General features: G+C 40.8%; 1 protein-coding gene and 1 pseudogene across 2 annotated transcripts; one reads left to right on the forward strand and one right to left on the reverse strand.

Moving 5' to 3' along the window:
* Positions 1 to 6,792: 6,792 nt before the first annotated feature.
* Positions 6,793 to 9,474, forward strand: LOC147631012 (uncharacterized; annotated as a pseudogene).
* Positions 9,475 to 9,803: 329 nt separating this feature from the next.
* LOC147631013 (microtubule-associated protein TORTIFOLIA1-like) lies at positions 9,804 to 25,181 on the reverse strand. Of its 2 annotated transcripts, none has more exons than XM_086809345.1 (6): positions 23,900 to 25,181; positions 19,901 to 20,092; positions 19,707 to 19,803; positions 18,770 to 19,512; positions 10,404 to 11,345; positions 9,804 to 10,273 (listed from the first exon to the last, which is right to left on the reverse strand). In XM_086809345.1, the coding sequence occupies exons 1-6, from the start codon at positions 24,611 to 24,613 to the stop codon at positions 10,076 to 10,078; spliced, it is 2,886 nt and encodes a 961-aa protein (XP_086665471.1). In that variant the 5' UTR covers positions 24,614 to 25,181; the 3' UTR covers positions 9,804 to 10,075. The 2 variants fall into 2 exon arrangements, with proteins under 2 accessions (XP_086665471.1, XP_086665470.1); XM_086809344.1 differs by having other exon boundaries at positions 18,770 to 19,527.
* Between the last annotated feature and the right edge of the window lie 46,908 nt (positions 25,182 to 72,089).

The following is a 72,089-nucleotide window of genomic DNA, read 5'->3' on the forward strand; positions in this document are numbered from 1 at the left end:
TATTTAGTGAATTTTATTCATAAAAATAGTCCAAGGAGCTAATAATAGATGTGCGTACAAATTGGGCTTGCTTTTCTCACTTTTGGGTATTTCTATACATATTATTAACCATATGAAGTCTCCTAAGGTTTGTACATATAAAAACTTTTGCCCAAATTTAATTGCTAATGGGCCTTGTTACATGAAATAACTTTGTGCACATTTGTACATATAATAATCTTGTACACATTCGCACATTCCATTAAGCTAAATCCTGTGCACAAATTAAATTAACCATATTTTTTTACAATTATTAATTCATTAAAAAATGATAAAATATATACCTGTAACAGTCCTCCCGAATGAGAAAGCAACCGCCCTCAGTTGTTTAAGAGAAAAATGTCGAGAGAACAAGATTATGCTCCTAGGTATTGATATCATAACCTACAAAGTAAACTTAAAGGTCCGAACATGGCTCAGAGGCACAAAGGCATGGCTCAAAGGTTCTTATGGACATGGTATACCAACAAGAAAAACTCGTGCGATACCTAAATTGGTGATCGTCACACTGATTATCAAATCAAAAATAATATGCACAAAAACTCTAATACATGATTCAAAAAAGAAAAGTGATCATCATCTTCACACCACCACTCAATCCATCAACCATACGACACCTCAATCGTTGGCTATACTCATAGACATTATCCACGTTAGTTAAATAATTAATTGAACACATCAGTTAATCCCAATGTCATCTTGAGATATAGGCAACCCATAAGTATTCAAATCATAGCCATACACATGTTTGCAAGGCGTAAATAACCCGGGAATCATCCCTCCATACAAACAAATTGAAACAAATAGTGGTGACCCACAAGCATACCATATACTCGCGTCCCCACAGTTACATAAATGCATGAGTGGATGGCTTCATGATTGGTGTGGAATACTAGATCTACACATAATGCATATGCAATGAGTCAATCAAATGAACGTATGTAAAACGAGTCTAAGGGTCCCATACCACATAGGTGCGTTGCACATACACACATAGGATGGTAAAAGATAGAAGACATAAATGTGTATGGAGTAAGTATATGAAACCAATCTGATGTCCCATAAATGTTTCTAGAGTAAGTATATGAAACCAATCTAATGTCCCATACCACTAGATTAATTCTATACATCACTTCTTTCAAAATAGAAGTTTGAGACGGAGTGGCCAGTTCCCTCTGAAACTTAAATTCTGACATAATTTTTATCTATCTAGAAATTTTATTTAAGTTATTGGACTTGAACTAATCTTAATTTTGAATCTCCATCGTTTATTAATTAGGTTCTTAGGTTGAAAAAATATTATACAAATACTTATGAAAAAGTTATATAAAAAGAAGTAAATATATACATACCTCCATCGTTTTGTCATTGAAATTATCTGTCAAAAGAATTTTTGACACTCAAAGAGACGTGAGTTGTTAAACAAAATTCATGAGAAGCTTAACATTATAACAAATAAATCGATTATGGATAGGAAATACTAACCTTGAGTTGAAAAGTTGTTTGAAAGGATGTGAAATTATAAATGAAGAGTGGATAAAATTGATTTTTTAAGAGTTTATGCAAAAATTAAATATAAATGACTAGTAACAATTATAACAAGTCTATATGATGAAAGCTTAATTTGCATTTGAAGTTGAAATAAACTTGAATAATAAATATGAATTTAGCAATCATAAGGTTGAGTTAAGTGTAAGAGAGTCGTACCTTTTGACTGCGATGATGTTCTACATTGATAAAAATAAGAAAGCAATGTGAATGAATACTAGGATTATATTATAATAAAACTTATAGTAGTATGATTTGAAATTCCATGCATAATTATTTAAGCATGATCATTATTGTAAGGATAGAAATAAGAAACTTACTTGGAAGGTATTTGAATCACTATCTGAAAGATAAAACTTACATAAAGATATTGGAAGAATTATTTACTAAGTTATGGAGGATAGCTACTTACTTGTAAGTGTCGGATAGTTTTGCTACAGGATACATTATTAAAAGGAGCACCAATATCACAAGCATATGTGACGTTTTAATTTGTGATGATTAAAATTATGAAAAATGTGAGAAACATACTATGATAAAAAATAATTAAAAAAAAGATAAATTGACTATGGACATAAAGATAAAGGGATACCAACCCCAAGACAAAAAGTTATTTGATAACGAAAATAAAATAAGAGAAATGAATACAAGAAGTCAGACAATATTTACTTTCTTCTAATGATGTGGATATGGTCGGATACTATCATTTTCTTAGGGAGTAATTTGGTTCTCGACGAATCATCCTCTATACTATATCCACGAATGATGTCGATCCACTCCAAAAGGTGACAAAAGGGTATGTTTGGAGTAAGAACTATGGTGTTAGCAATGGGTATGAAAAACAAAACTTTTTTCGTGATCATATGTCCAGATCTTTGACCATTCATCTTATTGCCGATTGTTGAATATCCGTAGCAATTGTTAAAAGATAGCACGATTTCATTCAGACAAATACGCTAAGCGGGTACATTGTGTCATGAGTCGTATGAGCTTTAAAGGCGAGTGAGGATCATGAGGTGATGATCGAGTCATAATGCTATAATCATTTAAATTTTTTTTGACATGACTTGTTGAGTGTAGTTGGTGCAATGTTGTACAATTAATTTTGGTGAGTTTTTGAGAGTTGTGTACTATTAAAATTTAAATACAATGATAAACTAATAACAATTTTAACAATCTAGATTGTAAAAGAAAAAAAAGGAAGGAACATAATTGCTAAATTCAAAACAAATAAATTTAGGTACATCTTTTGTCTAGGACCAAGGGTACCAAGAACTCTGCTCAAACAATCTAAAAAGATGTCGGGGAAAAGTGTTCATAAGGTTTGTGATAGCTATTATTGGAAATGCTGCCAAAAAGTTGGGTACATGGATACGAATTTCACATACCATGTCGAAAAATTATAGAATGTACAGTTTAGGTAAGGCGGCAGGAAAGGCATTATGGGTCACTTCCATGATATCGAAATGTACGACTTTTGTTGTTGAGTCCCAAACGATTCCTCATGCCCATAAGGTGATAGAATTCCATCCCTCAAAGAAGGGCCATGGTAGAGGCTCATGGTCGATGAGTTTATCGACTAAAAGATAGATATGTGGTCCAGAAGTCTCTCTGAGGGGCCAATAAGAGTGGTCGACGGATCGAGAATTAACCAGCCATTTTTGTCGATGTTGACTTCAAGCCAAATTAGTCAAACTTTACAAAACAAAGAAGCTTGTGAACAAACGTATTTTATATAAAATTCTAGGTAAGGTTCTCTTAAATAATTCCATAACATTCAATCAAGAAGGAAAAAAAAATTAAACAATTGAACAAGAAGCATAATTTTAAACTACTTTTTATATGCTAAGCTTTACTATTAAACATAGTTAGAAGGCACTGAAAATCGATAAAATAAAGAAAAGAATAAAACATATAGGTGGTCAGTTTAATTGAATAAGGGAAGGTGAGTTGAGGGATCTTGAGATAAAGTTCATAAATGTTTTCTTTGTAAGAGTGATAAGCTTTTTAAGGTTTATATTCATTTCATGAAAGATTTGGATCTCTAAAAATTAAAGCTTTTTGAGATTTAAAGCTTTTCAACAAAGCTTTCTTTTCCTTTTTCTTTGGGCCAATGAAAATCTTTGGAGTTACAAAAATATAGACCTTTTTGGCCTTACGTAATACATAAGATATATATATATATATATATATATATATATATATATATATATATATATATATATATATATATAAATTTTAAGATTTTTAAAGCTTATAGTAATAAGCTTTCTCTTTTCTTTTTAAAAGGGTAATTAAAGCTATTAAAAGGTTTAATTTTAGCTTTGAGGCAAAGCTATTAAAGGCTACAAGCAGCTAGCCCAGAAGGGACATTGAGCCCTTATATATATAAGCTTTTATCAAAGAGCCCCAACTCAAGTGAACTGCAGGCGGTCATGCATCACACAGAGAAGAAATATATATATATATATATATATATATATATATATATATATAAAGTTTTATTATAAAGCTTTTGTAAAAGCTTTCTTTGCTAAGGGCTCTAGGCGTGAATAGCCCGCCCTTGATAAAGTCAAACTGCTCTGCGTAGTGCGAAGGAAGGAGGAAGAAATTCGCCAAGGCCGTCATGCATCCAAGAAGAGGAGATAAAAAATAGAAATTAAATTTAGAATTTGGGCCTTAATTTTCTCATGCTGCGCTTCACAGATTTGTAATTGAAAAATAGAATATTTGAAAGCTAGAAGCCCTCCAAACCGTCCATTATAGAAATCAGAGACTTCCATTGGCTTAGCAATCTTGCTATGACTCTATGCTCTTTTCCTTGTTGATTCGATCGATACAGACGGATTATGAAGAGAATTAGTGAGATTAAAGATGATTTTACGATTTTTACGAACTCGCTAATAGTTTTCCACCTTGCATTACCCTTTGGACAATAGATTGATGGAGATTTTGTTATCCAATGATTAAAAACAAGCCTTGTTTTAACCATACATAAACATAAACGTATTCTTCTTTAAATTAAATAAAAAATACTAAAATCATAAAATCACTTATACCTTTGTCTCTTTTACCTCTTTGTCCACAAGTCTTTAACAAGCTTCAAGAAGATTAAATTAAACCAAAGCTCTAATACCACTGTCACGAGATCCTTTTATACTTCTTGAAGAAATAATTAAAAACTCACAAAATACATCAAAATTGAAACAAAGACTTGAATTAAATTGAAACTAAATAACATAACATAACACAAGTTAAGAGAAATAGAATAACGTCACCATCAAGAGTAAAAGAGTAAAAGATAGAGAGTAGCACACATAAGACAAGATTGGATGCAATCTCTTCCCTCAAGTGTGTAACTCCACTTTCACTACTTGAGTATTTAGAGAATTTTATTCATAAAATAGCAAAGGAATCAATAAAAGATATACGTACAAATTGGACTTGCTTTTCTTACTTTTAGATATTGCTTTACATATTAATAACCATATGAAGACTTGAATTAAATTGAAACTAAATAACATAGCATAACACAAGACAATAGAAATAGAATAACATCACCATCAAGAGTAAAAGAGTAAAGGATAGAGAGTATCATACATAAGACAAGATTGGGTACAATCTTCTCCCTCAAGTATATAGCTCCACTTCCACGACTTGAGTATTTAAAGAATTTTATTCATTAAAAAAGCCCAAGAAACTAATAATAAATGTGCGTACAAATTGGGCTTGCTTTTTTCACTTTTGGATATTGCTTTATATATTATTAACCATATGAAGTCTCCTAAGGTTTGTATATATAAAAACCTTTGCCCAAATATAATTGCTAATGGACCTTGTTACATAAAATAACTTTATGCACATTTACACATATAATAATCTTATGCACATTCGCACATTCCATTAAGTTGAATCCTGCACAAATTAAATTAAGCATATTTTTTCTTATTATTAATTCATCAAAAATATGATAAAATATATACCTGTAACAAAATTTACAGACGAGAGCTCATGCATGGCGGAGAAGAAAAGTAAGCAGATGAAAGATGAAAAAACTCAAAGTTTCGATTGTGAGAAAGAGAGAGATAGAGACGCTTACACCTTTTCGAATATCAAGAATTATATATATCTTAGAAATTTTATTCTTTCAACACGTGTCCACGTATAGACTCGCTCGTTTAAAAAGGATAAAATTTGGAGATAATGAGTGATAACTCTGCTTCCAACAAAGAAGCAGCCTCCATACCATCACCACTTGCAAGGAAGGTTTTTGCAAGCCAAGTATTCCCCTTTCCCCTACACAATGCAGTTTCATTGTCTGCACCGCATGACAGCTTTAAAAGCTTGGAATTGCATTCTCGACAGGTTTTACTTTCTTTCTTTATGTCTTTTGTTCCCCTGTGAATGAGGTTTCAGTTACTTTTTTGTTCATCTATGTATCAAAGCTTGCAAACACCCTTGAGTGGGGCAAATTTGCTGAGACTCTCCACTGAAACCCTAAGGCATTCAAACTGCTCATGTGAATGGTAACTCCTGTCGAAGACAGGACACGTCACTAGTCATTTTAATCCCCGTGTCATCAATTTTATCATTTTTTTAGCGCTCTATTTTAATAGCATCCACGGTGACAGGCCGCTCGAAGCTTAAACACCAAAAGTGGCAGAAACAGGAGATATTCAGGTGGTTTTTTTTTTTGACGAGTGGTTTTGTAGAGCATGTTGGTACGCCACCAAAGGACTCTCTATCGTCTCTGTGTCACGTCGCTTTTGCCAGTGTCTTGATCCAAAGAGAGGCTGACGCTGCTACGAGGGGCAACGCGGTAAGCTTGCAATATCGCTCGTGCTTGCTTGCAGGGCACACGTAGTCACCTCTACTTGCCTCGCCCACGCTTCTCATGAAATGGAGGTAAGAACACCTGGAGATCCCCATGCTAAGGGCCATCTATCTAAAGAGGCTCTCTATCTACACCTCTACCTGCCTCGCCCTTTGTTAGCAACACTCGCTCTTATGAAATGGAGGTAAGAACACCTTGAGATCCCCATGCTAAGGGCCATCTGTCTAAAGAGGCTCTATACATAATGGCTATGAGATTTCTGTCCCCGATCTCTAGCTTGGCATTAGAAAGCAATCGTTAGATGAGTTGAAGACATGCCAAGATGATGTTATTTGCTAAGAAGATGCTAAATAACAGAAGAATCCTAAGCGATGAAGGGAATACAAAGAGCACAAGAGGAAGTGAAAAACAACATGAGCACTGATGGTGATCGGGAGATGCTTAGCTAATTAGAGGAGGCATTCGTCTTTAGCAACGCTGAAAAAAAACAAAGCAAGGCTGAAAAAAAAAACATACACTCCCCTTTCAACATTGAAAGTGAGGAAGAACACCTCCTCTATGTTTATAAATTTAAGAGGATACTTGTGCCACCTCATCTCCCTACTGTGCCTTGTGTATGATCGTTTTTTTCCACTCACACAAAAGGTACCTTGCCCAAAAGACATATGGTCTTACATTGATGTTTTTACAACCCTAGTTACCCTCGTTCTTCGTGGATAACCCAAGGAGATAAAAGAAACCTAAGCTCGAGGACAAGTTGTCCAAACGAGAGATGACAACACAATTACCAATAGTAAACTCGTTAACAAGCCACTTCATGCAATCAAACAACATCAACGTACATCAACAATACATGTGCAAAACGCCAAATCTTTGTATGCAATTTAAATAAACCAATATGCATAACAATCTGCACAACTAAAAACCATTGTTGTTAACATTTCTGCAGTAGAGTGTCTGAGAAAAACTTGTAGGGCTAAAATGGGAGGTTTGAAATGACTCAGTATGGCCAAAATAATAATAGCTAGTCCCTTGAGGCCTTAAAACACAATATACACTGTGCATTTGCTTATAGGTATCTTGGGCGATATCCTTGAAACAAAGAAAGAAACCATCCTTTTGGAAGAGGTACGCTTTGGGAGATGGACCATGTGACTCGTGGTGGGGAATACTAAGTTTCTTGACCAGCTTAGCGTGGTTTATTTGTCAATGCTTTTTTGATAACTGCTTGATGCACTCATTCTTAGTGGTCTCCCCGAGGGTCCATTGAGGTTGATGTTTGGGGGGTGTTCTTTGTCTCTATCAAGAGAGATTGGCACCAAAACGCTGTCGTGTGTAAGATAAATTGGCTAAGCGACTAAAGAAAGGCCAGAGTCTCTCTCTCTCCAACCTTGGCCCACCTTAATCAACACCAGTCTTAGGTTCACTTTCAATACATCCATATCAAGGCACCCCTTTTTGATCCCTTAGACTGCTAACAGCCATGTGATGTACGATTTTGGGTGATAGTCCCACCTTAACTAACACAGCTAAATAGAGCTCCTATATGTTGACATTATTGTTACTATGCATAGTGGGCTTTCCATCCCAAGGCAAATCGATGCTTCAATTCACTTGATTGCATACTTTTACAAAATCCATCACATGGAGAGAATTGAGGGCAAACAAAGACTAAATCTTTGATTACATATCATCGATGCACATGAAACCTTGAACATTTGCGCTCTGCCTTTCTAAAATGACGAGCATAGTTATATATTAGAAATTTCCCCATCAAATGAAAGAGAAACTTGCATCAGTTTAAAACAACGCATTTAAGCATCTCTCTCTCTCTCTCTCTCTTTGCACAAGGATTTGCAGCTTTGGGGGCACTTGAGAGACAGTGCATAGACATACAGTTTCAGGAGCCACGCACGAAACTATGGCTATTTCACACTCTTGTTACATCGACACTTCTCTATGGAGCGGAGATATGGGGGCCTAGTCTTTTCCATAAGAGGAGGGAGCCATTGGCAGGACAGGACGGACCAGAGAGAGAGACTATTACGATGGATGGCAGCATATGGAGAGGCCATTAGTGATGATGATTGCATGCATGATTCGGAGCAAGTCATCTGTACCACATGAGATCATCAGGGCAGAGATGGGGGCTGCCCCAGTGGTTACTGAGGCTTTGTTCCATGCAGTTACTTTTCTCCATAGAATATGGGGGCTCCCTCAGCAGAAATACCCTCGCCTAGCACTCAGTTCCTCCAAACAGCTTGCCGATGAGGGAGACACCCAATGTTGGTATGCCCAGATGCGCACATGGCTGACCTTGCATGGCATGAGTATTGATGCACTCCCGCCTTTTGCTTACAGCCTGGACTGCCCGTTCTTAGATCTCAGCCGTTCAGAGCTGAATCAGGTGATCAGGAAGGACATTGTGAGACTAGATACAGAGAGGACATGGGTCAGGCCCCCGCAACCGCTGGGCACGAAAATGGCACACTACCATAGTCATTTTTTACACCTCTATTCGGACGGGTTTATTATACGCCATGCTTACATGGACAGACACCTCTCACATGGTATTCGGAGTGCTATTGGACAGATTCGCACCTTTTCACACCGGCTAAGGATAGAGACAAGTCGATATGAGGATATATCACTAGAGGACCGCATATGCCAGCTTTGCCATCAAGAGGTGGAGTCGGAGGAACACTATATATGTCGTTGTACTGTCTACTATGAGATCCGAGGGAGGTACCATTGCCTGTTCCGGGAAGGCTTTGGACCCTTTGCGTCGGATCATGGACTTTGAGGACCAAAGGTGCTTAGGGCTCTTCATACTTGAGCTTAGACGCCACAGAGAGAGCCTATTGAGGGACAGGAGGGCAGTGGGACCAGAGCCGCCTAGACAGAGAGCCCTCACAGATTTTTTTAGAGCCAGCACTGTAACCCCACCAGCCTCTACTCCCCCATCTACAGGCCTACCTGGCAAAACACCCTCCAGAGGAGTCACCCTGGATAGAGCCATTGCCATCAGTAGAGCGAGACACCCACGACCATGAGGATCGCGTCCACGACCCCCTCACCATCGGTAGATTCGAGCCATCATTGCCCACCACCGGAGGAGTTTACCGCGACGATTCCGCGGTTCAGCTTTCAGCTCTTAGCTCTCTTAGGATGTTACTATTTTCATTCTTTCTTTCAGATTTGTTATGATGAGACATCATCATCTTCAGTTGTACCTTGTTTTGGTCTCATGGGCCATTTCGGCCTTTAGGAGACGTTAATATATCTTTCTTTCTTCTTTCTTTCTTTCTCTCTCTTTTGACAAATGAGACTGCTCTCTCACCGATTCTAAATCCTACAAGCAAAGATCGACTACACTAACATATACGACCATAGGTTCCTTAATTAACACCCAATGGATGTGCTGAATCAAACCTGGAGAAGCATGGCACTCTAGCACGAGTACTGTGTACAGAGCAAATCCAATATCATCCATACCAGTCTGATTGTGCAGGACTTGAACAAAATGCCCCTCTAAAACTTCGGAGTCAAGAATGGTTGTCAGGTGAAAGCTGCTTTTAAGCAGTTTTGCAGGTCCCATGATGCCACGCCTCAGAAAAAGTTAAGTAGATTAGACTTGGCTATGAAGTAATGTTACTAGCCTGTACAAACAGGCACAATGTCCATGGACCATGCATTGGCAAGCTGTTGTAGAAGCTCATCAATGTTGTTGCCTACCCAGCCATCTGGCAAATCCATACTAGCAGATTCTTGCAAAGCCATCAGGAGGTCTTTTTTTGCATCCAGAGAAAGGTCGAGGCACTCCGCTCCACTGTTAGCCACCATATCAGCAACCTGCAGTAAGATTCCAGTCCGTAAAGGGATGCCAAATCAAAAAGGCAAATATAATATATCTTATTGACAACCAGACAGTCCCTGGTTTGAAACAATCTTAGGCATTTAGACACACAGGGATGAAAATGACCTGTTGGATCCAAGCAAGGCAAAACTCAAAATAGCTTTGCTGTTGAAGCAGCTGTCCAACAGCATGCAGCACTTCAGTTGCAGTTGTGACGGTAAACTGATCCAAGACTGGTCCCGTTCGATTCATCAGTCTCATAAGCATCACCTCATCTTCAGCACATAGCACTTCAGTATAGGCTGACTCCATGTCTCCTGCGTAAACAAACTCTATGGCAGAACCCCATAAGCTCCAATACTGACCCTTATCATTCCCACCACCGCCAGCATCCTTGTGCGGTAAGCTCTCAGAACCAGACTCTGAAGGGCCAAGCCTAGAAACTGCAGTGGAAAGAGCATCCACCTCTGAAAGCTCTGCATCTTCACCGGCCACACGTATTGCTGCAAGAGTGGCTTCATCTTTAGATGCCTGCCAGACACTTCTTGCTGAAGGGCCCTCCCCGAGTCTGACAGGACCAGGCACCCTGTCCCACACTCTTATCATTCCAACCTGATCATTTTCTGAGTTTTCCCTATCAGTTTTTGGTAGATCACTAGGACCTCCCACATTGTTATGTCGAAGCCCTGCAGCTTGGCCATCCAACACATAAGCTCCTGCCAGCCCACCTCTGGAACCTCTAAATGAGAACTCATCCCAATCTTCAAGAGCAGGTTCAGAAGGCCGATATGCAGCATGCCGCATGCCTTTATTCACACTTTCAGATACAGAGACTCTGTCTGCAAATGGACGAAGACTGTCCACACTTTTTCCAAACCTAGGGTTTGCGTATTCGGGCACTGGAAAATATCTGCCAGGCGGCCTTAAGCTACTATTTTGAACACCAACGTTTAGCCTCTTCCCACCAGAAAACCCAACTTCACACGCCATATCCTCCACCACATTCTCCAAGTCTCGTATTCTAGCTTGTAGCACAAACATATTTTCCTGAGAGCTCGCCATGATGTCCTGGAAAAGAATCGCCCATGAATATACGGTCAAAGGAGGCACCCTGGCACATTACTGATAAGTATTTGCTACAGCATAGCAGAATTCAAAACACAAAACAACTAACTTGTGAAGGAAAAACAGCAGCTCGGACGTGTGCATCCTCTAAAAAAGACGTAAGAATTTTATGAAGACAAGGATATTCTTTGCTTCAAAATGTTTCTATCCCAATATGAAAGATCCTTAAAGTAACAAACTAAAAATGCATCAGCCTAGACTCTAGAGAGCTGATCACAACTAGCATCCCTGCCTCCACTAGGACAACCTACGTCATGTAGAAACTCCTCAAGAAAGGGCCCTTTCTCCATTCTAAGCCACCAAGCTGCCCTGGATGCTTTGCCAGTCTCTGCCAGAGGAATCTCACAACATCAAAAGTGCCATACATGCAAAGCTGCAAAAAAATATACCCACTGTAAGTTCCAAGAGCAAAAGGGTCCCAACAATGAGCTTGGATTATAATGGGTCTCAGAGGGGGCGATTCTACACTGCTGCGGCCTCAAAGCAAGGCCTCAACCATCCTCCTCCAACAATACCGCATACCGTATCTCCATTGCCCACGTAACATCCCCCACGCAATGCAGCTGATAACCTTGCAACCCTTGAGCAATCAATCGGGCTATCCTCCACGACACTAATGCTGCCACTAGACAATCCAACAAATGCATGTTAGTGGTTCTCAAACAGCTGCCTTGCATATGCAACAGGAGACCAGCTGAAACATGATGATGCAGCTGGTACCCTTGCAACCCTTGAGCAATCAATCGGGCTATCCTCCACGACACTAATGCTGCCATTAGACAATCCAACAAATGCATGTTAGCGGATCTCAAACAGCTGCCTTGCATATACAACAGGAGACCAGCTGAAACATTGTCATGTGCGTGTTTGCCCATGGACATATCCTGATGCTAGTCCAGAAGGGGGCAGCCAGAAAAAGATGATAAGAACCAGAAGTTGGAGCATAAAGTGCAGATGTGATAGTAGTGGACTAGGAGAAGGACATGAAGAGGATGCTGTCGTGCATGAAGGGGCTGTCGGCTGCACACAGAAGAGTCGGTTGTACCAGGGATACTGTCAGCTGCAAGAGCATCAATATATTCGATTTAATGTCCAGTCAGCTGGCCGACAGCAGTCGGCCAGTTCTCCAAGTGTCCAAAGGGGCTATAAAAGGGCACATGTGCTCAAGGATAGAGTCATTCGTTCCACTAAGGAATGGGTCCAAGTTTAGGACTGTTTTGGTGCTTTACACCTTTTCAAGAAGGCAGCCTTTGGCTGTAGATTGTAGGTACCTTTTTGTACCATATGAATATATGGAATTTCCAACATATCTCTCTCTCTCTACTCTCCCTTCTCTCTGCGTTTTTGCATCAGCATGTTCTCAGTAGTGTTTAGGGCTGAAAGAACACCCCCAGAGCTTCCACGTGTTACATTGGTGCAGCCAGAAAAAGATGATAAGAACCAAAAGTTGGAGCATAAAGTGCACATGTGGTAGTAGTGGACTAGGAGAAGGACATGAAGAGGATGCTGTCGTGCATGAAGGGGCTGCCGGCTGCAAGACAAGAGCTGTTGGCTGCACACGGGAGAGTCGGTTGTACCAGGGATACTGTCAGCTGCTGCAGGAGCATCAATATATTCGATTTAATGTCCAGTCAGCTGGCCGACAGCAGTCGGCCAGTTCTCCAAGTGTCCAAAGAGGCTATAAAAGGGCACATGTGCTCAAGGATAGAGTCATTCATTCCACTAAGGAATGGGTCCAAGTTTAGGACTGTTTTGGTGATTTACACCTTTTCAAGAAGGCAGCCTTTGGCTATAGATTGTAGGTACCTTTTTGTACCATATGAATATATTGAATTTCCAACATATCTCTCTCTCTCTACTCTCCCTTCTGTCTGCGTTTTCGCATCAGCATGTTCTCAGTAGTGTTTAGGGCTGAAAGAAGACCCCCAGAGCTTTCGCGTGTTACATTGGTATCAGAGCATCAGGCTCAACAAAGCTAAACACTAATTCAGTCCTATATGATGGTGTACATGTCCAAGGTACAGGAAAGTGCACGGGTACAAAGCCCAAGGCAAGGAACACAAGATCGGGAAGAGCTCCCAAGAGGTTTGTTGGTGGTGTTCCACAAAGCCAAAGGAGATGGCAGTCCTGTGAGCCAGATAGGTTCTCGGGCAACGGTCCCAAGGGAGGATTATCCTCCAAGGGGTGATGTGAGAGTACCAGACTCATTTCTAAAGAATGAAGACCAAGACAGAGTTCAGAGTCAAGGCAAGAATGGATCAGGGACTCGAAGGAACAGATGCATAGATATTATTCAAAGTCAGAGTGGTTTTGGAAACCAGGCCTGGTTTTCCGTAAAAAGGGTTGCCAGAGATGGATGGATGACAGAGGGACTTCGGGAAAAGAATGGGATGATGACAGTCATCCAAGAACAGGTTGGAATCCCGTCATCAAGTTTAGCAAAGAGGGATGTTGATGAAAAACAGGTAGAGGGAGAGGAGACACACACAGGAGCAAACCCTAATGTATTATCAAACCCTAACCATAGAGGGAAGCCATCTCCCTTCTCACACAATGCATAAAGCCATAATCCATAATCTACAACACACACACTGTGTAGTGTCCACACATTGCTAACCCTAGCTAATGTCCACACACTATGACCAGCTGGACGCGGTCATTTATGTCTCACACATGTTACTACCTAACATGCCAGCACATAGTGCAACTGGTATAAGCTAACATCGAGCTTGAATCTCAACAGTCCCTCTCAAGCTCATGATGTACTGCCATAGATGAAGATGTAGATGAGCTTGGGCTATCAAAGCTCTCAACACTATCAAAGCTCTCAACACTCCCCCTCAAGCTCATCCCATGTACTCCCAACATAGTACGGAAGTACTCAAACTTCTCCTTGCTAAGTGGCTTTGTAAAGATGTCGGCCACCTGCTCTTCAGTCTTCACATACTGCAAATCCACTGTACCATCCAACACTTTCTCTCTGACAAAATGATAGTGGACCTCTGTGTTTGATCCGCGCATGAATACTCCAGAGTCCATATACCAAGTGTCATCACTTTCACCATTTGTCATCATAGATCCCACAACATGTTTCATGGCAAACAAGTGATTTGTGCTGCCATCATTACTGCTTGATGCAAAATTTTCACCATTTGCATAATTTCCACCATGTTGTGCTCTACCCCCTCTCAAATCATTTTGTTTGCGAAAACAATCACGTGCTATATGACCAAATTTCCCACAGTAATGGCATTCCACATTTTGCATAGATGTTTGTTGGCCTTGCCAACTTCCTCTACCACGAGGATTACCTCTACCTCTCTGAGGTGTATATCCACGACTACCTCTAGCACCATATGTAGGCTGAAAGTTCTGTTGTGGTGACCTATCCTACCATTCACGACCATTACCACGACCACGTGATGCAAATCTCCCCCTGCCTCTAAATCCCCTTTGTGAATAGAAAGCCTGATTTCTGCCATTATCATCATGGCTAGTAGATGCATCATGAAAAGAGTTACTGAGTTTGATTTCCTCAACAAGTAAGAGTGAAACCAACTCATCAAAATCTGGTAAACTTGTACTCCGAACAGAGATAGATGTATCAAAAGACTTGTACTCCTTGCTAAGACCACACAAGGCAATGTCTACCAAATCATCATCAGACATGGGAGCATTGATTGTTGCCAATGCATCTGCATACTTCTTTATCTCTTGTACATAATCATGGATGCTCCTTCCTTTTCGCTTCACATTATGAATCTGTTGTCTCAATTGAGACTTACGAGCACTAGTGTCTGTATCAAACAGCTCTACCAATGTATCCCATGCATCCTTGGGTTTCTCAGTATCATGTATATATATGAGTATAGCATCCGAGATACATATAGACAAGTAATGCAAAACTTTGTATGCTCTCTCTGACCATTAGTAATGAGCTACAACCTGTTGTTGTGTAGGTTGTCGGGGTGGTTCCGGCTCTGGCTCCGCACCTGTAACAAGGTTCCAAAACCCTTTTCCTTTCAAAAAGCTTTTAATCCTATACTTCCATGCTTGGAAGTTCTTTCTATCCAACTTCTCACCCACAATCTATACTGGGTTGTCTGACATATTTGCTCAATGCAAATGCACCTTCCGCACACGTCCAAATCTATAAATAAGCCTTCCTCAGCTCAACCACACTCTAATAAGTATTCCAGATACTTCAAAGTACTCAACGAACTTCACTGTTGATGTAGAAAATCAAACTGATTGCATTCAAATTGAACTGACATACGCAGTCCAAAGTACCTTGTTTTGGCGCGCTTTCCAAGACTTCAAATTGCAATGTAGTGGTTCAATCAAGTGTGGATAACTTGCATTGACACCTAAACAAGCTCAATGTTGCATATCAACACCATCCAAGGTACGTACATACCAAATTTATCAAATCCCCTTCTCTGTTTTGAGAAAAACCAGTAAAACCAGAAAAGACCAGTAGTAAAAGTGCTCTAATTCCTTTGATTCTTGTCCACATTGAGAGACCAAGCATTCATTAGCTTAGCAATGATATCTACTAACTCCATGTAAAAGGAATTAGACCAATTGTTTAAGTTGACAGAGTAATTAGCCGATTAATCACCCTCTGTTTCACTAATCACAGTAGACAGCCTGTTCAATCAGCTCATAATCAGCTCCATAATGCATAATTGCTTCAAACAATCATATAGCAACCTCCTCAAGTATGTGCATCACAATTGCTAAGCAAATTCTGAATTTAATCAATCAACCAAGTAGAATTTGGCCTCCACTTTTCAAAATTGTGAGAAAACTGCTCTGTTTCTGCACATCTGCTAGCGCCACTTGCTGTAGGGTTGATTTGAGAAGCTTATAATGATATTTGATGGTATATTTAGATGCCCAACACACCTAGGCATGTGCCTAATCCATCAATGTAGTAATTTTTACAAAAAACTAGCTTTAATTGCATCAACAATGGACCCTTTTCTCTATTTTTGTGAAGGCTTCAAACCAGTGATTTTCCACTCACATAAATGCATCAACTTTGCTCCAAATTGCACATGAGTTGCCAATACATTCCCATTTGCCAGATACATGATTCTTTGTCAGATTTGCAACTATTTGCATCATACATTCACCACACTCAAGCTTCAACGGAGAGCTTGCAAAACAGAAATTTCTCTTTGCTCAAAGCTGGTGTTGTTTGTGTTTTTGCACCTGCAATCCGCTCAAGGATGTTTAGTAGTCCTTACCCGGTAGGCCAAGCTCTCAGATTTGATGAAAATCGGTGTGCTCCAAGCTTCACAGCTCCAATGGCTAGCTTCACAGCTTTTCTTCACAGCTTTTCTTCACAGCTTCTTCTCCCTCTTCTCTCACTCACTCATAAACCCTAATAGAGAGCACCAAGCTCTGATACCATGATGAAAAACAGGTAGAGGGAGAAGAGAGACACACACAGGAGCAAACCCTAATGTATTATTAAACCCTAACCATAGAGGAAAGCCATCTCCCTTCTCACACAATGCATAAAGCCATAATCCATAATCTACAACACACACTATGTGTAGTGTCCACACATTGCTAACCCTAGCTAATGTCCACACACTATGATCAGCTCGACACGGACATTTATGTCTCACACATGTTACTACCTAACATGCCAGCACATAGTGCAACTGGCATAAGCTAACATCGAGCTTGAATCTCAACAGATGTCATGTGCATGTTTGCCCATGGACATATCCTGATGCTAGTCCAGAATGGGGCAGCCAGAAAAAGATGATAAGAACTAGAAGTTGGAGCATAAAGTGCAGATGTGGTAGTAGTGGACTAGGAGAAGGACATGAAGAGGATGCTGTCGTGCATGAAGGGGCTGTCGGCTGCACACAGGAGAGTCGGTTGTACCAAGGATACTGTCAGCTGTAGGAGCATCAATATATTCGATTTAATGTCTAGTCAGTTGGCCGACAGCAGTCGGCCAGTTCTCCAAGTGTCCAAAGGGGCGATAAAAGGGCGCACGTGCTCAAGGATAGAGTCATTCGGGAATGGGTCCAAGTTTAGGACTGTTTTGGTGATTTACACCTTTTCAAGAAGGCAACCTTTGGCTGTAGATTGTAGGTACCTTTTTGTACCATATGAATATACTGAATTTCCAACATATCTCTCTCTCTCTCTACTCTCCCTTCTGTTTGCGTTTTTGCATCAACATGTTCTCAGTAGTGTTTAGGGCTGAGAGAAGACCCCCAGAGCTTCCACGTGTTACAAACATGATGACCAGACTTTCTCCCACAACAAAGCCACCCTTATCAATAACCCTAAGAAAAGGTAAATCCTGCACAAGTAATAATTGACCCAGAGGCAGCTCCTTGAGTTCAAAAGCACCTCCCAAGCATCTCCTAATCAGTCCCACATGCTTCCTGCAGTCCAAGCACCTAGAAGGAAGACCCAGAACTCTTTACTAAATGTACCTTAAATTAATCAATAAACATAAGGCATAAAACCGTAATGCATCCCCCAAATACACCTGCCAACTCCGCCAAGACAAGGCCACAACTCCACCAGACTAAGAACTGCCCTGATGATAGTTCTTATCGCTCCCCAGCTACTGCTCATGATCCACCACCATGAACCTACTGTCCATAAAATTACTTTCACACATTCCTAAATTTAACTGATATTCCACTGATTTCACCAGCATTGAAGGCTTCTTTCTTCTTACAAGCTTCACAAGGTGCAAATGCTCAATCAACGATAGCATCTCAACATGATGAGCTTCTCACCATCAGCCTTGAAATTATTTCACTTAGCCGTTTCTTATCTGCTTCTATTAACTCCAAACCAATGTCCTCGTAAGCAAAATCCCGCTAAAATTTTCGCTAAGACCTTGCACTAGTCTGATTATACTCCCTCATCCTTGGTCCATGCCACTGACAACCCATCAAGGTCCCTGCGGCCCATAGTCACAAGACAAATTTCAAGATTTCGTTTGTTTTGAAATACAGGCTAGATTCACAGAGCCAGAGCTCCTTGCATGGAGGCTTGACATTAAGCTTGCTTGCTTGAAAAACCTAGCTCTTCGAAAAAACCCTTCATGCAAAAACGTGAAGGACTTGGAGAGGACGAGGAGTTTTCAAGCAGGCGAGCTTGACAACATCTCTCTGAGGGGGTTTCAAAAACATAACTTAGATATATCCATGTACGCAACACATACACGCACTCACGCACACAATGCTTTAGAAGTTCACTAGAAAACATACTTCAATGATCAAAATATGCATATAAATTTCTAAGAAATAGTACATAAGAATTTGGAACACTATTAAGAAGCCAGCCACATGGAGGAAGAAACATCCAATTTCTAAATATACCTGAACCATCTGCATAAGACTTGACTGCTGTTGCTCAAGCCGAGTAAGCTGTTTGTGGATAAAATGCCAGTTTGATCTTTCATTCAATGCCTGACTTTCCTCAAGCCCACTATTGCTTGATAGGCTTGTTACATGACCATATGCTTCCCAAGCCTGATTATACATACCACCTTTAAGAATATTCTTGTCCAATCCCATCATGACCTCCTTTTGCCTCTCAGACATTTTTCTTAATCCATGGCTCCTTGATAATGGGCTCTCATCTTTGGCCAAAGAACGACTTTGTGGGCCAGTGGGTTCTCTTTCCTTCTCATTAGATACCATATGAGAATCCTGAATGGGTCTTTCATTACCCTGGGCAGGCTTCCCTCTCTTTGAAGTTGATCCCAAAGGAAGGTCATTCACCTCAACATTCCGTTCTTTGATATACATCTCTGGTTCTTCGGCCAGTGGCGGTGGGCAACTGCGAGGCACCACAACTTCAATCTGCCAGTCATCTGCATTTCTTGCAGCCAGCTTCTCAAAGAATTCTGGATTCAGTTTCTTATCCATAAGAGCAGGAGCCCTCTTCTTGACAGCTTCAAGAGGCTTTTCAGATGATTTGAGCAGCTGATTCGGACTAGAAATTTCAGGTTTGTTCTCATTTCTGGGACTCTCTGTTGCTATGGGGCTCGTCTCTTTATCAACTGAACTAGGACTACGCAACCCAAGTTTCTGCATTGCAACAGCCAATTCAGGGCCGTCTGTGACAACCATGTCTCAGAACACAGCAACAGCGGTTAGATAGGTTTAGTTAAATTTCCAAGATCCATATCAAATAATGGCCAAAAAAAAAATGCAAGCAATTTTTCATTCTTTTTGGCCAAAACTACCCCATGCACTGGTCATGACAGCACATCTGTAACTAGATTATAAAGTAAACGAGTCAAAGAACTACCAGACTTTATTGCTAATCCAGGAGAGTCAGAAACGGTCCATGGCAAAGTTTTCCATAGCTGAGTTGCGTCATGTACACTGTCTCTAACTGGTTTCACCTGCAAGAGCACTACAAATCATTCATGTAAAGACAGAAAAGTACTCTGAAAAGTGAAAATAAGCATACGCAGAAGAATCCATACAAAAGCCACCAACCTTATCAAATCGACAAGATTCCAGAATTTGAAGGGTCGTCGACTTAAAGCATGACAATGCAGGCCCAAGGTTGGAGCCTACACAGCTGAGTGTTTCTGCTGCTGCCTTCCGAGTTGCCCAGTCACTGCTCTCCAAGGCTTCATGCACACATGGCATCAGCAATACTAGTTGTTGCTGGCCAAGAGCTCCAACCTGCAGCTCCAAGCACATGAAAACACGATTAGCAAACAAGCGACACAAGTGTACTGGACTGGCAACTTATCTTGATGTTAAACACTCCCAGCACATAAAAACACGATTAGCAGACAAGTGACGCAAGTGTAATGGGCTGGCCAAAACTCATGCTAAACTTATCTTGATGTTAAATCTAAATGATGGAGCATATAGCACATGTTTCTAACATCTATAGATAGGCAGACTGCCAATTCAGACCAGCCATGGAACTTAAGCTGTGCATATGGACATGCACTAGCCGTGCAAGGCACAAATGCATAAGGGGGTACAGCGTGGCCGCAATAAGAAAGGCGACCGCTCCCTAGGAGTTCTCTCCTCGTCTGTGTTAGGTAGAGTACAAGATATGCTCCAAGGAGGAAAAGGGAAGGGTAACATTTCCTCAAATCATCCCTTGCTCCTGAAGTCTCTTCCCTGCCTCGAAACAAATTGCCTCAGCGACCAGCATAGGGAGTTGCAACACCCTGCGGGACTTGAATAAGGACCCTGGTATGACCAAGGAGTAGAGGGCGGAAACTCCGAGAATCCACGATGCATCTCCTTTTCTGGAAAAAAAAAAGGAACCCCATCTTCTGTACAGGGGGGCTTAATCCATCATGTCAGAAGACTTCTGAAAATCGAGAAGAACGGCAATTTCCAGCCCTGTGGTCTCTTACATGGACATCACCTCTCAAAAAGCAAAGATATTCAAGATGCTCCTATCCTAGACAAAACATGTACAGATCCAGGTCCTGTGAATGAGGTCAAGGAGGAAGTAGCGAACGCAAAGACCAATTAATTGCACCAAGATTTTTGTATGCCTTTCCCGGAAAGGGGATGTCATGTGCATGACATGTATATATGCTAATCCCAAAGGGGATGTCATGTACATGACACGTATATGCTAATCCCACAGCTAATCCCTGGAGGGCAACACATAAAGATCAGATTTAGAACCAGATTCAGGAGCTACTGCAGCTAATATTGACAGGAAAGATATCATGGTGGTACCAGGTGACTATCAACCAGCAGTTGAAGGACCAACCAAGAGGTTGTCCCGGCAGCAAAATAATATAGGGACCTGGCCGACAGCAGGTCGGCAAGTCCATATATGCTTCCCAAGCCTATAAAAGGTGGCGTACAGATCATTTTCAGGCATCTCTCACTTACTTGGGTGTTATATCATAGACTAGACTTAGATTAGGTATTACTGATGTATTTGATACCTACCATTCTTCTACCTACAAGTAACTAATCTCCAACACAAAATGCAAATATCCCAACTACCTGCAAGCTCTACCAATGCCCACTGAATGCAACCAATATAGCTCCAGTAGATCACTGAATGACGATGGAAACTTGCAACGTGTGTGAAAAATTGCAAAGTGTAGAGTGTAAAAATGATACTTTACAAGAATGTAAAAATCGATGATAATGTTGAAGCTGAGCTCAAAGATGTTGACAGCCCTTTCTACACACCAAATGCTGCTTCTCTGTGAAGAATACCCAAAATCGAACAAAAATAGTTCGAACTAACACTCCCTTGGGATCATAGTTGCAATGAAACACGTTTCATTCAATTTGAATGAAACGAAACATATCATACGAATGAAACATGTTTCATTCGTGTCCACCTAGGAACTGTACGATTTAAGCATTTTTTACCTAGATTCTTTTTTAAAAACTTGTAAACATGTCATAAATCTAGTCCATACTATGCATAATGGAGTTGATAGTTATATAGTCTTGTGGGTTGATACCATGAGTATATAACATGCCGTAGTATCTAGTCCATACTATGCATAATGGAGTTAATGGTTATATAGTCTTGTGGGTTGACTACCATGTATATATAACATGTACGTTCCTAAAAGGTAAATTTGGACATGTTTCTGGATTCATCTAGGTATATATATGTTTTAATGTTTAAATGATGCATGTTTAATATTGTTTGCAGGGAAGGCAACATATTTTTTACATATTATAAACTTATATATAAATTTTCCGACCTGTAACCCCCCTTTTTGTATAAAACATTTTTGAAACGTCTGGGATTTGAAATAAATGTTTATGAAACATGTTTCATGAAACGCCTGGCAACTATGCTTGGGATGCCTGTACAAAACTTACAACGTCGAACAAGCCCTAAAACACGCATGAAATACTCCGAAATGCTAAAAACTCTTTTAATGTAACTAACTTCACACTATAAGGTATACCTTCTCCACCTAGAAAGATAGCTCAATCTAAGACAATCAAAAGAGCAACTTGAGAGGGGTGAGAGTCATCAATTGTCGAGAGGGGTGAGAGTCATCAATTGTTGGAGTCAAGATCTATGTAACAACCAACACACACATAGATGCAATAAGCAAGGAGAGATAGATAGAAGCACACGCAAAGTAGATTGATAAGAATAAGTGAAGTACAAGGGAAGTGATATGATAAGGTCACTTACACACACTCATAAGAGTGTATATATATGTTCGGAAGAAAAAATCTCCTAAAAAAGAAAAAAAATACCCCGGCCCGTTACTAGTCTACGTCCACACATCACTACCATATAAATGGCTACAAGCACCATATCCCTATTATTATGTGAAGTAATTACTATATAAATAGAGGATAGAAGTTCAAAGATGAAAGCTAAAACTGGACAACAGTTACCTCCTTGGTCTTTGCTAGAGCTGAACTTCTTCTAGTTGCTAGATGCCTACTTCTCAGCAGGGCTGACGGCTGATGGTGTATTTGGGGGTGGGAGAGTGGGGGCGTGGGAGGGCTGGGGGGAGACTCCCCCCTCCCTCAAAACACACACACAGCTGGTCAGTCCTCAAGTACTGCTCTAAAGGGGCAGAAAAATGGGCGAAAATCCATGTGACCCTTAAGGACTCATTCAGACACCAATCTTCGGCCAGTCTTGTCTGCAACTGATGTCTCCACATTTCTCCTTGCCTGCATTCTTGTAGGCCTTGGCCTTCCTCCAGGCACTAATAACACCCAGCATAGGCATGCACCTACCCAGGGTTGATGCATCCCTATCACTATTGATCTTGTTTAGTTGCAGATTAGAGCTCACAATGGTCCGTTCTTCACCTAGTCTACCTTGTACATGGCCTAGTAATCATGGCACGTGCATCTAAAGCTTGATGCGGCCTCGTGCTTTAATGGCCAAAGCTCTTTTCTCATCGGTGGTAAAAACCCCTTTCTTGGCATGCAAAACCTAGTGCATCCCCAACGCTTGCGGTTCACTCATAAACATCTTTCAGAGCTCAAAACATGTTCCACTGATTACCCCTGGCCTTCAAGATGGTCCATGCAAAGTACAGAAGCATCATAAAACACGGCCATATTTATTAACCAATCAAAATAAGGACAACTTTTATAAATCTATCCTGTTTTTGTTTCCAAAATCTCTGACTATATCCCGATTTTATAACTAAAATTTATAAAAATGGGCTACTTAAAATCTAATTCTGGCCGCTAAAAATAGCCATTTTTTTGAGCACTGGATGGAGCTGCCACACCGATACATCTGGAATGATGTCCTCCCCTGCTCTGTAGGGAAGGGCATCATTCCAGCAGGCAACAAGTCAGCATCCAACCCAGTTTTGTCATTTACATGCAATAAGAGAGTCGCACCCATCTTCCCCCTGCACATATCGGTCCTCCCACAATAATTGCACTGCAAAGTGAACTCAAATATATGACGCACTAGATCGACTTGACCGGAGAGATTAATATCCTCAATACAAAGCAACAATAACGAAACGAGAGAGAGAGAGAGAGAGAGACCTGTGATAGGCTTCCGATTACAGCTAGTAAAGCAGGCCTTGCAAGGAAGTTAGGGTTGCTCATGAACTTGCAGATGCGAGGGCAAAGACGAGCCATGGCACCGAGAGGGGGGGATTTGGCACTCTCGATGACGCGGGCTAGGCAGAGTGCGGCACCTGTTTGGACACTCTTGTTCTGCTCGCTGAGGGCGTCGAAAAGGGGCTTGGAAAAGGTAGCAAGGGTGAGGACAGAGGCAGTCTGTGTGCCATTTTCTTTTTCCTGTTTGGGGGGTAAAGGTGAAGAAGGGGAAAGCATGCACGCGGAGAGAATGCCTATGGCGTCGACGCAGGCATCTCGCACACTGCTATCGGGGTCCCTGAGCCTGCGCATAATACTGGCGATGATCTTGGCAAGGTGTGGGACGACCAGATCTGTCTGCAGAGATGCAAGCGAGCCGAACAGCCTCACGCACTCCTTCTTCACCACGCTTTTCTGCTGCATGTCGGAATCGTAAAGGCAGGAGAGACAAACAGACACACAGTCGGGGGAGATCGTCTCGACCAGCTTGTCGAGCTCCTCCACTGCGATCTGCTGCGTATCGCGGTCCGCGAGCTTGCCCAGAGCTACTAGGATGCGGTGCTTGAGCTCCATTAGTAAATGCGGCGGAGTAGGATTTCCTGGCTTGGCCCCTACACGAGCCTTCGCAGGGCGAGACGGAGGCGGGGCTTGAGTCATGACTGCGCCAGAGAACACCAGGCCGGGATCGGGTCTGCTGGAAGGTGCCAGGGCTGCGGTGCAAGGGTTAGAGCAAGAGGCCGGCGTTAGGACTACCGCTAAGGCTAGGGCGAGGGCGAGAGCGATAAGGGCTAAGATTAGGGCTAGGGTTAGGAGCTATGGTGTTAAGCAGATCGCCATTGCCAAAACTTCAGCCAGCTCGTGAAGGAGAAGGTGGATAAATGAGGTAAAATCGATGGCGATGGCGATGGCTTTGAAGTTTGGCGAAGTAAAGGTTACACAGCGATATAGCAATGAGACCAGCTGAGCTACAGTGTACAGAGAGCCATACCGAACGCTTCAACTCAGAAAGGAAGAAGGTAACAAAGAAAATGGGAAAGTGCGATAGCTGTGGCGATGAAAGAGAGAGAAAGTCCTAGCTAAGGCGATGCAGACGATTGGATAAGCTAAGTCACAGTAAGTACAACGCCATAGCCAGAGCTCGCAAGCTCGGAGAGAGAGAGAGACAGAAGAACCGAAGAATGCGACGGGCAACCACGGGCCCGCCGACAACTCTTGTCGGATGGTTAATGATGCCCTTAAGTGGTTTACCGTTTATAGAGCGCAATTCGAATCGCAGTGGATACGTACAAAGGTGCAGTAGCCCAATAGGGCCCCAAAACGTTTTTAAGGGTAGTATTAATTAATTGGTGTTTGTTACCCAAGGAGTTTGCAAGGATAGATATTAGATATGTATGTAGCAAATTGACAAATAAATTAATGAATGAGTCAAAGATAGGGAGAAATTTTAACGCACTCTAGAGAATTAGGGCAAATGGGCAAGAAGCGCGTGTAAGGTACGGGACCCGACAAGCCAGGGGATACGATGGTTATATAGCGTAATTCGAATCGCACTGGATACGTACAAAGGGCGGGTGCAGTAGGGGCTTATTTTTGCAAGTGGCCTAGTAAGAGTATTAATTAATTGGTGTTTATTTATGCAAGTGGCCCCAAAACGTTTTTGAGGATAGTATTAATTAATTGGTGTTTGTTACCTAAAGGAGTTTGCAAGGATATGTAGCAAATCTTTAAATATATGTTTTTAGCAAGAGAATAATTTCCTTGATTTTGTTTGCAATGTGTCTTACCTGTTACTATTCCCTTTATAGGATGATTTTGAGGTCGTCTTCAGTTTGCAACCAGAAAACAACAACTCCTTCACCATCTCCATGCCTCTAATCCTCCACCCCTTTTCTCTCCTCCCTGATCTCATCGTGTAATGGGTTGGGTCCTCAAGACCAACAAAACGGATAGAGATTAAAGAGAGAGAAAGAGAGCGCGACCATAGCTCAGCAAGAAAAGCTACAGAGGGCGCATGAGATAGAGAGGGAATGGAGCAAGTGATACTACCAACAGATAATGATGACATTACGATTGAGGTAGATAGAGAAAGTGGCATACGGCTGCTGAGAGACAAATTGATGTAAGGTTCTCCTCTACTGTGACCCCTTTGAGAGAATGGGCAAGGGGAGGAGACCGGGGGTGGCGTGGGGCCCTGGAGTAACTAGGCAGGGGGAGAGGCAGGGTGGCTAGGTGGGGTAGGTAGGCTTAGGTTATAGTGTTGTATAAATTAAATGCCACGTCGGTGGCATTTAATTAATACAACACAGATAAAAGTTGTGTGGCCCATTGAACTCTCAACCCTTCTCAAAGAAATGCAAAAATTTTAGTTTTTCTATCAAAGGGTAAGTTTTTAAGAAAATTTTAAAAAATAATATTGATTAATAAATATAAAGTCATCAAAAATCAGGCCCATCCAACTTTCCAAATTCCAAGGTGTGGATGCCAGTTGGGCAAACGTTGTTCATCCAACTTCCAAGTTCCAAGCCTTAAGGTGTGGATGCCAGATGGGCGAGCGTCAAGGATTGAACAATAATGAACCAAATATAGCCTACCCTAGTATTCTCAACCCTTGCTCTAAATATGTATAATGTGTTTCCCTACATACTACCAGCAAGTTTTGCTCGAAAATAGAGATCAGGAGGATGCAAAGTGTAGAACAAGCCAGGCGAGTACTAGCGTAACAGTGGCATTGTAACTTGCATTCAGGTGAGGTATTGGTAGTTGTTGTGACTTGTTCTCCAAGCAACACTAGTGACCAAAACCAACCGTCAACACTGTTGGGATAGTCGAGAAGAAGACCTTAGATGGCAGACCACCTAGAGTGTGTAATCAATTCGCCAGTAAGAAAAACAGTCAACAAATGTTGGGATAGTCGAGAAGAAGACCTTAGAAGGTAGACCACTTAGAGTGTGTAATCAATTCGCCCCAGTAAGAAAAACAGCGAGTTGTAATAACGATGTAACACATGTGACGTGTTATTTCATGTTAGCTAGCCTTATCATCCCAGAATCTCGACTCTCGCAGCCCAAAACCAACCGTCAACAACTGTTGGAAGTCGAGAAGAAGACCTTAGATGGTAGACCACCTAGAGTGTGTAATCAATTCGCTAGTAAGAAAAACAGCGAGTTGTAATAACGATGTAACACATGTGACGTGTTATTTCGTGTTAGCTAGCCTTATCATCCCAGAATCTCGACTCTCGCAGCCCATTGTTGTTGGGGTTTGAGTCCCCAATCCATGGCTCATGTCCTCTATTGTCCTCGAATGCACTGATTGTTGCCATATGGGCTTGCATCTCCCCTCTCACAAGATGGGGAGTTGACCTTGAGCATTCCTCTTATCATTATACTCTACTAATATTGATGGTTATGTGCTCCAAGCATTTGGCAGGTATGTGCTCCAAGCTTTTGGCATCCATGAATGGAAAATATCTAGGATTCTCATCATTATACTTTACTAATACACTACTAATGATGCGTTGTTGTTGGCTAAAACACGTTCTTCAAGCTCCTCCACACAGGTGAAGGGGCTCGCCACTCCACCCTCAACCTCATTCATCTCCCAGAGTCTAACTTTTGAGTTCCACCACCTACCGCTATCATTTGACTAAGAACGCCACACCCATCATTAGGCTAAGTGTTAATTACACGTCCAAGTAAGTTTTTTTTTTAATTTACTTCAAATTTCAATGATAAATGTTTATAAGTTATTTGTAGGTTGAGTGTTTCTAATAAGTTATTTATTTCAATGGAAAATACTTATAAGTTATTTATTAGTTGTTTTGGGTTCCATTTTGGGGGGGGGGGGAGAGAGAGAGAGAGAGAGAGAGAGAGAGAGAGAGAGAGAGAGAGAGAGAAATATTTTATTTTAAAAAATGTATACTTTTTATAGTCTTTACAATTGGCTTTTTCATCCAAAAGGGGATGCCCTAAGAAAGATATGCATTAGCTAAGCATATCTACCACACTCTCTCGAAAGAAACAAGCCCAAGGAGATGCATCTAGGTCAACATCATCTTCCATTGCTTTGGAAGCTCCTAGTGGCATGTAAGATATTGCATCAAGTGGCATTAATTTTGATCTCAATGTCAAGTTGGAGAATATGGATAACGAAACTAGAGAATTATCATCTAGTCATCCTGCCTCGCCCCTTTCTTATACATTGAGAAACTTGCATGAGATGCAAGATCAGTATGCTACTCATGAAAGAAGACTTAATTGATCATGAAGCTACCAAAAAAACAGAAATATCAACGTTTATATAAAGAACATTGGAAGATCTATTTCCAATGGAGCTATTTAGCACATGATGCTAATGGATAAGAAAGGATACATCATCTTTGATGTGCACATTTTAGAATGTCTAATGTGTTTGCCACAATTAGTAGTACGGTCTTGTAAAGGTGCAATGAAGGGGACCTAGGGATTGCACCCATTAGCATGGAGTGTACACACATGGCACTGCACTCATTAGCATGGAGTACACACATGTGCCACTCATCATAGGGAGTAGCACCTAAGCATAGAAGGACTGCCATGAATCAACCATGGAAGCTTGGACATAAGCTCCAAGAAGACAAGATGTCATATCATCATAAAAGGGTAAAAGATATCAAAAGGTTAAAAGGTACACTATCCTAGGGCTAGTGACTTTTATAGTCCCAAGGCCCCCATATGCCCTACATAATATATGTGTAAATTTCCCTAAGTCCCATGTCCCTAGGCCCATCCCCCATATGTATGTGCTCACTAAAACCCCTTTATTACATGGCCCACTCAATACTTGGAGTAGATAACAAGGGTGTAGGTCACTATCCTAGCATCTCAAGAAGGGAGAAGCTCACCATGGAAGCTTGCTCTAGGCAAGAAGATAACCAAATGGTCATATGTCAAAAGGTACAATATCCTAGGGCCGGTGCCTTTTATAGTCCCAATGCCCCCATATGCCCTACACAACATATGTGCAAATGCCCCTAAGCCCCATGTGCCTAGGCCCATCCCCCATATGTATGTGCTCACTAAAATCCCTTCATTACAAAGCATTCCCTCTTATAATGATTTCGTCCTCAAAATCGAAGGGTGGTCGTGCACACCTATACAAAGACTATATACAAAGGCCAAAAAGCATGACATAAGTCACTATCATGGAAGACCCAATACCATAACATGAGTAGTATGACCTCCAAGGTCAAAGGGAAAGGATAAAGGAATTATTAGAAACACTCAACCTACAAATAACTTATAAACATTTGTCATTAAAATTTGAAGTAAATTTTTTAAAAAAAAAACTTACTTGAACAGTGTAAACTCGAGGACAATGGCTCCACATTAATCTACATGGAATGGAGAGAATGAGGAACCATCATCAATGATAAAGCTAACCGTGTATCCTCCAGGGTCGAATGGAAAAGATAAGGAATCACGGTCGATGGTGAAAGCTATCCGAATGCTCTCCCAGGATCAAATGGAAAAGATATGAGTGTCATGCCAAAGATGAAGTAATCTATACAACCGCATCCGCCTAGATATAAGAGAAATCCAAGCCAAAACAATGGCCCTCGAACCACATAGATCAAATAGAAAATATAGAGAGCCAATGTGTAGACTCCAAAACAATGGCCCTCGAACCACATAGATCAAATAGAAAATATAGAGAGCCAATGTGGGTGATTTACTGGTCAATTCTCCTGGGTCAAACGGATAGATATGGTGCACATCACAAACCTCTGATGTTGACGTAGTAGCTCCTAGGTCAAAGGGAAAACTCGTAAGTCTATCCTGATGACCATAATGCAAATCTGACATCCATAGTGTCACTGAATGTAACCATCACTCATGGTCGGAATGTGGAATAGTCATGGTGCAAAAGAATCATCATGTAGGCCAAGACAAAGGTGTGTGATAGGTGCATCTGAGTGTCATTCCACATAATCATCCACCATACATCTCAAGTGGCATAGAATGCACCATACATCTCAAGTGGCTAGAATGCACCCAAAGATGAATATCCCAACTCCAAAGAATATAGGATCATGTAGACACCCATGGGAGCCAAATGAACTCATCTCGAGGTTGGTCTCATGTAAGATCAAATGGGAACCCATGCCATCATCATCCCACATAGCTCCACTCGAAAAGTCGAAGGCATGATCCTCTGCATCTATATGTGCATAAAGTGTAATCCGACCCATGAATTGTATCCTCATGTGCAAGACCCTCTATTTGTGTATGATAATCCAAGATATCAATATAATCATCAGCATCATCATAATCATCACACTAAAAAATGAAGAGGTATCCTCACATGAAAGATAAATGTTATCATGACCTAAATCATCATATATGGCATCCCCAAGGCCTCCACCAAGGTCATCCTCATAAACATGGTCTATCTCCATCAATGATGCCCCTATGTGACCTACATCCCATGATATCTCCAACAATGTTATCATGACCTAAATCATCATATATGGCATCCCCAAGGCCTCCAAGGTCATCCTCATAAACATGGTCTATCTCCATCAATGATGCCCCTATGTGACCTACATCCCATGATATCTCCAACAATATAGAATATAAGGAGATGTCTAGATCAAATACAAATCTCTCAAGATCTATGCCATATGATCTACTACGGATATGATCATCATCCATCAAACCAGTGACCATGTCATCCTCACAATCTCTAAAATCATCATCATTATCATGGTTTGTGTCCATCAATGGAATCCATGTATAACCTATATCCCAAGATAGGTCAATCTCTCTATTCACTTGATCTAGGAAAATGCCCAAATCAAATACAAAGCTCTCTAGATCCATATGCATAATACTACCTCTCCTACAAGATCTAACTTGAGAAAAATCATCACTACTCACATGCACTATGCCTGAGTACTACTCAAATACATGAACTCTAACCACACGAACATTGCCACAGGAATGCTATGAATACTAGAATTAGTGATCGTATTAGCGATATCTCCACACATAGAAATCCTAGAAGCATAGCCTAATACATCTAACACTAGGAACTCAGGTCTATGCTCATAGGTGTCTCTGTCACTCGTATGCAGAGTATCACTATTCTCAAGTGCGCTAATGGATACACCTATCCCAAATGTGCTAATGGATGTGTCACTAATCAAATGCACACTATCCTCTAGAATGTCATCACGATCAACTAGAGTATCCTCATGATCCGAAGATGATAGGCATAGAAGTGTCACTGCTTGGTATGCTTGCTACCATCTGTGCCCCTCGAGATCATGCCCACGTGATCTAACTCACACACATCACTATCGCATACATCATCATCATGTGCATATGTGTTAGTGGCATCATGTGCACGTATATCACAATGATTATGTGCATATCTGTGCAATACATCAATATCATCATGTGTGTGTGTGTGTGTGTGTATATAATACATCAGCATCCTCATCATCCCCATCATAATACAATGAATGAGTTAGCCTAAGTAAATGAGAATCAATGAGATGATGGCTAGTCGATGTCGAGGTGAGTCGTCTAAAATATAAAGGCCCATGCAAACACCATTGTGATAGCGGTGAAAGTGTAAGAAAACTGGAAACACATCCTCCAAGGATCTGATACTATCATGACAAGATTCCATGAATGCTCCCCATGATCATCATCACCCATATAATCATCTATAGTTGCATCACAAACATCATCATCATCCTCGGTGGAATGATATGGATCAAACCCATACCTGCACACATACCACTCCTCCCATAAGTATTGGTATGTGCAAAGGGTCCCAAATCAACCAATGAAATCCAAGTGTGCACCATAGCTCCTCGTCTGATCCCATACAAAGGGAAGTAAATATGCATGCATGTACATAGCTCTGCACTCATTAAAATAGCATGATAATGATGCCTTCTCATCCGAGCTAAATATCTGATCATCATGATATACAAATAGCTCTCCTGCATGGCATACATACACAATGCTGCACCTCGGCGCCATATAAACATCCAAAATTTCCAAAGTATGAGGCATCTGTGAAAAAACACGTATAAGGGCCTAAGGTGTGTACATGAACCCACAAAATCCCCCAAATGTGTGACACAAGCCCAACAATGTGCTAATGCATGAGATCAAGGTTATAAAAGCACAAATAAATCACGATGAGCTCAATAGTAATGTGTGCATGTGAGCAATCACTAGGGAAACTTAAAGCGTGTGAATAACACTCACAATGCATGTGAACTACCCACACATAGCATGTGACCAGTGTGAAAGAACTCCCAAAAGTAATGTGTATGAGAACCTCAAATGTGTGAGCGACCCTCCAAACTATGAACAAGCTCTACAAGGTGCAAAATAGCCGAGTGCCCAATCAGAAGTGGACAAAAGGAAGGATGTGAGCAATGTGGAGTATGGAATGGATGGGTGAAAGGATAAAGAAAGAAAACTTTAGTGGGTGTGAAAGGCCTAGACAAGGTGTGGATGGGCGTAAGACATAGAAGTGAATAGGGTGTGGATCAACCCTAAGTTTAAACACACATTTCTTTTGCGCTGAGCCTCAAAGAGGCGATGAAAAAACGAGTAAAGACCTGTAGATCTCTCGCGCGCTAAGTCTTAGAGAGGCGACGAAAGTGTTGCCCCATCATCAGAAAAAAAAAAACTTGTAAGACCTTGTAGATCTCTGCACGATCTGGTGCTTGCTACTTGCAGTTGTTGTGTTTCGTAAAACGCTGCAGGTGATCACAGTACTAGCCAAGGTTGATCACCCACGCTCGCCTCACTTTGTCGTTAGACCAGACCATCACCTAACGAGAGATGGCGGGGCTGGTGCAGTTGTGTTTGGTGAAACGCTGTTGGTCACAAAAATAGCCTAACGAGAGCTGGCGGCTCTTTGTTATTGTCTGATCAAACCCTCTCTCTATGTTGTTTATCTGACGTTTTGTTGAGGGTAGCAACAAGAAAGAGCGCTGCGCTGCTGACTGGAGCTAGTCATGGTGAAGCTGATAAAACAAAACGTGCCGCTGATCTACGCTGCTGCAACTTCTTGTCGTCTGTTCGGCACTTCAGAATTAGTGCATTGCTTGATTGTGTAAGAAATTTCAGTGTCTTAACTCTCCGGGGAGGATTCCTGGGTAGAGTAGGGCCACTGTATGCTTGTTATTCTGGCTATGCTAGTTTGTTTACTACGTCGGTGAAGAGAGAACGTTGAACCAATAAGATGAGCATGAACTCTAATACACGATGATTTCTCCTCATGCTGGTGGCTGACCAATGGTGAGGCTAACAACCCAAGTGAAAAAAAAACTTGTGATTGTCTTTGATGTAGCTGCTACAAATGATGTTGAGCTTGTATATCAACTATGTTGTGTCCTGCAAGAGCTAAGGCACTGCCAATGCAAGAAAGGCTACAACTTACTGAGATTGATGATTAATCACTTGGATTAATACCAATCTTTGTTGTGCTACTCATCCTTTAGTCGAAGAACTATCAAGATATTCCAAATGAAACAATGTGTTTACAATATCACAATGATGCATAATCTTCCTCTGTTTTGTTGTCCTTGCGTTATTATGTTCAAACTCCTTGCAGCCTATTTGATTCAATTGTAAGGGCCTTATGGTGTATGGGGCACACTAGCTCATACTAATGGACTGGGTTCAATTCCCAGCAAGTCCATACTTGCAAACACAATTGTTAGCAAGCTAAGTTTCTGAATTTATGCATTTGAAATGGTTAAACTTGCACACTTTTGCATCAATTATTCATTAACAGGCTTTCGACATAAATATGATGCCTTGTTCTATTATATGCCCTATAATAGAACAGCATACTAAACATTTTCTTGATGAAAAATGTACTAAAATGCCGTAATCCACAATGTGTGCTTGAAACATTGTTTTCTCAACACTTTTCTTGCTGTCTTAACTTGCAGTATATCAAGATCACACTAATCGGTGTAAATTTGTCCTACTCTAATAGATTTATAATCTTTGTCCAACTTCTTTGCAAGAAAGTGATAAAATTAGAAAGATTTGATCAAGAATCACTTATTGTTGTTTTGCATCAAGATTTGATTTCAGCACAATAAACTTTACATAATTTGTAAACTGCTCTATTTTGCACCGTAGATTCTAGAATAAAACAGTACTTGCACTATAATCTTCAATTCTGCACTGATCTTGAAACAAATCTTCACTGTACTTCAACTCTCTGCACTTGAATCTGCAGAGTTACTATATTATGTAACTGTATTCTGCACACTTTTTGAAATTGCACCAAGATTTCGCACACTTTCTTGAAACTACATCGAATTTTGCATAACAACCTTCTTCTTGCAATATTCCTTTAAGAACTCAATGATTTAGTAATCTAAGATTTTAATCTTGAAAAATAAGGGCTTTAAGGATTAATCTTTAAAAAAGTATGTTCCCTAAGCAAGATAATGTAAGATATCACTCAATATTGGTTTTGCTGAAATTTAAGTAAACTCTAATTCCCAAAATCAAGAAAATTTCCAAGAAATCAAGATCAAAAAGTTCAAGAACTTTAAGAAATCAAGGAGTAAAGTGGATTAGGGTTTTGAACATAGCGATTAATACAAATTCAAAAATGATTAACATAAATTTTATTGCTAAACTTCTCAAATTAAGAAATTAGTAAATCTAAAAACTGTATAAAAATCAATTCCGAAAATGATTAACACTAATCATAATCAAGAAAATGCATTCTAAAAAACTAAATTAATAATAATCTAAAAATGATTATCACTAATCATAATTTAAAAATACATTCTAAAAACTAAATTAAGAACTATCCGAAAAAGATTAATCTCCTAATAAAAGCATCAAGATCTAAGCCAAGAGCTCTAATACCAATGCAATGAAGGAGACCTAAGGATTGCACTCATTAGCATGGAGTGAGCATGGAGTACACACATGGGGCTACACTTATTAGCATGGAGTATGTCCCACTCATCATAGGGAGTAACACCTAAACATGGAAGGACTACCGTGAATCAACCATGGAAACTTAGACATAAGCTCCAAGAAGACAAGATGTCATATCATCATAAAAGGGTAAAAGGTATCAAAAGGTACAATACTCTAGGGCTAGTGCCTTTTATAGTCACAAGGTCCCCATATTCCCTACAAAACATATGTTCAAATGCCCCTAAGCCCCATGTGCCTAGGCCCATCCCCCATATGTATGTGCTCACTAAAATTCCTTCATTACAAAAGGCCTTCTTGAGAAGGACATGTGAAATCTAAGGAGCATCAAAAGGCGACATGTGAAATCTAAGGAGCATCAAAAGGCTAGACTTATGTGGAAAGAAAAAGAGAAAAGAACAACATGTAGGTGATGCATCAAGCCAAGGAAGAAAAGAGGGCATCAAGGATCAAGTTGCTCATTCAAGTGCTTTATTTCCTTGCTATATGAGAGAAAAGCCATGGTCATACTTTCAACAAAATGTTGAGGAGTTAATGTTTCTTAATGTATCAAATGTTCCTTTGTATCAATCATGTGCTGCCTACACTTCTACATATGGAGCAAAGTTTTTGTAGACGCTTACCATAATGTGAAAGCATGTGAGATGCAATATGAAGACCTTATGATCAAGTTGAAGGGAGCATGCCTAAGAATGAGTATTCATGTAGCATGGCAATTTTGTAGTTAATCAAGAGTGGGGTTGAACCTATAGTGAAAAGAAGAAGCTTTGGTGTGCATGCCTAGTCAGTGTTGCAAGCTTTGGTGTGCATGCCTAGTCAGTGTTGCAAGCACGGTGGATTGTGAGAGGAGTTTTTCAAGGATAAACTGGATCAAATGTAAAGAGTGGCATCACTTAAACTTGGAAGTATTGAATATGCTTATGTTCCTTTCTTATAATGGCTCTAAAAATCCAACTGAGGTGGATTGGCATTCCATCTATCTTTTGTTGGATGACTTGAAGAGCCATTGTAATCTTGAGGTCATTCATGACTACTAAGAAACTAAATGTGGGTTTACTTTTTTGGTACTCTATCTTATCGTCAAAAGAGTTTGAATATACATTTTAGAGATTAAGCTACTTTTTCCTACTATATCTTACCTTCATAAGGATCTTGAAGACATATTTTGCATGCATATAGCTTTATCTCTAATCACCATATTGAATACTGCCCACAACATCAAAATGGGTGGAGTAAAAAAAGAAGCCGCTCACCATGGTCCCTGCACATATGGTGTTGTGGCTCAGAGCTAGCAGGGGAATCTAGCATGTAGATAGCAACTCTAAGAGTGAACACTAAATTTTTGAACAGTGAACACCCTTGCTACCATGGCCCGCCCCTTCAAACCACACTTAATGCTCTAGTGCTACCGCCACACCACTGAACACCTTGTGACCCTTTCTTCCTAGTACCACCCCTTTAACTACGCTTGCTCAACTACATTGCCTACCCCTATTATCACCACGCTTATCGTATGGGTGTTCACAGTCATCACTACAATGTTTGCACGCGTGCCTACTCTCTATACCACAACCTCGAGCTAAGGCTTCAGAGGGCATCACTGCCCTCTAAACCTTTGTAAGGAGGCCAAGCAACAACTCTAACCATGTTAACCACATATGGTTAACACATCTCTACGACAGCTATGTCTGCACACTTATGTAATGGGCATCCACACTATATTGTAAATCCCGTCATTTGATGAAAGGACAGACAAGAGGATCTGTGTTAGTTGGCCAAACCATAGACAAAACCGTAGACAAAAGCCTTGTAACTATGTTTTGGGCACCTCGGGTCACTTACTCCTGGGGGCGACCCAGTGGAAAAAGGTTAGAACTATAAAAGCCAATTTCTCTTGTTTGTACTTCCTTCTCCCATTTGTGCAATAGAAGTCGAGTGTTCTCTCTCTCTCTCTCTCTCTCTCTCTCTCTCTCTCTCTCTCTCTCTCTCTCTCTCTCTCTCACACACACACACACACACACACACATACACACAACTCTAATCTAGCATGTGTGGTGTGCTTAGGGTTAGGATTTAGGAGTGATTAGTGCTAATCACTTATTCTCTCTTGCTTCCCTCTTGCTTCTTCTCTCCCTCTTGCTTGAGTGATTAGGCTATCATCACAATCGTCTTCCATGGAGATCCCACACAATCTTCATGAGAGAGACTACACCACCCATTGGATTAGCAACCGCCTCAATGTGACAAATGAGTGCGGGAGGATAGCGGTGACGAGCAGCTACAATGGAGCTCTTGAGCATAGCTCAAGCTCGGCAGATCGGTAACTTCCCACACTATGTTAGGGTGAGCTTAACATATTTTGTGCCACTGCCAGAGGGGGTGAGCTTAACATCTTTAGTGCCGTTATCGGGGAGCGCCAATCCGCTACTTGTGGAAGCCTTTCTTGATTCGAATCCAACGGAGTCTCCATAGCCTGGTGCCAAGTAAGTAACTATGGCATTTGGTTTTTGGTTTGTTTGATTTACTTTTTTGATTTATTTTGTTGTTTTTGTTTTCATTTATGCATAGCCTGTGGTTGGGAGTAGGATTAGCAAGTGTTTGAGTTAAAAAACTAGAAATTTGAGTGATAGAGCTCAAAGAAGAGGGTTTTTACTTAAACATAGAGCGTTTTTTGCTAATTTTTAGCTTTCAAACATGTTTTTTGTTAGATTAGTGTACATAGGTAGCTTAGGAATGTAAATAGAACCCTAATCAATCAAAAAATCTAAAAAAATAAATAATCTTTTAATTTTCACTAATCTATTGGTTAGTGTGATTAGTGAGATTAAAGAGAGCTAAAAACCAAAAAAATTGAGCCTAATTGCTTGCAATTTGCAATTGGACTAATTGGAGTGGCATTAGTGTTCTAAACACTTGCCTTTACCTAAATCCATGCCTAGACCACTCCTATTAGGTCACAATTAGTGAGAGTTAGCACTAATTAGGTCTCATTTGCCTAATTTTTCTCTTTTTAAGTGGGTTAATTAGAGACTTTATTAGCAAGATTAATTGGGGAGGATCACAGCATTGGATTAGCCTTAACATTGCTAATTCACCTATCAAATCCCCATCTCTAAACTTCTCACCATTAGGGAGAAATTAGAGATCAAAGAAGAGGATTAAAGGGTGATTAACATTGAAATTAGGAAAGATTAATTTTTAGTTAAGTTAGAGTGCCTCTAGATTAGTTGAAAACCACTAATGTAGAGTTACCCCTAACTTTAGTCTCTTCCCACTTACTTTGCATTAATGAGGGAATCATAGTTGTCCCTCACTCAACAATCACCCAATCCCAATTCAAAAACGCGCAGCGTACGGACATACAAACATAACTGACACCCAAAAAAAAAATCCTTAAAAAAACCTTAAGCCAGGGCCATTCGCTCATAAGCATACGAGTGTATCTTCCCGAAAAAAAAATCTTTGAATTTTTTTTTTAACCACAGTTGTTCACACCTAAGCCACAACCATTCACTCCTAAAGCCACGGCCGTTCGCTCATACGCATACGAGTGTACCTTCACGAAAAAAAAAATCTTTTGGAAAAAAAAACTTAGCCACAATCGTTCACACCTAAGCCACGAGACCGTTCACTCCTAAAGCCACAACCGTTCGCTCATAAAGCATACAGGCGTGTCTTCTCGGGAAAAAAATCTTTGGAAAAAAAAACTTAGCCAGGGCTACTCACCCTAAGCCATGGCCATTCACTCCTAAAGCCACAGGTGTTCTCGCATTAGAGTATGGGCGTACCTTCCTGGAAAAAAAAATCTTTTGGAAAAAACCTTATCCATGACCATTCACACCTAAGCGTCGTTTGCTCATAAGCGTACGGGTGTACTTTCCCGGAAAAAAACCAAAAAACAAAAAAAAATTAAAAAAAATCTTTTTTTTAAAAAAAACTTAGCCAACAGTCGTTCACACCTAAGCCAAGGCCATTCACTCCTAAAGCCATGACCGTTTGCTCATAAGCGTAGGGATGTACTTTCCTGAAAAAAAATCTTTAAAAAAAAAACTTAGCCAACGGCTGTTCACACCTAAGCCACGATCGTTCACTCCTAAAGCCACAGTCCTTCGCTCATAAGCATATGAGCGTACTTTCTCAAAAAAAAATCTTTAAAAAAAACTTAGCTATGGGCCATCCATACCTAAGCCATGTCCATTCACTCCTAAAGTCATGGCCGTTCGCTCATAAGTGTACGAGCGTACCTTCAAAAAAAATCTCAGTTTTTTTTTTCAAAATTTTCAAATCTTTAGAGGTGCTTAATGTCTACCTCACCGACTCACTAGGGTCATTTTTACACACACGAAACACCTAAAAGATCTTTTTTCACCTTAAGGATGCGTTCACACGATGCAAGGAAATAGAGAGCTAACAACTTTATTTCGGATCCACACACGCACCGTTGAAGCCTTTTTAAGCCTCAACGTACACCATGGACACCTTTCGATCATGGTTGCATTCCCTAAGAGCTCCAATTCCGTTAGGTGGCACCCCAGCCATTGTACATTCACATGTAGCTGCCATGCCACACATGTTTGGCCATGGGCAAAAGGATTTATAACGAGTCCTCATCTAGTGGTTCACCTCCGTACATGCACCCTGATGTGGATAGATGCCCCGAGCACACACATGTACCTCCTCCTATAACCACGGCTCTATTCTCACCCTCCACCTACGTACCACCTCCCCTTGATCCCCAAATTGACATTGCGAGCTTAGTACAAGCTCTAGGAAGGGGAGTGGCACAACAAATGCAACACAAACATCACATATACAACCTATGTGGGCAAAAATTTTCAAACTTATGCCGAAATTCTATGGAGTTGGAGATCCCATATGCCACCTCGAGGTCTTTAACCAAATTTGTCAGGCATTTGAAATTTTCGATGATGCAACAAAGGTCCATCTCTTTTGACTCAGCCTGGAAGGCAAAGCGGTGCAATAGTTTCACTCCTTGGACCCTCAGCACAAAGGCACTTTCAAAGCAGTGAGAGAGGCCTTCAATCTTGGATTTGCACCCTACGGACCCAAATGGAGTCCCGTAATCCGATTGTTCCAGTTGGAACAAAAAACCAAAGGGAACCTTGTGTGACTACATCGCACACATTAAGTATCTCGATTCATGTTGCTAAGAAAGGGAAAATTTGAGTGATAAGCACTTAATGGACCATTTCCTCTTGGCCTTGCATAATTCAAAGCTTCACAACCACATGTTGGTAAAGGACTCCTCCACGTTTGATCAAGCCTGCAAATGGGCGATCTTTCTCGATGACAACATGCGAGAGAACCATTCTACGTAATTAGCCACCGAGCTAATGACAACCCAAATCTCATTTGTAACATTACTCTCATCACCTCCTGGGCACCATTATGCATTACTGGTGGTACCACCTGTTGAGAGATGTAATCATGGTGTTGTGTGTATGTGGGAAAGCACCCTAGAGGTGCAAGATATTGTGGCAAGATAAGAATGCCACATGTAATATTGTATGGTGTGTGAGTGTTGACCAAAAGAAGTGGAAAAGGGAGCGCCACATGGATGATGATATATAAAGTGGGATAAGGATAGAGAGCCTATATCATTGTATGGTTCATTTGAGATATGCAATAGAATAGAACTTGTGTTGAGTGTGCAATCTCTCTCTCTCATTTATGGAGTTCTTAGTGTGGTTTAATCCACCTTAATTATGTTGCTTAATCTATGTCTATCACCACTATGATCAATCCCATTTTTGGATTGTTAACATGGTATCGGAGCTTGGGTGGGCTCTTGGTCATGGTGGTGAATACTTATGTATAGTTTCTTGGTTATGTATTCTTTGATTAAGCTTTATTTTCAGTTTATTATGAAAAAAATTAGCACTCATTGTCATTAGTATTGCATTTGGAGAGAGATTATGCCCATGGAGATTTGGAGTTTATGATCCTACCCAAAGAACCCAAAGAAGCTGAAATTGGAGATTTCAGCATTATGAAGGCTATTAAGTCTTCATCGTCGTCAAGGAGAAGCTGCCAAGAAAAGATATGCTGCTAATTATGTCTCAAGAAGGTTGGTTTTGTGAAGTTTTTTCCTCATTCATTTTTTGGTTTGAGCATGGAAGAATGCTCAATGTAAAGAAGGGTTGCTAATTTATGGGATGAGAGAATCCCATGGCTCTTGCAAGTTAGCAAAGAGCATGTGTGGAGTGAAAGGCTTGTCCAAGCAAGGGGCAAGTATTGTGGGCAAGGAAAGGAGCCCATGAATGTGCACATCAAATGGAGGGATGTGCTGATTTGCTCATGATGAAAGATGAGAAATGTTCGGTGGAAGCAAGATGAAGCTTTCACAAGGTATATCACCTTTGGTTTCAAGAGAAACCATGTTGAAAAGCACCCTTGAAGGTTTACCATGCTAAGAGGAAGGCATGCAAGGTGGAGAGCTCAGTGTGGAGCTCATGAAAGCCATGAAGATGGCTGAGACCCATGACAAGGAAGTCATGGAGTGGAAGCTCATTTGGGAGTTTTGGAGCCACAATTGTGGTTATTGGAATATCAATATGGAGTTTTATTGCAGAGAGCAAGTTGACTTCAGAGTTTGAGCGATGCAAGGCTATGGAATACTCGGCTATGGAATACTCCGAGCAGCCAGCAGTGCTAAATTACTTGAAGATTTTGGCTATGGTAATGATCTGCAGCACAACAGCAGAGAAAGCAAGGACAAAGCAAACTTCAGTAGAATGTTGAAGATGGTCGCCATTGAACCTGCAACAAAGCATCGCAGTAGTAGTCCCAGAATAGTCAAAAGAGCCAATCGGCCTCAAGCTCAAGGCACCAGTATAGCGAACTACTACGATGGAAGGAGAAACAGTCAATTGTCAGCACGTAAGCAGAAGAGACACTAGCGAGCACCAGAAAAAAAAGGAAGTGATAAGGTCTCTCATTATTTTATTTTATGGTCATTACTTAAAACCCTAAGAGATAAGGGTTTGTATTTTGCAATGTGAAGGGACCCAATTTAAGCCCCCGTTCACATGCCAAGGTCTAACCACATAAATTAGCATTCCCACATGGATTTGGCATGGAATGGCCATGTAAGCCACACATTGTATTTTGTTTCTATCTCTCTCCTGTGCCCTAAAATAGCGGCAATTATTGACTTATGTGGAAAAGTCATGGACCACTTGTATTTTGTGGGTACCCTGCACTTGCAACGGCATAAAAAGGATTGTATTTGTTTTCACCCATGATTATGCGATGGGTAACCATACCTGAGCCTGCGTGCTCAAAACAAGATGTGTATTCACCCATGGTATGAGGGTAACCTACCCGAGCTCACTGAGAAGCTCAAAATGGTTGTCGTGATGTGTGCATGAGCGATGCACGTGAAGGTGCATGCGCATGAGTTGGTTCCCACTCGAACTTCTATGTTCAAATCGGACTCAGTGGTTCCGCTCTGTGAGCGAGTCGGCTCAAAAAGGACTTGGTGTCTAAGATGGTAGACACGCGCACACATGTTTGGTTGATGGACACTCCAATGTATCATTGAGGGGAAGTGTTGAGAGGTAGCGATTGCGTTTGTACAATGCTACATTGATATGGGTGATGGTGGATGATGGGTGAGTTGTGGAACACCTCGATTAAGAGGGGGTGTTGAGAGATGTAATCGTGGTGTTGTGTGTATGTGGGAAAGCACCCTAGAGGTGCAAGATATTGTGGCAAGATAAGAATGCCACATGTAATATTGTATGGTGTGTGAGTGTTGACCAAAAGAAGTGGAAAAGGGAGTGCCACATGGATGATGATGTGTAAAGTGGGATAACGCTAGAGAGCCTATATCATTGTATGGTTCATTTGAGATATGCAATAGAATAGAACTTGTGTTGAGTGTGCCATCTCTCTCTCACTTATGGAGTTCTTAGTGTGGTTTAATCCACCTTAATTATGTTGCTTAATCTATGTCTATCACCATGATCAATCCCATTTTTGGATTGTTAACACCACCCCCAACTAACCACTCACACATATTGCCACCATGACCTTCTACAATGCCCATCTTTCCATTCCAACCGTTGCCTCTCAAGGCAAACCCCATTGATCAAGATCCAAACCTAGTCCATTGCTAAGCCCATGGAGCCCTTGCACTCCGGCACCCCTGAGGCACCCATAACACATCATATTCCTTTGCATGTGCCTCACATGGACCCTAAATTGATTGTGCACACCATAGGTGCACTTGTAGGGAAACAACCTCTTCAGTGTTTCCTCTGCCAGAGACTCTATAAAGTGGTTGAATGTCCTTCAAAAGAAAAGCTTGCCAGTGACACCACAATGTCACAGCTATGGAATCGACCATTATTTCAAGGATTTCCCTTTGCAACAATCAGTTTCAATCCACGATCAAAGGCATGCCATCCCTCAATGTGTTGAGCGTTCCAACATGGGAAGATATCCACTGTCCCATTAAATGTAATCACACAATTACATGCCAAACTCAAGAAGGCCAATAAACCAAAGCAATCCAACACCTTAACTACCAAATGTGCCACATCAAAAAAGAAACAACACTCTAAGCACATTGGCCAAGATGAAGATCGGGTTACCATCAGAAGTGACTCAACAAAGACCACATCCTCCTCCTCCGAGAGTGATGATCGTGCCGAAATGCCACTCCCCCAAGCAGCCCCACAAAAAATAACCAAACGACAAAAGCGACTAGCCTGCATATCCCAATCCCATCCGAGAAGCAACGTCTTTAGAAGGCCCAAGAATTGGTATAGCACTATCGGGCTTAACTCAAGAACCACTCATTTTTATGACCTTTGAACCAATACCCAAGTACGCGTAATCCCCCATATTTACTCGATGTCTAAACTTTTGCACCATGTCAGGTAACAACCCCAGCTTATCCTCAAGGATGAGGAAGATCTGTTTGCCAACATGACGTTAACAAAGGAAGATCTTACCCCATCGGTGCCTCCTAATCCTCCATTTCCTATTCCATAGGCGGCCAAAACCAAATCCCACATTCACATCAAGCAACTCGATGTGGATAGTGACACGGAGTCCAACAAAGACTCATCAGGTGCCCACACAAAATTTGCTGAGGTATTTTACCCTCCTATGCCACCCAATTCTCAACCTCAACCCTTGCAAAATAAGGACCAAATTAAAATTCCATATACCATTTTAGGTCCACCATATGAACCAGGCCCTGCACATGAGGAAGCTCCTCATCAACGCGACCTTGTCGGCCTCTCAGCTTTTCTTTCTTTCCAAATCCAAATGCCCATTGGAACCTTGTTAAAAGGAAATCCAAATTTATGGAATGATCTTAGGGATTGGATGGAACAAAAACAATAGGTTTCCATAGAGGAGAGAGATAACTCAGATTCCTTAGATGAATCTGAGCGCCATCATCCTCAACTACTCCATGAGCATAACCCACAACCCAAAAGCGCACCGACAATTTGAGTAAACATGTTGGGCGACTACTTTAAAGGTGGTGACACAAACGCAACCCTTCCCATTTCCTACGAGATGGACATGCGGTTAGACATCCTGGATGGGGGTGCTCACGTAAGCATCCTCACAAGAACGTGCTGGAAAAAATGGGAACAACCACCCCTTGATCCCACACCCAATTGAAGGGTACGGCTTGCGGATGGGACATGTGCATAACCCCTCGGCCTAGCGAAGGACCTCAAGATTAGAGTCAATGACATGACCGTCAAAGTCATATTTGTAGTCCATGGACTTTCGTCTCACGACGACTATGAAGACCCTTCATGAGACAGACACGAGACAGACACAACTGGTCCATGAATGGGACACAAATCATGTCTACCTCTACAAAGGGGATCAAACGCTCAAAGTGAATTTACATACCTGGCTACTGGCAGACACGTCCATCATCAAAGGTCCCTTCGCTAAACACTCTGTGTGACCATAGCTAGTCTCTTTGTTTGTGAAGCTTGTCATCATCAAACCCTTGATGATGTGTGAGAGCCATACACAGTCTCTTCTATCAATTATGACGAAGCCATCCATGACTCGATGAAAATCCTAGATACACTTGATGCACTCCTAGATCGCTAACTCAAAACTCAATTTGTGGTCCCAATTGGCCAGTACCTTCATGACTTACCAAGCCTTTACCTTGCTTAACACCCTGAGTGTTAGCGCAGCTCCCCAACATGAAACGGCAACCCTCCGGGTATGGTTAGATTTCCCCTTTGGTAGAAATATGCAAAGAAAGTGTGCCTTGCTGTCTCTCCCACAGCTAGGGAAACATGGGTCTCCCTAGGCAACAAACCATCTCTTCACAGTGCCCATTGCCAAAATTCAACTGCCTAGTGGAAACGTATACAAAGTCTTGGATCTTTTACACAAACTGTACATACTGTCTCTAACACATTGGCTTGTAAGTTTTATGTGGTTCCCACATGTGAGACCAAAGAAACAGTCATCCTTGGAGGGAGCTGGGTAAAGAACGCCACATGTATAATCAGCTCAGCTAACAACATAGCTACCCTCGAGCTTCCCAAGGGCAAGGTAATAACGATCATCCTCTAGGACGGTGAGTGTACCACATTTGATCCTCTGCCAGCACCAACTTCTTCCACAAAGGGTACCCTCTCACCCCCAAAAATTGGTAAGCCTTCCACCACCCCCGAACTACCACCAGATCTAAAACCATCAGGAATATGGATTGGCCTCCTGACTAAGAATGGTCTATAATGGTAGCAAGCCCACATATATCCTATGTTCCACACCAATCTCGTATTCTTGGAGGTGTGGGAAGCTCTTGCAAAATCCACCCTTACACAAAAAACACTTACATTCAAATTTCACATAAAATGCGTCTAATGACTGTCGGGTATTTCATTTCTAAAATATCTATAAAAAATAACCAGTTAGAGTGAAGATTTCATGTCATAGATGCAAGAGCACTCCAAGGCCGGATTATAATTGGAAAAGAGTGGATTCATGCCACTCACTACCAAATCAATTAGCGAGAAGAAACGGCCACCATGGACGTCCAACGGCAAAAAAGCCATAGTCCTCTTGTGTCCCCAAGAGGAAATCATCTACACAGCCTCACCCTCGACTACCCTCCACATTCAAGTCCCATCCTCATCAGCAACAGTCTCACTCATTTTACCACACCTTGTGCCTCCCCAAAGCCAGTCGAAGGGGCACTGTCAACACCATCCAACACAATCAAGCCTCATTCGTCGTCGACAATCACCCTCAACTCTACATCCTCAACCACCCCCACCACAAGCATCCTACTCTCTTCATGACGATGCCTAAGAATCTTCTTGCAGCTCAAGGATTCTACGATGGTGGCTACACAAAAATTTGGATCCCAAAATGGCTATCTCAAAAATACAAGAGAAAACAACCAACCAAGCCAACAGCCAACAGCCACCAACCCTAAGCCAAAGCTTCATCGTTGGCTCGCCCCCAACTACCTACTATGAGCACAAGGCTACTATGAAGGCAACACTCGTCTCTAGCTATCCAAGAACATTGCCTATGCTCATCCACCACCACAACTACCCAAGGAGCTGTGACAAAAGGCCCAATGCCCAAAGGTTAGGCAAGCCAAGCACAACGAAGCCAACAACGACGGGTGCCTATCAACACATGCTCAAAGCTCAAGGCTTCCATAAAGGCAACACACACTTGTGGCTCTCAAAGCCACAATCCAAATCTTGTCCTCAACATTGACAACCTCCTCATTGTTTGAATCCTCGTCGACAAAAAACCAAGAAGCTTCGTCAACCCCACATGCCCCCATCACTCGAAAACGATGGGTGCCCAAACATCTCTTAGAAGCCAAAGGCTTCAATGAGGGCAAATCCCTCATTTGGATCCCATGGAATAACCCTCAACAGTTGGCCCAAAGCACACCAACCAAGCCACTACCTGTCCAATCGACGCAAATGGTTTAGCAACCCAACAAGGAAGCAAGTCCCCTCTTCATCAACTACATCCTCTGGACTTTCCCACACACTAATCCTGGGCACTCAAAATCTTAATTCACCTAGTCATTTCAACCACAAGAGCCTCGTCCATGACACTCCACTCCGCCCCTCGACTTTAGCATAGCCCAAGGGGAAAAGTCACAAATGTCAGAGTTGAACCAGCTACTTAAAGATAACCTCAAGGGTAAGCTCACAAATCTAGCCAAATGGGCTAATTAGTACAAAACCCTCTTTTGGGTGCTTACCAATAAACACATGTAAGCCCTCACGCATATAAGAATAAAGAAGAAGAAGAAGAAAGTCTCTAGGTGATTAGGACCACTGGCACACATTTGGCCCTTGCCCATGCACAACACCTAGAATTCCCATTGGGCTCTGTCATTTGTGCACACACTGCCCAAAGCTTCATCATCGGACAACCATCTAGGTATATATCTGGGCACAAGCCTGGTCAATGGTACGACCCATCACCTGGAATTCTTAATCACCCCCACTTCACGTGAATAACTTTGCTTCATGCCTCATCAATCCTACCCACCACCTCTTCTTATGCTCAACACCTATGGATCCTCGCCCCATCAACTAACACTCTTATCAAAACAGGATCCCAGTCTTATGAGCTACAACGATGACAGCTGAAGAAGACAAACCACTAAAAGAAAAAGAGAGAAAACCGACCCCCAATAAATCAACACCCACACGATACCCATTATGGTGTCTTGATGAAGATGCTATAGCTACATGTACATCGCCACCATCAACATACAGCATCTGGGAGTGCAAGAAGTTTCCATGCGAGTTACTTCCTTGTCCTTGAATTCCCCCCTCACCACTTGCTTACTAACACCATTGTTTTACTAACCCCTCATTCACGCCACCACCTACCACTTGGATACTGCTCATTAAGTATTCCGTGCTAGTCTACTCATTCTCGTACTCTAACTCCTCTCAAGAAGATGTCCAACCGCAAAGGCAACAAAAAATAAAAAACACCAAAAACAAAATAACGAGTACAACTAGGCCCCTACAAGCAAGCAAGCAAAATCATAAGAGCCCATACAACTAGATGGATACTTAATCGCCACTACTCCACTAACTTCCTTCCATCATACTAACTCCCCCATCCCCTCTCATTTCTAGAGAGACAAGAGAACCAACCAAGTGCGACACTTCTTAGTGTGCCTCGACAAGCTCTTACGAGGACACGATTGAGTTTAGGAAGGTGAGTACGTTAACCACATATGGTTAACACATCTCTACAATAAATATGTCCGAACACTTATGTAATGGGCTCTTGCACTATATTGTAAATCCCATCATATTTGATGAGGGAAACATCCTAAAGATCAAGTATTAAGCTTTGAAGGACGGACAAGAGGATCTCGGTCAGTTGGCCAAACCATAGAGAAAAGCCTTGTAACTATGTTTTGGGCACCTCAGGTCACTTACTCCCGAGACGGCCTAGTGGGAAAAGGCTTGGAACTATAAAAGCCAGTTTCTCTTATTTGTAACTCATTCTCCAATTCGGGCAATAGAAGTGGAGTGTTCTCTCTCTCTCTCTCTCTCTCTCTCTCTCTCTCTCTCTCTCTCTCTCACACACACACACACACACACAACTCTAATCTAGCATGTGTGGTGTGCTTAGGGTTAGGGTTAGGGTTTGGGAGTGATTAGTGCTAATCACTTGTTATCTCTTGCTTCCCTCTTGCTTTTTCTATCTCTCTTGCTTGAGTTATCAGGCTATTATCACGATCGTCTTTCGCAAAGATTCCATGATCTTTGTAAGAGAGGTTGCACCACCCCGTAGCAACCTCCTCGGTGTGATAATGAGTGTGGAAGGATAGCGGTGACGACGAGCAACTATAGTGGAGCTCTTGAGCATAGCTTAAGCTTGGTGAATCAATAACTTTCCATGACACATTAGGGTGAGCTTAACAAGCCACGACGGCGTGGCCGCCCCATCTCTGGAGCTTGTAATAACTCAACTTCACAAATCAAAATGTTCAGTGAACGTTATCAAGTCTACCACCCTACATGTTTTTCTTTATTTTTAATGATTTTAGGAAAAACTTTTCTCCTATGATCTATCTTTAAAAAAATTTATTGTGCTCTTTTTTCTACTTTGCATTGCACAAGACAAGGAGTTTGGGCTTGTGTATCTATTTATGTATCAAGTTTACTTTATCTTTCTTGTAAACTTACAAATAGGTGTGCTATCATCTATGCATTCATAATTCAATTTGTCTCATTCTTCTCATAAAAAGCATTTGAATTGTAGATTGGAAAAAATCATTTGAGTTTTAGGTTGCTATGGAGGAGGGAAATTCTAGTAAAATTGCATGCATGCTTAAAAGGCCTTAGAAAAATGCCAAACAAAAAAACTTTTATCTGATGCTTTTGGTATGGCTTGTTATGTGCTCAATCAAAGAGCCACAAATTTGCTATAGATGATGTGGTTGATATTGAGGATGAGCTATTTTTAGATATTGATGTGAAGAAAAAGAAGGAGACCGAAAGGGTTTTCAAGACATGTTGGAAGCTTCATCACACATGGGCTAATTCCATCAATGCCCTGAATGGTAAGTTGAGGATTAAATACAAGCTATGTAGCGAGTTTGGAATGGATAACCATTTTGATATGGGAGGCATCATGCAAGATGGCACAACAAATGTGGCATCTCAAGAGTTATAGGGATGTTATGCCCATTCAAGCATGCAGAGCTAATGGTTAATGCTGAGAAGCAAAGAATTATAAGTACCATGCAGGTGACATACCACATAGCAATCAAGTACATGCCATTGGACTCTTTTAAGTCTTCATGTGATTTTTTATAGTATACGTGTACTCCAAATATTCCCATTAACGATGAATATTCTAGCATATATAAATAGGACTTTTAGAATAGACTTCCTTAAAGCTAGGTTCTATTTGGAAAATTTACAAAATGCCATTCTTAAAAGTCTTTTCTTCTCAGTATTAGTTGATGACAGTAAAGATTTGACTTTCAAAAAGCATATGATTATATACATCACCTATTTAAAAAAGGAAGGAAATGGTTATTGCTCTTCTTCCACAAGGCAAATGGAAAAATCCCAAACAAAATTTTATCAATTGATGGAACTATTAGAGAGGATGGGTTTACCTTTTACATGACTTATTGAATTTGCTTTGGATGGTGCATCTTGTATGAGGGGTGTAAATAATGGGGTGTTACCAAACTACAGTGGGGTGCATCTTGTATGAGATGATTTGTTTTAGATGGTGCATCTTTTATGAGGGGTGTAAATAATGGGGTGCTTACCAAACTACAAGAAAAATTTCTTATGTTACACATCGTTAACACTTGTGGTTGTTAGATGCATATGATTGTTTTATAGAGTTTACTTTTATGGATGCTTTTGTCAATAAAATCCATGCATGGATTGGGAGGATCTACAAAGTGCCACAAAGAATTTATCAGTAGCTTCAATTTTGTGGAAAAGTCTTGTACCCGAAATAGGAATAGCTTTTCCATACACATACTTGAAAGGTACTCGACTAGTAGCCGAATGAGGAGTATTATTGTATGCAAACTACATAAGATGAATGTACTTTTCCCATGAACTAGGTTGTTGGGCAACATAGGCTCTAAGTAGAACCAAGATAGTGCTATTGGTAACCTCAGTTTGTCCATTTGTTTCCAGATGGAAAGTGGTGGAAAAGTCTAATTCAGTGCCTAAGTTGGAGAAAAGAGTGATCGCATAATCTAATGTCTTTGTCAGAAACAATGACTTTTGGTAAACCATGATGCACAAAGATTTGCTTGATAAACATGATCGCAGCTTATTGAGAAGTCAATGTTTTTTTACAAGGTAAAAAAAGGTTTTCTTACTTAGACGGTCCACTATAGTCTAAATCATGTCATTATGATCTGATGAAGTAGGCAAACCGTAATGAAATCCATTAATGTATTTTTCCAAGTATCATTAGGGATTGGTAGGGATATGAAAAGTCCTTGGATCTTATGTTTATAGCTTTCAATTTTCTGACAAATAGAACATTCATCCACAAATTTTGCTACATTTTATTTAAGATAAGGCCAAAAATACTTTAATGACCTATGTATGGTGGTTGATGCATTTCCTCCAATACAAACTGTCTGAAATGTTGTGTAACACACAATCTCTTCTGAAAGAAGAGGTAACCATCATTACATGAGTAATCACTAATTATTATCTCTATGCTTGGTTGAAACTTTAAAGAAATTAGGGTTATGTGACTCTCTCATAGGACTTAAGGGTTCACTCTCAATCTCACAGAGATGTTATGGACAGTAGGACATCTACTTAAAGCATCTACCACAATGTTTTCCTTCCTTGGTTGATATTGGATCATGGGTTAGAAACTTTGGATAAATGAAGTCCATTTGAAATGATAAACAAAAAATTAAAGGTTGGGTCAAAAAATGATAAATTCTATGTTGGAACCTATATAAGCAAGCATCCATCAAGCAAGCAAGATTCAATAGAACACAAATAAGGGGGCAGGGATAAGAGGAAGAGCTCAAATGTATCTGATTACAAGGAATATGTATTGTTTAATGTAAAAATTAACTTAATGACTAGCCTTTACACTAAGCCAAACAAAACTTAAAAATAGTGCAAGGCCACTAGTTCTAGTCTTAAGCAAGCATGTGAGAAGAATGCAGGGGAGAGGATGATGTTGAGATCCTTGTAAGTAAACACACACGCACGCATGCACGCACATACACACACACACACACATGCATGCATGCACATAAGAATAGACAAGTATATGAGGAGAGATGGATGAGTGAATTTCCTTCTTTTCTCTTCTTTTCTTCACAACCATAACATAAAGATAAGAGTACAAACTATAAGGGAAAGTACTCTCCTACTATAACATGCAAATGGTCGATCCATAGTGTGAACCCAACTACATGAGGTAGCACTATAACTATGTTATAACTCTAGTACACCAAAGTGGCCACACACAACCTATAAACAACAAGTGGCATATCACCCATAATATCACCAACCATGCTAGTGATGTAAGTGTGGAGCTATCATCCTGATATGTCACCCATATCTACGCTAGTTGAGCTTGATATCTCAACATTCCCCATCACGCTCAACTCCTATCATGTAGGGTGTACATGTGCTCCAGCCAGGATTCAAGTATGCACGTTGGAGTGCAGGCGGTGAGTAAGTCCAGGGTTCAGGGGTGAGTCATCCGGGCTGGACTATCGCGGGTTGTCAGGCTAGTGTGGCTAAGCAGGCCACTACATATAGCCTGACAGAATGGGTGCATGCTCATTCTGCTCTATGGCTAGGAGGTGAACATGAATCTTGCCTTCTCCATCTCCATGTTGTCAAAGTGTGTTCTGTGCATGTTCATAGTGACATGGACATCACATTGGTATTAGAGTAGAGGTTATGCTCCCTCACCGCGTGAGTGCGAGCTGGGCCCACCAAAGGATAAGGAACCTTATCTTTAATCTTTGGGTAGTGGAGAGAAGATAGATTCGTGAGCTCTTTGCACAAGCAGGTTCCATGGAGCCTTGAAGCTCTTTCTCCTCCCCCCAAAATATATATATCTCGTCATTGTGCCTCCCACTTATAGCTTGATACTCTCTCTCTCTCTTGCCATTGTCTTCTCTCTTACAGCGGAGAGGAGCTGAACATAAGAACCTCAACATTTTGTGTAGTGCACATGTGAGAAGACGACACGAGCAACACACATAGTAGCACGTCGTGTGAGGAGAAACTCACAAGAGCATAGGCATCATGGTGTTGTGCAGTTGGGCTAGCGGCACACATGTGAGAAGACAACACCAATAGTGCACATAATAGCATGTTGTGTAGGGGCATGTAGCACTTGGGCTTAAATGTTGGGTGCTTGAACGAGAGGGGTTGTGCTCTAGTTTCCATAACAAATAACAAAGCCACATGATAGCCCAACCAACCACCACTATGTTAACACTACACTACAAGGCATGGCAACAATTTGTGGCTAAAACAAAGAGCAGAGCTCTAAATTTATGCACCATAGCTAAGAATGCCAACAACAACAATGCCATCCATAAGGTGCACAGTGGCAGAGCCGCACACCGGCAACACAAGCATCGACGACCAGTAGTGCAATGGCATGATGATAGCCACACTCATTGGCCATGATCCACGTTGGCAGTAATAATGCCATCTAGCAATGCACGCACTAGAATGGGGAGCATCGGCAAGGATCTCTAAAGTTCTCCACTAGACTCTTAGATTGGCAAGGTGACCATCTCTTTCTCTGGTGATGCTCTTCTCTTGTGATCATCTCTCCATTTTGTGATGCTATCAATATTGCCACACGAAGCCATTCTATATTGATCATATTTGGTAGAGGTTCCAAGCTGGCCGAGAATGGCAAAAGCGTTTATTTTCTCTTTCGAAAGATCTTCTCTCATCCTTTCATCTATTGATTACATCCTTGTATCTCCCAATCCACTTCTCCACGATGAGACTATTTAGAATGCAAAATGTATTCACCTTGTGGCATAATGCTTCATCCTGTCTTCGTTGCCTTCCTTTTCTTTGAGGGTAATTAGTGATTAGTCGGTCATCCTCCTCATTGCTCCACAATCGTGGCATGGAAGGATCTATGTGAGATAGATGTTTTGAGATAAATCCTATCAATGTACGAGCACGCTTCTTGAGTGAGATGGACTCCACCCTAGCCTTATGAAGGGTATCTCCCACTTGCATTATGCTCTTAGAGCTCCTTCAACGCATTCACAGCTCTTCATCTCCAACTCTCTTGCTGCCTCTTGTTATCGCTCTATCGACACTATTGAGGGACACATGCACATGTAGTCGTGCATGTGTCTCTCAACCCATGCAGTTGTGCAGTCATGCCAAAGGCATCATCATGGGGTTCATCGTCACAGTTTGCACTTCATCACATTGGCCGACACACCTAAGGACTGAGTAGCTAGTTCTAATTCTTGCCCTTGCATTTCTTTATTTCTTTATTTTTGCTTTAAATATCTGTTTTTATATATTCAAAATTTTAAAAAAGTAAATAAAATTTGTTTAAAACCTGCAAAATGACATCTAGTGTGGGTAGTCCATCAGTAGGGACTTTGGGTGGGTTTTCTAAGTTCCTATCTCCTCTTTTCGTCGTGGTAGCCTACCAAACCCATGTGATTCGCTCATCATTTTGCATGAGCCAGTGGATCCCCTTCCACATACCTTATTCATAACAACCATGTTGATTCATTTGTAGTAATGGTGGACAACACACCATTAGTAGACTACGACTGGTTTGCAAATGCTGGCAAAGCTGATGAGTGACGACCCCACCCAAGATGGTCTCCTCGATGAGGAGAAGTATGGAGACAATGCTCTCCGTACAGACATGGATGTGCACGATTCCAAGATGGAAATCTTCAGTGAGTCCCTTGCCAAATTATTTTCTAAGACCAGAGCCTTAGAGAAAAATCAGCATGAGATCTTAGCCATGCTTAGGAGCATTCACGCTCGCTTGGATGTCTCTCGGCCACACCCATGGATAGCACTGTTATGTAGAAATCTTAGCCATGCTTAGGAGCATTCACGCTCGCTTGGATGTCTCTCGGCCACACCCATGGATAGCACTATTATGTAGAAATCTACATAAAGGAGGGTGCAATTTCCTTCGTAGGGCCTCGTATGGGTAAGCAAGCCATAGTGCTTGAGAAGACGTCCGTAGCATTTACTAATTTCTTCAAGGACCTAAAGATGCCAATCTTTGGCACGGGGAGGAGAAAGAGCATAACAAAGACGTAGTGAACTGTATAAGTGGCCAGATGTTCATAAACTTAGATAGGTTCCAGATGAGGTGAGACCTCTAGAGGCGAGCTTGTCATTAACAGGAAAGGCATACAAGTGGTAGATGAGCTTGGTTGCTGACAGCACCATGCATCCTTGTACTTGGGCAAAGTTCGAAACGTTGTTTCGAAAGGAAGTCTTGCCAATGAATGAAGTTCAAAGATCATGGTGGGAGTGGGATAAGTGCTCGATGCAAGGCATCTCCCTCACCCAATATATCTATACTACTGTGAGACTGTCTTAAAGTTAAAAGGGAATCAATAAGTTTCAAACTTTACTCGGGTTCACGAGGGGCTTGCTCCCTCATTACAAAGCTTATGTTGAGCCTAAGTAGCCCAAATATTTCAATAAAGAAATTAAATATGCCCAGATTTATGACGACATTTTACGTCGATCCAAATCCGGTCTTAGAAAGACAATTGACAAGAAGGGAGGCAATTTTAAAAGAAAGTTGTTTTGGAGTGACAAGGGGCAGGGGAGTCATAGTGATTAGAGAGGACATGGTGGGCATTGGTCAAAGAAACCATACTATGCATACTAGAGAGAAAAATCAAGCGAAGATCCAAAAGCAACATCAATACAAAAAAGCCAAGAAGGAAATTCTGTGCTTCATTTAAAGGCAGCATGTCCTAAGTTCGGCACTGAGAACGGAGTTCCCAGTGATGCCAAAAAGGAAGGAAAATCATTGAGGCATGTTCATACTATCTAGCGACTACCTTTTAGTTCTATAGAGTTTAGAGAGGTCATAGTTTATCATATAGATAGTGTCCATGCTTGTAGCATGACATATGTGGCAGCCATCATTCGAACCACATGATTTGGTTTGATTATATAGTAGGATACGTGGTCACAGAGTCACCATCATGATTGACAATGGTAACACACACAACTTTCTTAACTATGTGTTGGTGAAGAAGTTACGGTTACCTGAGACTAAGAGTGACCATAATATACAGTCTCATTGTTATGGCCTATTGCACCTCCCAAGAGAACTCCACACATTCACCAATGAAACAAGCAATAGACAACAACCATTGTAGGGTACTTACAAAGTTTCGAGATCATGTCCCTTGAGGCTCTCCAAGTTTGTTTGTAGAAGCTCCAATCCTCCAATCACCTCCACTCTGTCATCGCACAGAGTTGCTCAAACCATAATACAAGTCAACCGTCCTCTCACTCTCCCACACCCAAGCATAGAAGAGGCACATGCACTAGAGTGCACTCTCTCTCTCACACACACACATACACAAGACAAGACAAGAGCTCTCATAGCACAAAGGGGGATTGTGTCTTTCCATTATGAGAAATTGCCTTATATACAATTGGCTCTTATTTAGACTTGGGTGCCCAAAACTTACTAACTAAAGCCTTGGCTGGGTAGTATCTCATAATGTAGAACATTTATAGTGCCGTTACATAACACTTATTAATGTCCTCAATGGGAGGAGCATTGTTGTTAATCCAAAATGGGATTAACATCCCCCCTACCTAATGTAGGTTCTATCCTCAGAACTTCTTACCTAGGTCGAAAGACTTGGTCACCAAATTCATGCTTGTAGAAGTTATAGTATGACTGAAGCTTTTTGATGGTTCTTCTCAATGTTGAGTGGGAAGTCTAGAACCCGATGTCTACCGTATCATTGGATGTTACATGCATGTATCCTGGTAGACACCTGAGGCGATGGTAGTAGCCTTTGTTCATGTTGAAGCAAAGTTTTTCTACATCATGCCCATCATATCGGTCGATTAGAACCACGATCAACTTTAGAAATCAAACTACAGCCACTATGCTTGGATCCGGGATTCTTCGCCATGCTCAAATCCATGTTAGCATCTGATTCTTTTAACTAGATATATCCAAAAACACTGAGGGTGAGAATTGTGGGAAAGTTATAGCACACATATGAGTCCCTCTATTTTTCTTCATTGAATTGGTATGGTGTGAGTCTCTGCTTGATTGGCATGTATAGTGGGTTGACTCTTTGGTTTGGTGCAGAGATTTGGTACTCCCAACTATATTCTGGTAAGGTGAGGTACTCCTTTTACTAGTTAGGTTGTATGCCAAAATCTTCCCGGCAGGGGTTGTGACCATTTGTTTCTATTGTGTAATACCCACCCCTTGTATGCACTGGATTTGTTTTAACCACTTGCAAAAACAATAACTTATCATAAATGTAATAATTCTAATTTTCAATAGATCTTCTAGGTGTAGATTCGCTAGCTTGGTGTGCCACACCACATTCTCCCATAAAGTTCCTTCTCTGCCCATCAGCATCAATTCCTCCATGTCTGGCATCTGAGCTCAAAGAGTGTACGGAACATACGGCTCTTCTGCCTCAACCCTATTGTAGAGTAGGCTTCCAACATGATCTTGTATGTGGGCTTAAAAGGTGTTATCTGCATGAGTACTTCGAACATCAATTTTGGCTTTAATAGTGGGTTCCTTGCTCGGATTTGGCCTTTGTACTCTACCTGATAAAGATTCTAGTACATTTTCATCATTAAAAGGTGTTATGTCATCCCGAGGGTGTAGAGTACACACCTCATCGAGCTACCTGTGTGGAGATACATTCGTTGTCGCGACAACTCCTCGAGGTCAAGAGTGTTACTGGGAAATTCAACCAGTGGTAACAAGAAATGCAACAATATACACTCTACCTCAGTTTTGTTAATAGGAGATACACTAGGATAAGGATTTAGAAGCTTACTAAAAGGGAAGTAAACATGGGATATGTTATAGAGGTGGAGGACCCAAGGATTTCTTCTTACCCTTCACCCGAACTGGGTGGAGGATGGGGAGGTTTAACCATTTTCATAAACTCTTGGAGTTCCATGATTTCTTTTGGGGATACATTTGGAAATTCTATGTGGGCACAATCAAAATCATAAAGTACATTAGTTAGCATATCCTCCAGATGTTTATGTATTTTTTTGTATAGCTTTATGATACCTAAGGGGTGATATAAAGTAGACTCAAAAAGGTTTAGGTATTGATAAGTATCATATACCTCAACCCACCCATGGCTAATCACCCATTGATAGCTTCGAGCGACAATCTTGTAGTTGGCCGGTGTGGATAGCATGTCATCTGGCATGAATAGGTTGAGTTTGTTGACACTGTCATCTAGAATGGCAGATTGTTGCAACACCCGACACCAACTCCGAAGTTTGAGCACTATGGGATGTGGTTGGAAAAAGAAAAGGTCGGTGGGGTTAGCAAGCATCACATCACCTCTTCTTATGCCCATTACTAAGGTAGGGTTAGCATCCCTCTCCGTGTTCTAATGTATTAGTGTTAACTCTTCTAAACTAAGATCTTCTGTCAGGTTAATCTCATATTGAAGCAACGAGAGTGTTAGTGTAGACAAAAACAAGGTACGGGTTTGAGGAGGGGACCGAGGAGTTACCAGAAAAATGAGCCGATCTTTGAGGCATGCTCGATAAGTTGTCATAACTTGTTAGTTTGCTCACTTCTTTGAGGGCATTCTTTGAGGACTAGCTGCTACTCCAATTCCTGGATCCTTCTATCTTTGGCATTGAGGAGTGTGGAAATTGCAGGCTCTCTTACATCCCAAGCAGTTGTGAGCTCTATGTACCTTTTGTCTGTTTCTTTTTTGGTATTTCTTTGGGTGGTAGCTTGGGCTTGAGCCTCCTCTAGTTGCTTGAGGGCGATCCTGCGCCAGTGATTGGCTCTGCTATGGTGAGCTGCTAGTTGACATATTCTAGAACTTTCTTGTGACTCTCCAGCATCTACTCCACCTCCTTGGTCTTCGCACTAATAGCCTGATTGAGATCCCTTACTTTTTTGTATGTGCTTTGTTGAGTAGTTCACATTTGGATTGCAGGCTATTCACCTTCTGTTTTGAGATGCATCCTTCTGTTCTTTGAGCTCGCTTATTTGCTTTATATACCCCACTTCTTTAGCTTTGAAGGTGGCATGTGCCTCCTTCAATTGTTGTTTGTGCTACTCTTCTTTCTCTTTATTGTGTTCCACTTCCTTCTGGAGATGTTCTTTAACCCATTTGACCCATTTAACCTGAGTGCTGAGTATCTCATTCTCTTTGTGCCTTCTGACGATTGTCTTGCTCAGCACCTTATTATGCTCTTCTAATGATGTCAGCTATGTTTCTTGGTCCTCTGCAGTCTTTAAACTTCTAAAAATTTCTCCATCTCTTTGTGTAAGTACCAAGCCCAATCATCTCTTTGTGCAGGTACCAAGCCCAAGCATCTTCTTTCTCCTCATGCACATGGGCTATCTTGTGAAGTGGAATTCAGCTATACCTATCCATTGGCTTGATTTGCATAATCATTGACATTGCATGGCAGGATCTCTCATCCACTTCTTCTTTTATGTTGTCATACTCTACCCATTATAATTTTAGGAGATTTTCTTCAGCATATCTTCTATAGGCATCTGATCAATGTGGAGATGTGTTTTGTGACTGGAGGTGGCAAGTGGAGGGCTTCTCTGATTATGTATTTCGTGATATGGATTTGCTCCTTGGATCCATTAGGCTTGGTGATGGTTCCTCTATTGTGTTCTTGTCATATGTCTTAAGGTATTCTACACATAAGGCCTGGTTGAAGGTTCTAGGGAGTACCTCGGCCATCCTTCCCAACCCCATGTTCTTCAACTTGTACTTCACATCTGTATCCTCCAAAATCTTGAGGCATTCTAGGCTATGATATTGGAAAAGGAGGTTCCCTTGCTCTATCTGGACATCATGCTAGATCATCGTCTCGTCCAGGTCCTTGGCATAGGGGTTGAGATAAGTTAGTTTGACTTGATGCCCCCTCTTCTTGGCTTCCAGTGGCTCTAGCATAAGATTCGGCTTTGTCTTCTTCTTCTTCTTTTCCATAGGAGATCCGGTGGTGCTTGCTTGAGTGATAACAAGGGTCTCTTCATAATCAGGGTTGGAGTCTCCTTTAGTGGATTTGGAAGCAATCTGAAACAAAATCATGAGTGTCGGCCTTTGTTGGCTAGGAGTTCAAGATCACTCGGTACATGTGTGTGGTAGTTAGCTATGCAGTGGGGAGGTCAAAAACTTGAAACTGGCATCCAAAAAGTGAGAATTTCACGTTCTACCAGGTATTTCATGGCCATGTTAAGGCATTTCACAACGTGAAATGCAACCTCGTTCATGGCGTGAAATAGTAGGTTTGTTTGAAGATGTGAAATTTGAATGGAAGATTATGCAAGTAATCCTCTAAGGTGTGCATGCATGATAGAAACATGGTTAGTACAGTGAGAAGAAACAGAAGTGCAGTGTGGACGTGAAATAGCAAAGTTAGCATTTCACGACATGAAATGGAGAGGCCGTCAGTGTGGGTGACTTGTAGTGGCTTTTATCTTTGAACTAGAAGATAGATGTTTGAAGATGATGAACAAGATCAAGGGCTAACAACAGATAGAGTCCTTTCTTAGACATGAGATGTGTGTATTTCATGATGTGAAAGGGGTACTAACCCATTTCAGAGCATGAAAAGGTACTTAATCGTGAAGTAGCAAAGTATGGATCTAATGCCGTGAAATAGCAGATTGCTATTTCATGACTTGAGATCTCTTCCACATTTGAGATTGTGATCTCAAGCAATCACAAATAGTTCTTTCCCACAAGGATTTTGATTCTAAGATGTAAAAGATAAATATGATCAATAATGCAGAAGTGGATATGATTGCAAGTATGATGAGAATCGATGAATCATTAACGTGTCAGAGCGTATGAGCCCCTACTTGAGGAATGGAAATGGTGGAGTTCTGGGGGGTTAATGATGCACACACAATGAACACGATCTTTCAGATCTTAGATGCAGAATCCAAAGGTCGATAGGAGCAAAGAGCAAGAAAAGGGAAAGATTTTGCTTTTATGGCCCAGCCGGTTGGCATGGCGGCCGTCTTAATTGGGGATGCCACGTGGTGAAATTTGATTCACTAGACCTTGCTGTTCGTTTCACGGCGTGAAAAAACTTAGCTCTTCACGATGTGAAACGGTTTGCATCATTTCATGGCGTGAAATGCTGCTAGGCTGAGGTTTTCACAAACTGAAGCGCTTTCCCTTATTCATGCAATTGGTGATACCCTAGATGGTCCTATATGCTCATTCAGTCCAAGTCCAAGTCCAAAAATATGCATGTAGAGGAATAGATATTGAGCTCATGAAATGTATGGACCTGTTTCATGGCGTGAAATGGTTTAGATATTTCATGGCATGAAACGCTTAACCCTCTACCTTGTACCCATTGAAAATTAAATTTGTTTCCTTGGTATCCAGGTAATCCTCCTTTGTCACCTTCCCCTTGTCTTATTATTTCTAGGGGAACCAAGTTGGAACCTTGGAGCTTGTTGTTGGTATTTGTTGTTGTAGACTCCTTAGTTTGGAATGAGAACCCCTTAGTTTCCCCTCCAACTAATGGAGGAGAACATCTAAAGAATTTTTGTGAACCTATTGTTCTTCTTGTGAATGTGGGTCCACTTTTGTTTTACCTTTGTCTAGAACTTGGCCCTGCTTGATCTCCTTGGTGGGTGACATCGATATTGTGTAGGTGTTGCACTCTCTTATCTATTTGGGTTAATTGTTTTCTTCCTCCAAACTGATCTCGATGCTGCCTTGACACATGACATAGCTAGGTCTTGATTCTGCTTGTGCCCTTGTCTCTCTTATTTTCTTTTTGAGGCAAACCCTGCACTTGATGCATTTTTCCCTTTGGTAACCACACTTGCAAGGCTCCTTGATAGTATCCCTGGGCGGCTAGTATGTCTTTTCTCACCCACCTCTTTTGAATGCTCGACAGTGCTTGGGCTCATCTATGTTGTTGCTTCGGGTTTGTTTCCTTGGCCCTTTCTTGTATCCCTATTGTGCTTCTTTGACACCCTTGAGGTGTTAACATTATCATAATAGCCTTGGGCCTTGATCTGGGACTTTGGAATCCACTGTTTCCGTATTGGCGACATATAGTGCCCTTTGTGGCAGTCCTCTTGAGCGGTGAGGTTTGTTAGAGGTTGATGCCTTTACCCTTGATTCTCTTGATTTTCTTGTTATTATTGGCATCTCCATGTTACATTAAATTTCTTGCTTTTCTTTATTCAAGGGACTCCATAATGGAATGGTCAAGGCATCATTTCCTTGTTTGAGTTGCATTTTCCTTTCCTCCCATTAGATGATAAAATTGGTGGTGCAAATCCAAGACCTTCCTAGTATCATCTCTTCTTCCATTGTACATGCAGGCATAACAAACATCTTCCCAACTAAGAGATTATTTCTGATGGAAATGTTCACATTTAAAAACCCCATGGTTTGTGTAATAGACAAATGCACACTACAAACCTGGGCGTTAGTTGCCTCTAAGTGTGGTTTGTCCACAGCACTACCCAAGTTTCATAGGAAATCAAGTTATGACTTGACCCTGTATCAATCAATGTAATGCTTTTTGTTTGACTACCTGTTGTAGAGACATGTACACTTAACCGTGCAAGTTCAATATTTAGGTCATCATCTTCTAGCAATGTGAGTGAAGCCATGTTTACATGTGGAGTTCTTCCCTGGAGTCTTTGTTTCGTTTTGGGTTCTTTAGCTTTGGCTTCCACTTGAGCTTGTCTGATTTTCTCTTTTTTTAGCTGTTTCTTTTGTTTCAAGAGATGCTCTTGTGCGAGTATTTCTTGGGTTAGTCGTTTGTAATACTTTTTCAGCTTGCTTCCATTGATGTAACCCTCCATTTCTACTCCATCGATAGTCTCGATTCTTACTGACCCTTGCAGGGTGATCTCGGACACTCTGAATGGGCCTAGCCCTTGGTATTCCAATTTCTTTTTCCTGGTGCTACCAACACCATATATGAGGACAAGGTCCCCTTTTTCAAGTTCCTTATATTTTAGGTTATGGTCAAACCAATGCTTCCTTTGGAGTTTCTTGACCATAAGCCCATGCGATGAAATTAGCCATGTTTCATCAAGTTTCTCTAAGTCAATCAACCTCTCGAGCTAATGCATTCTCTGTGAACCTTTCTTGTATCGCAATACGTAGGCTTGGAACAAAGAACTCCATAGGCATTATTGCACATCGATGCCATAGGCTAGATGGAAGGGAGTATATCCCATCACTACCTTATATGAAGTACGATAAGCCCATAATGTTGCAATCAACGTGTGCTCCCAATCTATTCAACTGGCCTCTAAGGTCTTGGTCAAGATAGCACATAGAATCTTGTTGGTGCTCTCAACTTGGCCATTTGTCTGTGGATATTTAGGTGATGATTTACTATGTACTATAAGGAATCCCATGAGTAAATTTTTAATCACCCCATTGATGAAAAACAAACCCCGATTCACTGACTAATTCTAGTAGGCAGCCAAATTTGGATATGATTTATCATACAACAAGAATTTGGATATGATTTGCTCATACAAGAATTTAGTCGTAGTTCGAGCATCAGCTTTTTTAGAGGCTCTCACCTTTGCCCACTTGGTGAAATAATCTGTGGTGGCTAGGGTCATGCTAGGATCACATATTGAGCTTGTGTGATGGATGCGCCGCTGGACTAATGGGTCCAACAAAATCAATGCCCCATTTCTCAAAAGGTTGTCTCACTATTACAGGGGGTAAGTTGCATCCTGCCTTTTTGTTGCAGAATGGTAAATCATTGACATTCTTCACATCTCTTTACAAATTCTATGGCGTCTAACCTTGCGAACTGTAACTTCTCTAGCAAAATGTCCTCCGACTATTCTCGATTGTGCTTCTTCCAATACCGTAAATCTTCTCGCACATATCTTATGAGGATATTATCCTTACCTATTCTCGATTGTGCTTCTTCCAATACTATAAATCTTCTCGCACATATCTTATGAGGATATTATCCTTACCTAGCTTATATAGTTCTCCCACAATTAGTTGATATGGTGCAACCAACTTAATAAGCCGACCCATCTTATCCTTATTCAAGGGCCGATCCTGTGGGAAATCATAAGCTAGGTACTTGGATATTTCCTCACTCCACTCAGGTACCATATCAATCTTGAATAGACATGCATCTGGAAGGTCATCGTCCACACCAATTGTGTAGGTTCTCCGTTTGGAATCCTTGACATATTGTCTACCAAAACATGTTGTGATCCTTTCCTTACCACCGTGACCATAAAGTCAAATTCCAAGAGTAAGAGTAACCAACGTGTGATCCTTCTTGTGGTACATGGCTTGTTTACCAGATACAATAAGGCTTGATGATCCACAAAAAATATAAACTTATTAGCGTAATGTATGTATTTCTTCACAGCATATACCATAGCCAACCCTTCATGTTCAGTTGTGGTATAGTTGATTTTTGCATCAGTTAATTGTCAACTAGCAAAGCAAACCGGGTAATCCAATTTGAATTCCCGAGGTTGTGCCAATACACACCCTATAGCAAAATTTGATGCATCAATGTGTACATGGAATACAAGGTCCCAGTTGGGTGGCCTCAAAATTGGCTCACTAGTATGCTTGTTGGCACTCTTTAGTCCATTCAAAGACTATGAGCAGTCTATACAATGGTCTGGCGATTTCAGCATAGAATATAATGAATCTTTAATAGTACCCAACATGTCCCATAAACCATTGTATACCCTTGTAGTTTGTTGGTGGGGGGGTAATTCCAGAATCAACTTCACCCTGCCCTCATCGGTGGAAATACCATTCTTAGACACAATGTGTCCCAATATAACACCATGCTTGACCCAAAATTGGCATTTTAAAGGGTTTAGGATACGCAATATAATTGACATCTCTCAAAAACCTTCCTTAAGCAAGCCAGATGTTTAGTCCATCGTGAGTGTGCACAAAGATCATCAATGAATACCTCAAACCACTCTTTCAAGTAGTCCTTGAAAGCCATGCACATCAATCATTAGAATGTTGTAGGGACATTAGTGAGGCCAAAAGGCATAACCTTATAAGCATAGGTCCCCCCACATTGTGTTAAAGGCCGTCTTTTGTTGGTCCGTGTTGGTGCAATGGACACTTTTCTAAGAAATTGTAGGTTTCGTCTCCTGCTACATGCTCCATATATGGTAATGGGTAGTGGTCTTTCCTAGTAGCTTCATTGACCTTTTTGAGATCAACACACACTCTGACCTTCCCATTCTTTTTTGGCACGATCACGATTAGTGACATCCAATCTATGTGCTCAATCTCATAGATGGTAACAAATTGTAGGTTTCGTCTCCTGCTACATGTTCTAATACATGCTCCATATATGGTAATGGGTAGTGGTCTTTCCTAGTAGCTGCATTGACCTTTTTGAGATCAACACACACTCTGACCTTCCCATTCTTTTTTGGCACGATCACGATTAGTGACGTGCTCAATCTCATAGATGAAATCTGCAAATAAGGCTTTGGCTGAAGCCGCCGAGCAAGAGGCAAGGAAGGCGATGGCTTAAAAAGAGGGTGATGATGACAATGAGCTAGACCTGCAACCAGTGCCATACCATTTCAAAACTTACAACATTGATGAGCCGAAAGTAGTCCAACTAATGAGGAGAATTGCCATTCCATGTCTTACAATGGACTAGCAGAAGTTAGAGAGGTAAACATATTGAGCCATGGGAGGATCCCAAACCTATCTACATTAATGAGACTGCTCATGAAGAGGAGCTCGTTTCTCTCTTGAAAGAGTTCAAGGATTGTTTTGCTTGGAAGTATACTGAAATGAAGGGTGTATCACCCAAGGTGGTTCAACACACTATTCCGATCATGGAGGGATCGAGACCATCCAAGCAAAAACCTTACCAGATGAATCCTAAATACACAGCTATTGTAAAGGAGGAAATTGATAAGCTCATAGCTTCTAGAATCAGTTTGCTTGGTTAGAGGCTCACTTTTTCCAATAAATAGAAGCCTCCCCTTTGTAAAAGCTTAATGGTGTTTATGCACTGTTACTCTGCTCCTATCCTGAGCCATCTACATTGAATTTTTTAATAATTCAATTATTTTTGGCCTAATCCTCTCCAAAGTGAATTGGTGACCACTATTACTTTAAACAATAGTAGAACCCTCAATACCTCAAGCCAAAGGAGAGCTTACAAGCTCCATGTAAGCTAATGTTCTTACTTTATTTACAAATTTTAATGAAAAATCTATGGTTTCCTTGAGTTTTATGTTTTACAAATGATTGAATTAAATTCAAATGCTATGCCTTAGATGAAAAGGCCACCCCCTTCTCTTCTTTACATTACAACCTTTCTTAATCCTAGAAAGATTAACTAAGTGATTAATTAAACTCTTCTTATTGTTTACTCTCTTGAATTTAGAAAATTATGTAGATTAGAGTTCTATAATTCTAAATTGGGTTAATTAGGTTAAATAAAGAAAGATAAAAATGAGAAATGGTCAACCATAACAAAGGAGATTATGGCAAAAATTTTCAAAATTTTGTGAAAAAGAAAGTTTGTTTTTATGTTATTCCACAAGAGTAATTCCCACCATTTTTGCATCTAAAAGAAATACTCTAATTACTCCATGTACATATTCACCTATGAATATGCATGGATATCACTGATATTCTTATTAAATTTGATTTCTATGCATAGAAAGATGCATAATGGAACTTTTTTATTACAAAAGTGTTATTCTTATTAAATTTGATTTTATGCATAGAAAGATGCATAGAGAAATTTTTATTATTACAAAGTGTTATTCTTATTAAATTTGATTTCTATGCATAGAAAGATGCATAAAGGAAATTTTTTTATTACAAAAGTGTTATTCTTATTAAATTTGATTTCTATGCATAGAAAGATGCATAATGGAATTCTTTTTATTACAAAAGTGTTATTCTTATTAAAATTAATTTTTATGCATAGAAAGATGCATAAAGGAAATTTTTTTATTATAAAAGTGTTATTCTTATTAAATTTAATTTTTATGCATAGAAAGATGCATAAAGGAATTTTTTTATTATAAAAGCGTTATTCTTATAAAAATTGATTTTTATGCATAAATAGATGCATAAAGAAATTCTTTTTATTTTAAAAGTGTTATTCCTATTAAATTTGATTTTATGCATAAATAGATGCATAAAAGGATTTTTTTTATAAAAGTGTTATTCCCATTGAAGATGATTTTTATGCATAAATAGATGCATAAAGAATTTTTATATCAAAAATAGAATTCTCTTAAATTCTATATTTAAATTCTATGAGTATTTGATAATTGAATAATTAAATACTCTAAGAGAGAAATTTTTATTGTTTTATATTCACACAGATTGTAAAAAGAAAATTTAGGAAATCTATCAAGATCGAGATATTCAGATAAATGATTAATTTATTCCTCATTGGATTGTAAAAAGAAAATTTAGGAAATCTATCGAGATCGAAATATTTAGATAAATGATTAATTTATTCCTCATTGGAATTCGTAACTAATTTAGAAATCAGTTAAGAGAATATTCAAAGAAAGAAATTTAGTAAAATAGTAACTAAATTACCAAACCTTTTTGAGAAAGATAGTTCAGGAAAAATCTTATCCGACTCGAACCTTGAATCAGACTATGACCAATACCAAACTCTTTCGTCGGTTTCAAGGAAAGAAGGTGTGACCAGTTTAGAAAAATACCCTCAAAACTCTCGCCAAATCTGAAACTAAGTTTGAGACCCTTCAAATTGATTTATGGATCAAGGTTATAGAATTCCAGAAATTTTGGTATATGAAATTCAGAATTCCGATCAAGAAGTTTTGGGGATACTGATTCAAGAAATACTCCTTGTATTCAAAAGAAATACTCCTTGTATTCAAAAGAAAATACTCCTTGTATACAAGAAATACTCCTTGTATTCAAAAGAAAATCAAACTAAAAACTTGCATAGAAATGGATGTGAATATGTATGTGAAGAATGGATATGGATGTGTATGTGAAGAATGGATGTGAATGTGTATGTGAAGAATGGATATGGATGTGTATGTGAAGAATGGATGTGAATGTGTGTGAAAATGGATGTGAATATGTATGTGAAGAATGGATATGGATGTGTATGTGAATATGTATATGAAGAATGGATATGGATGTGTAGGTAAAGAATGGATATGAATGTGTATGTGAATATGTATGTGAAGAATGGATATGGATGTGTATGTGAAGAATGGATGTGAATGTGTATGTGAAGAATGGATATGGATGTGTATGTGAAGAATGGATGTGAATGTGTATGTGAAAATGGGTGTGAATATGTATGTGAAGAATGGATGTGGATGTGTATGTAAAGAATGGATGTGAATATGTATGTGAAGAATGGATATGGATGTGTATGTGAAGAATGGATGTGAATGTGTATTTGAAGAATGGATGTGGATGTGTATGTGAAGAATGGATATGGATGTGTGTGAAGAATGGATGTGAATGTGCATGTGAAGAATGGATGTGGATGAGTATGTGAAAGAATGGATGTGGATGTGTATGTGAAAAAATGTGATGTGATGTAAAGAGATGTGATGTGACATGAATATATGTAGATGTGAAGTGATAGATATGAATGTATGGATAGATGTGGGTAGTCGTACATATGAACGATTGGATGGATGTGTATGAATGAGATATGATGTGGATAGAAGTGATGTGATATAACGTGGATAGAATGTATGTGATGGGATGGTTATGAGAATGAATGTGATGGATATGAATGAATGTGATGTGATGGATGTAAATGGATGTGATGTAAATGAATGTGATGCATGTGAATAGATGTGATGTGATGTGAATTGGGATATGAATGAATGAGATGTGATGTAAATTGGGATTGTGAATGGATGATATGTGATGTGAATGAATATGATGTGATGAGATGTGGATATGGGTAGATGCGAGTGGATGAGATCTGATGCGGATAAATGAGGAAAGATGTGATGAGATGAAAAATGATGTAATGAGAATGGGAATACACATGAAATAAATGAGGATTGATGTGGAACAATGTGGAAAGACGAGAGTTCGTTATAGAAACTGTATTTATGACCTGTTTTTAAATGACTGTTTTATGTCAAGAATGCTTGGGAAGCATTTTGACCGTCTTGTGAATGAGGTCGTGGAGACCTATCTGATGAAGTTATAACAGCTAACGGAGAGTCAACGAAGGACGTCTTGCGTAGCAAGGTCAGTCGAGGTCTTGACCAGCCTCGGCTCGATTTAAATGGTGAGCTTCCGGTACGGTGGATGAGGGACTAAGGAAGCGGCCTATGAGTGAAGCGGCCTATGAGTGAAGCGCTAGGTGACCTGTGAAGGATCCTAGAGGGTGTTGACCATGCGGTGCTCGAGCTCTGGGTCACCGAAGATATCCACACGTGCGTCGTGGAAGATATTGGAACAAGGAGTAAGAGTTGTTTTCTGAATTCGGGCATGGATCTGGTTGATTGACCTTGCTGGTCCTCAACGGATGAGTCCATGGCTCTTTTATATGGATCTGTTGGTTGATCTTGCTGATCTTCAATGAAGATTCCATTTTGATTTTTATAAGTGAATATATTGCTAGGTACTATGAGCTAGGAACTATCGAAAAGGCCCCTGAGTGGACAGGTGGTGAGCGTTCTGGTTGCCAATGATGCCATAGGTACACCGATGAAGGAAAAATTGAAAATTAGGATTCAACCGGATATTTTGGAGGATTATGATCTGTGATACTATAGTTTCATTAAAAGATTATTGTTTTAAAGATAGCTGAATCTGTGAAAAAGGCAATTTCATATTGGGTGTGTAAGTGGTGTGACTAGTTTTAAGTTTGTATAAATATTCAGCTAAGGGGCCTGGGAACTCTTTTCCCTGGTACCCGAGACAAAACCTAACCAAATTCTTAAATGGATCCCATCACTATAGTCGTTGGGCGGTTAGCTAACCCACGGGACTGGATGGGGTTAGGCTGGACTGATGGATCCCTAAAATGAGACTCAATTCTGTTATGGTATGATAGATGAAGTAAATCCCGAAAAAAAATTGTTCTATGGAAAAGAATCAACGGCTGTGCCTCTAAATGAGGAAAAAAGCGTTGGCCTCTATGATCCAAGTGCAAGTCTTTTCCTTGATTTGACTACGGGACTTACGGGTTTGGTCAGATCAGTTACGTTAGTTAAGGCTCTTGACTACGTTAGTTAAGGCTCTTGACTACATTAGAGTAAAAATATCCTGGAGGAATCGCCCGTGCTTTCCAGGCAAGGGAAGTTTTTTCGGGTTCGGTTTTGGAAAAATTGAGGGATTAGTCTCTTGTCCAGATATACGTGGGCGAGGCTCCGAGTGAGGGACCCTACCCCGCGCAAGAAGTGCTACTTTCGCTGCTAGTACCCTAGAATTCGTTGCGCAGAGGGGACAAGGATCTTTCATCTGGTGTGATCTCAGGTGGTTCTTCATAGTAGTCATTATTCACTTCTAATTCAGGCATAGCTTCCGCATCTTTCAAGGGTTCTTCAATCAACACCTGGTTGATCTTGGCTTGTGGTGGCTATGGTGGTAGAACAAGTGGCAGTAATGGCGTCATATCTTTCATCCTGAACATTCCTCTTGGTAAATAGGATGCATTCAGCTACCCTGCAGAGCCACATTAGGTTGCATTGGTGGTGGTGGTGTAAAGCTAATGGCACTCTCACATTCTTAAGCTAAGTGAAATTGACTTTGTCCTCAGGCTTTAAAGTTTGATACCACTGGTGGGTCTTCCCATCTAGAGTTAGAGAAAAGGCATGTATCATGGTCACATCATTCAGTGACCCACAATTTCAGATGTTGACTCAAATATCTCTAGGTGTTGGATTAGGTCCCCATCTCCTAAGAACTTTTGCATGAGTTTTGAAATTATGTGCGGTTTCATCGGAGACGGTTTGGATTTAAGGGGAGTGCCCAGTTCCCTAACCATGCCTCTGCCCATATTTGCGTATTTCAACAAATCCGCCCTTGTGGGCGTATTTAGATCTATGTGGGGATCCACTATTGGCCTCCGAGATGAGAAATTCCCCCCCCCCCCCCCCCCCACCTAGATCTCATCCTCTGCCTACATAGATCCCTCTATCCAATTTGGGTCTACAGCTAGGTCCAAGCAATTCCTCATCACCAAAAGCCTTTGTTGAATCAAGGGTTCCATGCTCTGCAAGAATGTGGGATTATTGATCATCTCATTTATCTCCTCCCTTGTGTATAGCCAATCCTCTTCTCCTACAAATGCCCTAGGTCGATCATCCTCTTCTTCTTGCGTTTCAAGGTCTTTCTCAACCTTGGGTTCCTCATTTATGGGTTCTAGGGTTGGTATCCCTCCTTCTATCATTTTAGCCCCCATATTATCCGCTGTGTCATCTCTAGATGTTTCTTCTTCCTTGCCACATGGCCATAACAGAAGAAAATTATTAATTTCCCTCTACTCTGCCACCATTCTACGTGTTTTGAGCTCTCACCTTTTTAACCTTAGAAGCCGCAATTGATGCTCTGTTTCAGCCATCTTAATGTCAAACTCCAATTCCTCAAATGCGAGGAAGAAGATTTGACCCATCTTGACAGCATTTTCCCATTCTTGCGCCTAGCCCTAGGAGTAACTCCACTGAGTCTCAAGGTGTTAGTGTTCCTAGGGCCAAACGTTAGGGCTGTAGGTGTTGTTAAGTCTGGTTTTGGACCATGTCGCGCGCTTGTTAACGGACCCTTGTCCGCTCGCAGATTGAGCTTCATCTTCTTTGCCGGGTTGGAGACCAAAGAATCCCCTAGCTTTATCAAATATTCCACTGGACTTCACAGGAAAAGTGGGTTTCCCTTCCTCTCCATGTCTTCCTCTCCATGTCCGAAGAACCTTAGTCCTTCTTCCAGGGATTCTTCGCTACTACTAGTTTCTGCAGTGGGGTCAGAGTTATCCAAGCTGCAACACTCAATTGAGTGCTCACCACCAGAACCAACACTTTTCTGGTAGGAAGATCCTGGTAATTAGATGCAATGTCATCAGGGGTAGGGTCGTCTCCAATAAGTTTTCCTGACCTCAAGTGCATGAGAAAATAGTTCAACAAGCCAACTCACTACTCCAACTTTTATGCTCAGTTATCTATCAGACTGACATTTCATGTCGTGAAATGTGTTTCATGCCATGAATTGGGTCTCACGTTGTGAACAGCTTGTGTTTCTTCACGCCTTGTAATTTTAGGCTAGAATTGCATTAATATGAGTCGGGGAGATTACTATAGTGTACTTATGACTCTCTCTTTCCCTAATCTGACAATCCTTCAATCCGTGAACTCAACTTATATCACGTCATGAACTAGCTTCTATCTCACGTCGTGAGATGCGAATGCATTTCATGTCG

This window comes from Cibotium barometz, chromosome 15 (assembly GCF_041138505.1).
Source record: "Cibotium barometz isolate CiBa-2024 chromosome 15, ASM4113850v1, whole genome shotgun sequence".
NCBI classification, from domain to species: Eukaryota; Viridiplantae; Streptophyta; class Polypodiopsida; order Cyatheales; family Cibotiaceae; genus Cibotium; species Cibotium barometz.

Coding starts and splice junctions, on each gene's coding strand:
- LOC147631013 (XM_086809344.1), bottom strand. CDS start 24,613: ATGACTCAAGCCCCGCCTCCGTCTCGCCCTGCGAAGGCTCGTGTAGGG. Junction 19,804..19,900: donor AATCTTGTCGATTTGATAAG/GTTGGTGGCTTT, acceptor GTGCTCTTGCAG/GTGAAACCAGTTAGAGACAG. Junction 10,274..10,403: donor GCCTTGCTTGGATCCAACAG/GTCATTTTCATC, acceptor ATCTTACTGCAG/GTTGCTGATATGGTGGCTAA.